The 60046-nt window shown below is 44.6% G+C and overlaps 1 protein-coding gene across 2 annotated transcripts; it reads right to left on the bottom strand.

The window, feature by feature from the left end:
* Window positions 1–4918: 4918 nt before the first annotated feature.
* On the bottom strand, window positions 4919–52098 carry DHCR7 (7-dehydrocholesterol reductase). 2 transcript variants are annotated; one of them, XM_040409692.1, is made up of 8 exons: window positions 52011–52098; window positions 21598–21699; window positions 17588–17810; window positions 17105–17195; window positions 16587–16800; window positions 9571–9775; window positions 9042–9173; window positions 4919–5759 (listed from the first exon to the last, which is right to left on the bottom strand). In XM_040409692.1, the coding sequence occupies exons 2-8, from the start codon at window positions 21690–21692 to the stop codon at window positions 5295–5297; spliced, it is 1425 nt and encodes a 474-aa protein (XP_040265626.1). In that variant the 5' UTR covers window positions 21693–21699; window positions 52011–52098; the 3' UTR covers window positions 4919–5294. The 2 variants fall into 2 exon arrangements, with proteins under 2 accessions (XP_040265626.1, XP_040265627.1); XM_040409693.1 differs by having other exon boundaries at window positions 52015–52045.
* Window positions 52099–60046: the final 7948 nt, after the last annotated feature.

Raw genomic sequence — 60046 nt, 5'->3', positions numbered from 1 at the left:
CCAACGTCATCAGGCTTAAAGGGGTTTTCCCATCTCAGACAATGGTGGCATATCGCTAGGATAGGCCCCCAATGTCTGATAGCTGCGAGTCCCACCTCTAGGACCCAGACCTGTCTTTTGAACGGAGCCCGAAAAGTGAAAGTCATCTGATCATCTGTTTAATTGTTTCCGTCTATGGGAGATTGCTGTGGAAGGCATGGCAGCTTCTGGCAGTCTCCAGGCTTCCACAAACTGTGCAGGGAAGCCTTTCAAGTCCTGGGAGCTCAGCGCTCCCGTGGAAAGCTGCTTAGATCTCATGGTCACAATTGACCATGGCATTTGAGGGGTTCAGTGTCTGCGATCGGCATTATCACCGACCACAGACATTGCCTCTGGGCGTCTGCTTTGTAAAACAGCAGAAACCTGGCAGCTTTGGTGCCCACTTCACTCCATAGCGGGCGTCACGTTTAAAGACCCTACCACCGACGTATATAGTCGTGCCGCGGTAGGTAAGTGGATAAAAAAGTTACGGTTTATCATAAATATGAAGAATAAAAATGAAATCTAGACTGAAATATTACAAGATCACCTTAGATATCTTGGTGGACACTGTAAGAAAAGAAAAATAGCAGAATCCCAGAATTGCTGTTTTTCGCTTATCTCCCAAAGCACAGACTAAAGAATTAAGAATTGGCTGCATGTACCCCAAAATAAATGAGTTGTAGTGGGGCACTCTCTATAGTATTGAAAACAGTAGGATTTATTGGTAATATCTAAAAAGTAGGTAAATTCCAAATAGTTTATAATACAAATGGTTTAGCAGCAGTAATAATACGTGGAATATCGCATCACAGTGTTCCTAAAAAAATTCCTTTATCAATAATCCATCAATAGAACCCAATGGCTGGATGCGATATTGGTCATCCAGACCTACAGGGGTATAGAATTGTCCACAATGTGAAAAATATATCAGATACGATAAATAGCATCTAAATGTCTTCTGAAAATCGAATCAGTATGCCGCTCACTTATCTGAGACAGCGGCGTCCCGCTCACTTATCTGAGACAGCGGCGTCCCGCTCACTTATCTGAGACAGCGGCGTCCCGCTCACTTATCTGAGACAGCGGCGTCCCGCTCACTTATCTGAGACAGCGGCGTCCCGCTCACTTATCTGAGACAGCGGCGTCCCGCTCACTTATCTGAGACAGCGGCGTCCTGCTCACTTATCTGAGACAGCGGCGTCCCGCTCACTTATCTGAGACAGCGGCGTCCCGCTGTATTATTCAGATGATGTGATCGCTTGCTTAACAAACTGACACGATCTTACCGGGAGGACTTCAGTGGATTTCTCTTGCCTTCGACACGGTGTGCCTCCTGTGTGGTTGGGCGCTCCGGTCTCAAGGGCTGTTACTTGACAGAAAATATTGTGCCAACGGTGGTTATACACGTGGCCCCGCAATGGATGAAGATTTCCTCCGTACAGCAGGCGTTGTTCGCGCGACTGGATGTTGCTGAATAGTAAATTCCACTCCTCCTCAGGTAATCGATGTACGTTTGTCTTTGTTCCAATACTGGGGGATAGTACCATACGCGTTTCGGGGTTTAGAAGAATGACCCCTTCATCATACCACTGGACCATAGACCATGTGACTGACCATGTGATGAGCGTAGTGATGTCATCAAAGGTCCTTTTCCTCACAGATGAAGACAGAAGAGTGGATTAAGGTGAGTTAAATTATTTTTTATTTATTTTTAACCTCTCCAGCGCTATTGTACTATGTATTCAGAATGCTATTATTTTCCCTTATAACCATGTTATAAGGGAAAATAATAATGATCGGGTCCCCATCCCGATCGTCTCCTAGCAACCGTGCATGAAAATCGCACTGCATCCGCACTTGCTGGCGTATGCTTGCGATTTTCACGCAACCCCATTCATTTCTATGGGGCCTGCGTTACGTGAAAAACGCACAAAGAGGAGCATGCTACGATTTTCACGCAACGCACAAGTGATGCGTGAAAATCACCGCTCATCTGCACAGCCCCATAGAAATGAATGGGTCTGGATTCAGTGCGGGTGCAATGCGTTCACCTCACGCATTGCACCCGCGCGGAAATCTCGCCCGTGTTAAAGGGGCCTAACAGTTCGAAACATCTGAGGACGTTTACTCTTAGTCCTTTTTACCAAGGAACATTCATCTATGGTACCATAGCGACATCCAGTGGTGATAATTCATCACTAGACCATATGGTCTTTTTTTTTTTTGCTTTTTTTTTGCTGCTTTCCTCGCTTCTTTCACTATTTTTAACGAACTTTTAAAAAATTTTAACTACGTTTAGGGATTTTAGTATACACTGTATTGCTTTTTTAGGAATCTTAAGGTTTTTATATCGTAATAAATCTTATATTTGTATTTACACAAGTGATTCCATATATTTTGAGTGCCAATCAGTTCTTTTCTACAAATTATCAATTGCCAGACAATGAGGGTGTGTCTACTGAAGTGAGCCCCATCATTGTGTCTAGTTGCAGTAGAGCCACTGGATTACAGATATTTTCTCAAGAGTAGAATTGAGCCCCTACCTAAGACAATCGCCCAAAAAATGTAAAGACTATGTCTCTCAGACTATGGAGACACAAAAACATGTTTTTCTTTGTTTCAAAAATGATATTATTGTGTTAAATGTAATTTTTTTTTTAAAAAGTATACATATTAGGTTTTGCAACGTCCGTAACAGCTTTCTCTAAAAAAAACAATACGGTGGTGTGAATGAGCCCTAAAGCTGTAGAATCTATAGTGTGAGGCGCAGGATTGTCCATTGTCCGGGCCTGTTCTGTTCAGTCAAAGGTGAACACCGTAAAAAAAGATAAAATAAAAACGGTGTCAAAAAAGCCATTTTTTGTCACCTTACATCACAAAAAGTGTAATAGTAAGAGATCAAAAAGTCATATGCCCCCCAAAATTGTGCCAATCAAACAGTCATCTCATCCCGCAAAAATAATACCCTACCTAAGACAATTGCCCAAAAACTGAAAAAACTATGGCTCTCAGACTATGGAGACACTAAAACATGATTTATTTATTTTTTATATACTGCAGATTTAAGGAAGCTCCCCAACAAACGTATTTAGATGCGTTTGCTGGATTTATAGGAAACTTGGAGGCTGTGTCTCAGCTCAGAGGTCATGTTCTTGTCCATAGGGGGCAGTATGATCATGTTCAGCACAGCACGTGGCAGGCTGAACTAGAAGAGTGTAGATGTGAGGAGTGGCGGTGTTGTCTGGAGCAGGAGAGGTAAGTTAATTGTTAATTTTTTTTTATGTCTGCTCTGAGGTCTGCTTGGGGGTCATTCACATCAGGCTCAGATCTGAGGTCTGCTTGGGGGGTCATTCACATTGGGACTCTGATATAAAGATCTGCTTGGGGGTCATTCACATTGGTGCTCTGAATGGAGGGTTCTTCACTATGTCATCTGAGGTCTGATTGGGGGACTTCTGAACATTTGGAGTCTGAGCTGAGGTCTGATTAACATTGGGGCACTGAGCTGAGGTCTGTAAAATATTTTTTCTTATTGCATCTTATAGGGTGAGAAATAAGTATATATGGCCACCGATGTATGGAGCCATGCCTCTAAAGGAGCAATGCTCCATATATACGGCCACCGATGTATAGAGCCATCCTCCATATATACGGCCACCGATGTATAGAGCCATGTCTCTGAAGGAGCAATGCTCCATATATACGGCCACCGATGTATAGAACCATGCCTCTAAAAGAGCAATGTTCCATATACAGTACAGACCAAAAGTTTGGACACACCTTCTCATTCAAAGAGTTTTCTTTATTTTCATGACTATGAAGGCATCAAATCTATGAATTAACACATGTGGAATTATATACATAACAAACAAGTGTGAAACAACTGACAATATGTCATATTCTAGGTTCTTCAAAGTAGCCACCTTTTGCTTTGATTACTGCTTTGCACACTCTTGGCATTCTCTTGATGAGCTTCAAGAGGTAGTCCCCTGAAATGGTTTTCACTTCACAGGTGTGCCCTGTCAGGTTTAATAAGTGGGATTTCTTGCCTTATAAATGGGGTTGGGACCATCAGTGGCGTTGAGGAGAAGTCAGGTGGATACACAGCTGATAGTCCTACTGAATAGACTGTTAGAATTTGTATTATGGCAAGAAAAAAGCAGCTAAGTAAAGAAAAACGAGTGGCCATCATTACTTTAAGAAATGAAGGTCAGTCAGTCAGTCGAAAAATTGGGAAAACTTTGAAAGTAAGGGCTATTTGACCATGAAGGAGAGTGATGGGGTGCTGCGCCAGATGACCTGGCCTCCACAGTCACCGGACCTGAACCCAATCGAGATGGTTTGGGGTGAGCTGGACCGCAGACTGAAGGCAAAAGGGCCAACAAGTGCCAAGCATCTCTGGGAACTCCTTCAAGACTGTTGGAAGACCATTTCAGGGGACTACCTCTTGAAGCTCATCAAGAGAATGCCAAGAGTGTGCAAAGCAGTAATCAAAGCAAAAGGTGGCTACTTTGAAGAACCTAGAATATGACATATTTTCAGTTGTTTCACACTTGTTTGTTATGTATATAATTCCACATGTGTTAATTCATAGTTTTGATGCCTTCATAGTCATGAAAATAAAGAAAACTCTTTGAATGAAAAGGTGTGTCCAAACTTTTGGTCTGTACTGTATATGACCACCGATGTATGGAGCCATGCTCCATATATTAGGCCACCAATGTATAGAGCCATGCTCCATATATTAGGCCACCAATGTATAGAGTCAAGCTCCATATATTAAGTCACCAATGTATAGGGCCAAGCTGCAAATATGCAGCCACCGATTGTGGCATATCATATGGAGGTTCAATAATGGCCACAATGCACTATTACAATGAATGATGGCGACAATCAGTAAAAAGTATTTATTTTATTCAGGAAAAATTCCAATGAACTGTACAAGAGACAGACGTGAAGGAAACTATCAGCCAAGACAGACATAATGGATGAGGTGGGTTGTAATGTAAGTTGTCCTCGTTTATTACTGAGCTTGTGCTGAAGGCCACAGTGTTTGAAGGCTCAGACTTGTCCATTGCTTTCTTTACTTGGTCACAAACCGTGCATCCAAATATACAGAACACCCCCATTTATAGCATATTGAACACGTGGTCCCCAGTACCGTACGCTTTAAAGCTGCAGCAGTCCCTGTGGTCAGAATCCTTCTGATCCGTATCAGTCACGGTTCCAATAACTATGAACATTTGTGTTTTCCCTGAAATATTTTTCACATTCTAAAACACGCCGGGCAGCAATCTGTATGGCACGGCATCGATGTAAAGCTTCCAGTCCTTCCCATACTTGCTGGAGCATCGGTGCTCGTCCCGTATACAGCGGTGGACAAGCAGGATGGTCATGTAGATAATATAGAAATAAGGCAGGAGATGGTCGAAGCCGCAGGCCAGGCAGTACGACAACGAGCACATCAAGTCTCCAGTGTAGTTGAAATGTCGGGCCACCCCCCAAAATCCAGAAATCATCAGTTTGCTGTTGTGCCTCTTGCCATCTGCCGACGTGTAAAAGCACTCAATATATTTGGGTTTTTTGCCCCAGATCACACAGTTGCCGTTGGTGCGTCTAAACAGATCCTTTTGATGGTTAGTCATCCTGAAGATGTAGTATCCGATCAGGCCAAGTAGCAGAACTCCTACTGCGGTTGTGGTGGGGAGCTGAACTGGGTTGTACACCAAATACAGGCCCTGAAAAAGCAAAGAAATAAAAATACAGATAAGTATTCTACATGCGCCCATTGCCAGAACAGTTAACCCCTTAAGGGGGTGTTTAATTCCTTAAAGGAAATGTGTCACCAAATTTTATCTGCCAGTTAAAACTATACACTGCGTGCAGAATTATTAGGCAAATGAGTATTTTGACCACATCATCCTCTTTATGCATGCTGTCTTACTCCAAGCTGTATAGGCTCGAAAGCCTACTACCAATTAAGCATATTAGGTGATGTGCATCTCTGTAATGAGAAGGGGTGTGGTCTAATGACATCAACACCCTATATTAGGTGTGCATAATTATTAGGCAACTTCCTTTCCTTTGGCAAAATGGGTCAAAAGAAGGACTTGACAGGCTCAGAAAAGTCAAAAATAGTGAGATATCTTGCAGAGGGATGCAGCACTCTTAAAATTGCAAAGCTTCTGAAGCGTGATCATCGAAGAATCAAGCGTTTCATTCAAAATAGTCAACAGGGTCGCAAGAAGCGTGTGGAAAAACCAAGGCGCAAAATAACTGCCCATGAACTGAGAAAAGTCAAGCGTGCAGCTGCCAAGATGCCACTTGCCACCAGTTTGGCCATATTTCAGAGCTGCAACATCACTGGAGTTCCCAAAAGCACAAGGTGTGCAATACTCAGAGACATGGCCAAGGTAAGATAGGCTGAAAGACGACCACCAACAAGACACACAAGCTGAAACGTCAAGACTGGGCCAAGAAATATCTCAAGGCTGATTTTTCTAAGGTTTTATGGACTGATGAAATGAGAGTGAGTCTTGATGGGCCAGATGGATGGGCCCGTGGCTGGATTGGTAAAGGGCAGAGAGCTCCAGTCCGACTCAGACGCCAGCAAGGTGGAGGTGGAGTACTGGTTTGGGCTGGTATCATCAAAGATGAGCTTGTGGGGCCTTTTCGGGTTGAGGATGGAGTCAAGCTCAACTCCCAGTCCTACTGCCAGTTTCTGGAAGACACCTTCTTCAAGCAGTGGTACAGGAAGAAGTCTGCATCCTTCAAGAAAAACATGATTTTCATGCAGGACAATGCTCCATCACACGCGTCCAAGTACTCCACAGCGTGGCTGGCAAGAAAGGGTATAAAAGAAGAAAATCTAATGACATGGCCTCCTTGTTCACCTGATCTGAACCCCATTGAGAACCTGTGGTCCATCATCAAATGTGAGATTTACAAGGAGGGAAAACAGTACACCTCTCTGAACAGTGTCTGGGAGGCTGTGGTTGCTGCTGCACGCAATGTTGATGGTGAACAGATCAAAACACTGACAGAATCCATGGATGGCAGGCTTTTGAGTGTCCTTGCAAAGAAAGGTGGCTATATTGGTCACTGATTTGTTTTTGTTTTGTTTTTGAATGTCAGAAATGTATATTTGTGAATGTTGAGATGTTATATTGGTTTCACTGGTAAAAATAAATAATTGAAATGGGTATATATTTGTTTTTTGTTAAGTTGCCTAATAATTATGCACAGTAATAGTCACCTGCACACACAGATATCCCCCTAAAATAGCTAAAACTAAAAACAAACTAAAAACTACTTCCAAAAATATTCAGCTTTGATATTAATGAGTTTTTTGGGTTCATTGAGAACATGGTTGTTGTTCAATAATAAAATTAATCCTCAAAAATACAACTTGCCTAATAATTCTGCACTCCCTGTATAGTAACACACATCCTTTTTTTCTGATCTGTTTTTATTTTCTGATTGTAGATTTTTTTAATTTTATTTCCTGAACATTATTATCGGGGCGGCCATCTTGCCTGAAATGTTCTTAACAGCATTTACACAACATAAAAATTGCTTTATGGCTGCCCCATGGTCCATAGACACAATGGCCAGAGGGGACCTCACTAACTTCTATGGGAGAGGTTTCTGGGCTCTGTGACCTGTGCAGAGGTCATTGTGCAGGGAAGGAAGAGATAAGCTCTGACAATCACCTATTGTGAATGGTGGATCCTGTCTTATCTGTACACAGAGGTGATATCATTACAGGCAGGATTAGAACGACAGATAAGCAGAGAACTGCAGTAAAGTGATCTGTACAGACCAAGATGTGGCAGAAATTATTAGACCAGATGTGGCGGAAATTGGTGGCCAGTGCAAAAACTGCAGGATTTTTTATTTTAGTTTAAATATAAAAAGTGACATGAAAAATTAAAAATAACCATCAAAAATTATTAAAAAATATTTTAAACATAAAAAAGTGATCTAAACAGCAGGTCATTTTCGGATGACACGTTCCCTTTTCTTTTTTAAAAGTTAGGTAAGGTATTTAATAAAAAATTATTCATTGTTCTAAACCAGTTCCCCTCCGCCGCTGCTGCTCCAATCCATTAAGGTCTATGGGGAAACTACCATCTATACAAGGTATGGAATCACACAAACAGTTAACAGTTGGCATACTGCGGATTTTAAAATCTGCACAGAAGAAAAATGCAAAGTGTACACAAGATTTGTCAAATCTTATTAAATTTGCTGGTACTATATTACTGTGCAGTGATTCCGCACAAAAATTTGTGCAGAAAAAAAACGCACATAATCTGCATTGTGTGCAGGTAGCCTTATGCCTGTCAGTGTAACAAGCCTCGCAAAAGCCAAATATGAGTACATACAGTATATATAGCAGACCTGGGGAAAAACACTGGCACATGGCGATTTTTGCTGCAGGGGCACTGATGGGGTGACAGAGGGAGACCCCATGTCTAACTGCTTAGATGCAGTAACTCCCATTAACTGCAGCATCTGTGGGTGAAATGGGAGGATCGGAGCTACCTGTGGCCGCAGGGTCATCTGACCCATGCTACCGATGGTGCCAGCGCAGCTCCTGTATCAGCACCATCATTTAAATATTTGATATCTAAGTTATATGCTCGACATTTAAGGGTACGGTGTCCTGTGGTGTGGCAGAAATATCTGTGACAAATCCATGGCAAAATCTTATGAGTTACATGTGGACTGCAGATTTTATTGTAGATTTTTTTTTTTGATCCACAGTGGAAATCTCCAGCATCTGCAGTGGATTTTTTCAGCAATGTGTGGACGAGACTTGCAAAAATTGCTATAGTATGCTGCATGCTAATCTGCATTGTGTCTGTCCCATGTGGATGTACCCTAAAAGCTACACATTGCATTTTCCATATTGTTAGGGACCATGAAGCATAAGCAGGTGACTCCACAGAGCAGCAGCTGAAGATGACGCAGCTGGCGCCAATACCTTCCTGTGACAATTTACAGAGATACATTACCTGTAATGTGTAGAGGAAGGGAAGCCAGACGCAATCTCCCCATCCCAGGTACCAGCCAAAGTGGTCATGACAAATATCAATTGTCTTCAGGTACCAGGCTTCGTTCCAGAAAAAATCCACCACATAGTTGGCCTGCGGATAACAAACATCAGGTGTGGTAAGGCTACAATAATGTTTACAACACTGAGCATAAAAACAAGAATAATGAACTCTCCAGCCTCCATCTCATGATGTCTGGCATCGTATACATGAGATAGAAGTCGCCAGAAGCTCATTCAGCTACAGCATATCCCCCAATCCTCCCATCCATATGCATGCTCGACTCAGCTGAGCATGCATATGTAATGGCAAAGTTGAGAAAGAGGCTGACAACCTCCTCTAGCAGCAGCTTATCTCTCCACTTACACAAAGATCAGACATCTGAATCCAACATGCCTGATCCTTATCTCCTCCATGCATTAGATGGTTGGCTGATGCACGTGTGGCCAGCTTTATCCCCTCTCCACATTCAGAACACCATTGACCATACCTGCAGAATGTTGACAAGAATCATGGAGTTTGTGATCTGCCCGTATAACTCTTGCTGCTTGGCAGCATATGACAGGTTAATTAAAGTCCAGCCAACAATTCCAGGGCGTCCGTTGAAGAAAAGCTTAAAGTCGAACCACTTTCCAATGCGAGGGTTAAATTCAATCCCCATCATGTAGTTATAGAGAAAGTTCCCAGTGAATTTACTGCAAAAAAAAGTTGATCAAAATAGGTAAAACAAATAATTTTCTATAGTTGAATTTTATAATGTATTTTTGTAAAACAGCATTTTCTCTCAGTTTTGCTTTTTTTCCTGTTATCTCAATTTATATGTTAGATATGGATCCGCGGCGGTGTCATCACACTGAGGTGAAAGGAAAGTGACAGGTTGTAAAAACCTACCATGAACAACAATAGACCCTAAGGCCCCTTTCACACGGGCATTGCGGGAAAAGGTGCGGGTGCGTTGCGGGAACATGCGCAATTTTTCTGCGCGAGTGCAAAACATTTTAATGCGTTTTGGACTCGCGTGAGAAAAATCGCGCATGTTTGGTACCCAAACCCGAACTTCTTCACAGAAGTTCGGGCTTGGGAATCGGTGTTCTGTAGATTGTATTATTTTCCCTTATATAAGGGAAAATAATAGCATTCTGAATACAGAATGCATAGTAAAATAGCGCTAGAGGGGTTAAAAATAAATAAAAAATAATTTAACTCACCTTAATCCACTTGATCGCGCAGCCGGCATCTCCTTCTGTCTTCATCTTAGCTGTGTGCAGCAACAGGACCTGTGGTGACGTCACTCCGGTCATCACATGGTCCATCACATGATCCATCACCATGGTAAAAGATCATGTGATGGACCATGTGATGACCGGAGTGACGTCACCACAGGTCCTTTTCCTGCAATCAGCAAAGAAGGAGACAGAAGAGAAGCCGGGCTGCGCGATAAAGTGGACTAAGGTGAGTTAAATTTTTTTTTTTTTTTTTTTAACCCCTCCAGCCCTATTTTACTATGCATTCAGAATGCTATTATTTTCCCTTATAACCATGTTATAAGGGAAAATAATAATGATCGGGTCTCCATCCCGATCGTCTCCTAGCAACCGTGCGTGAAAATCGCACCGCATCCGCACTTGCTTGCGGATGCTTGCGATTTTCACGCAACCCCATTCATTACTATGGGGCCTGCGTTACGTGAAAAACGCACAAAGAGGAGCATGCTGCGATTTTCACGCAACGCAAAAGTGATGCGTGAAAATCACTGCTCGTAGGCACAGCCCCATAGAAATGAATGGGTCAGGATTCAGTGCGGGTGCAATGCGTTCACCTCACGCATCGCATCCGCGTGGAATACTTGCCTGTGTGAAAGGGGCCTAAGAGCGGCTTCACACGTAGGCTTTTGCTGGCGATTTCCTGAGCCTTTGCATGTTTTGCATTTTTTTTTTTCACCTATGATTTTTATCGTAAAATACCAGCTGCAGATTTTAGGTGAAGGTCTATGTGAATATGTAATATGTAACATAGGACACACAAGAGTTATTTTGGTCTTAGCGTTTTTGTTAATCATTTTGAAAAATGCAGCACTCTAGAGCTCTTGATGTTTTTAAATCACCTCCTCCATAGGGCAAAATGCCATGAAGAAAGCGCTAGTGGGCAAACATACTGTTTGCAAAAATCATCAGAAAAATGCCACAAAACATTATTCTGGCATGTTTTTTTTTACTGTGGAAAAGCATCAGTGCAAATGTGTAAGGACCTTAAAAGTTAGCCCATAGCAACCAATCAGATTCCACCTTTCATTTTTTACAGCTCCTTTGGAAAATGAAAGGTGGAAACTGATTGGTTGCTATGTGTGTGCATTTTTCACCTATAGAGGTGGTTAAGACGCCTGAAAAAAATGCTTGAAAAGCCAGAAACATGACACATGACACCTAATGAACAAAACCACCAAAAGTAAAGAAAAAACCCTGTAGTTCCCTACGTTTCATATCTCCCACAGGCATTCAGCTAATATCTGGAACTCGCGATTTTGTGAAGAAAAAAAACCACACACCAAGCAACACAGGTGCAAATAAGTTGACAAAAACATAAAAGTGCATAAAAACACACATGTGAAAGCAGCCTAAAACCACTGGAAACACATGGAGATCTGTACTGTCACGAGTTGGAGGTCCCAGGAGAGACCACCGCGTCGTCAAGCAATAAACGAAAAATCAGGTACAGACACATAAGAGTTTATTGCACAAACAAAAACATGAAAGGCAGCACAGAAAAAACATGAGCTCTATGTACCGTCAGCACAGTGGGAGAAAACCCCCACTGCGCCACTGTCTAGTAATACTCCAGAGGGGCGTAACTAAGCAACTCCTGGTTTTCACCAGAGCCCTAGATGGTAGGGTTAGACTTAGCCGCAGAAAGTTGCCAGGGTCCACTCTGGAGCGTGACCTAGACAGTGACAGCAGGAGCGAATGGACAACAGGTACCAGAAGGTACCGACGGCACATAGGCAAACATAACAGACAGGTAAATACAAAACAGGGCAAATAATAACACAAGCAGGAGTTCATGCAAGGGAGCAGGAGTGGCAATGAGCAGAGAAGGACTTGCTCCACCAGTATTAAACTGCATGGCCTTGTCATGCCACTCTGCTGCAAAAGCTTGCTGAACACAGACATCAGAATAAACACAAAGTATCTAAAACATAACTGGCAGAACAGAAAGACAGGGAAAAGGACGCAAATGAACAAGTAGGGAAACTCACATAGCACAGACAGACAGACAGACACAGATCCCATGGGTCAGCAGCATGGGAGAGAAAGTACAAACCAGGAGCAGAGCAGGACAAGACAACACACACCAGGAGAGCTGACCCAGAACTGAGGAAACCTCAGCCTTATATACAGGTTCCATGGGTGCAGCAGAGAGACCACACCCATGGAGCAGACAGAGAATTAACTCCTAATAGGAACACAGGGGAGTTAACCCATACAGAACCACAAATAATACAGAGGAACGGAGCTGCAGCGAGAGCATAGACAGAAGGTCACAGCCAGCGGTAATGACTGTGACATGTACAAGCGTTAAAAACCCTGAAAATTATGGGTTAAAACAGTACACAGGGTACAGCCCCACTAGAGATAGTGTTGGGGGCTGAATTGCACTTTCATGTCCCTATTTAGTTCCTGTCAGAGTGTGTATATACACTCCCCTAAAGAATTATTAGTGCCCCCATACTAATATGGTGTTGGACCCCCTTTTGCCTTCACAACTGCCTTAATTCTACGTGGCATTGATTCCACAAGGTGCTGATAGCATTCTTTAGAAATGTTGGCCCATATTGATAGGATAGCATCTTGCAGTTGATGGAGATTTGAGGGATGCACATCCAGGGCACGAAGCTCCCGTTCCACCACATCCCAAAGATGCTCTATTGGGTTGAGATCTGGTGACTGTGGGGCCATTTTAGTCCAGTGAACTCATTGTCATGTTCAAGAAACCAATGTGAGATGATTGGAGCTTTGTGACATGGTGCATTATCCTGCTGGAAGTAGCCATCAGAGGATGGGTACATGTTCTCATTCTGTTTACACCAAATTCGGACTCTACCAATTGAATGTCTCAACAGAAATCGAGACTCATCAGACCAGGCAACATTTTTCCAGTCTTCACCAGTCCAATTTTGGTGAGCTCGTGCAAATTGTAGCCTCTTTTTCCTATTTGTAGTGGAGATGAGTGGTACCCGGTGGGGTCTTCTGCTGTTGTAGCCCATCCGCCTCAAGGTTGTGCGTGTTGTGGCTTCACAGATGCTTTGCTGCAGACCTCGGTTGTAACGAGTGGTTATTTCAGCCAACGTTGCTCTTCTATCAGCTTGAATCAGTCGGCCCATTCTCCTCTGACCTCCAGCATCCACAAGGCATGTTCGCCCACAGGACGGCCGCATACTGGATGTTTTTCCCTTTTCACACCATTCTTTGTAAACCCTAGAAATGGTTGTGCGTGAAAATCCCAGTAACTGAGCAGATTGTGAAATACTCAGACCGGCCCGTCTGGCACCAACAACCATGCCACGCTCAAAATGGCTTAAATCGCCTTTCTTTCCCATTCTGACATTCAGTTTGGAGTTCAGGAGATTGTCTTGACCAGGAGCACCCCCCTAAATGCATCGAAGCAACTGCCATGTGATTGGTTGACTAGATAATTGCATCAATGAGAAATAGAACAGGTGTTCCTAATAATTCTTTAGGTGAGTGTATGTATAATCCCAGAAAATCCACGGCACTTCCTTTAGTAAAACGTGTCGTTTTATTCACCAATAGCAACGTTTCGGTTCGCGCACTGGAACCTTTCTCAAGCAGGGATACAAAAAAGGGAGTGCACACAGCTTATACAGGGAGTGCAGAATTATTAGGCAAATGAGTATTTTGACCACATCATCCTCTTTATGCATGTTGTCTTACTCCAAGCTGTATAGGCTCGAAAGCCTACTACCAATTAAGCATATTAGGTGATGTGCATCTCTGTAATGAGAAGGGGTGTGGTCTAATGACATCAACACCCTATATCAGGTGTGCATAATTATTAGGCAACTTCCTTTCCTTTGGCAAAATGGGTCAAAAAAAGGACTTGACAGGCTCAGAAAAGTCAAAAATAGTGAGATATCTTGCAGAGGGATGCAGCACTCTTAAAATTGCAAAGCTTCTGAAGCGTGATCATCGAACAATCAAGCGTTTCATTCAAAATAGTCAACAGGGTCGCAAGAAGCGTGTGGAAAAACCAAGGCGCAAAATAACTGCCCATGAACTGAGAAAAGTCAAGCGTGCAGCTGCCAAGATGCCACTTGCCACCAGTTTGGCCATATTTCAGAGCTGCAACATCACTGGAGTGCCCAAAAGCACAAGGTGTGCAATACTCAGAGACATGGCCAAGGTAAGAAAGGCTGAAAGACGACCACCAACAAGACACACAAGCTGAAACGTCAAGACTGGGCCAAGAAATATCTCAAGACTGATTTTTCTAAGGTTTTATGGACTGATGAAATGAGAGTGAGTCTTGATGGGTCAGATGGATGGGCCCGTGGCTGGATTGGTAAAGGGCAGAGAGCTCCAGTCCAACTCAGACGCCAGCAAGGTGGAGGTGGAGTACTGGTTTGGGCTGGTATCATCAAAGATGAGCTTGTGGGGCCTTTTCGGGTTGAGGATGGAGTCAAGCTCAACTCCCAGTCCTACTGCCAGTTTCTGGAAGACACCTTCTTCAAGCAGTGGTACAGGAAGAAGTCTGCATCCTTCAAGAAAAACATGATTTTCATGCAGGACAATGCTCCATAACACGCGTCCAAGTACTCCACAGCGTGGCTGGCAAGAAAGGGTATAAAAGAAGAAAATCTAATGACATGGCCTCCTTGTTCACCTGATCTGAACCCCATTGAGAACCTGTGGTCCATCATCAAATGTGAGATTTACAAGGAGGGAAAACAGTACACCTCTCTGAACAGTGTCTGGGAGGCTGTGGTTGCTGCTGCACGCAATGTTGATGGTGAACAGATCAAAACACTGACAGAATCCATGGATGGCAGGCTTTTGAGTGTCCTTGCAAAGAAAGGTGGCTATATGGTCACTGATTTGTTTTTGTTTTGTTTTTGAATGTCAGATATGTATATTTGTGAATGTTGAGATGTTATATTGGTTTCACTGGTAAAAATAAATAATTGAAATGGGTATATATTTGTTTTTTGTTGAGTTGCCTAATAATTATGCACAGTAATAGTCACATGCACACACAGATATCCCCCTAAAATAGCTAAAACTAAAAACTACTTCCAAAAATATTCAGCTTTGATATTAATGAGTTTTTTGGGTTCATTGAGAACATGGTTGTTGTTCAATAATAAAATTAATCCTCAAAAATACAACTTGTCTAATAATTCTGCACTCCCTGTATATAGCATATTCAATATCAATTAATCAATAACATAATTAAGTAAAAATTGTGATAATATTCATAAAAGTGTGCATCAAAAATACAATTGTACATAAGCGAATATAGGGCAACCACATCCTTCACTGTCAAAAGAAGGGGATCAATCAGGAATATACAGGGCTCCCAATCTGCCACTCACTCTGCTAGTTAACATCAATATTCGTTTATTATGGGATGCATTTCTTTGCGATCCTTGAGCTACATATGTGGAGAGAGGTGACTATATTAGGGTGACAGAGGATATTCTTATTTTCTTCTAAATAAATGGAAATATAGATCCTGCGAATTGTTCGTCAGAAAGTGCAGGACCTGAGTCATGTGATGGTTACTGTAGTAACGTATACAAACATGCCCCATGTGATTCTAACGTTCCGGTCATCTGACCTGTTGATCATGTGACACATCCACTCATAGAAGACTGCTTCTACCGGAATGATTGCGGCAGTAGCATCGCGCGGGCGCCGCTGTCTACACACCACGCCAGATCTCCATGTGCCGCTTGGATCCGAATCAGGTTACAAATGTTCAACCACTGGTTTTAATCATGTTATTTATTATATCACCTGGGTTTTAATGAGTGATCTAATTAGTATGAAATATGACTTATAGTCTCTTATGTATATGTAACTTTGAGGATGCATTCATTTATTTTGTATGGGTTTCATATGGGTCTGGAATCATGTACAATTGTATTTTTGATGCACACTTTTATGAATATTATCACAATTTTTACTTGAATATGTTATTGATTCATTGATATTGAATATGCTATATATATGCTGTGTGCACTCCCTTTTTTGTATCCCTGAGAAAGGTTCCAGTGTGCGAACCGAAACGTTGCTATTGGTGAATAAAACGACACGTTTTACTAAAGGAAGTGCCGTGGATTTTCTGGGATTATTGATATTGGAAGTTTGGATCGCTTCATCAGCTGCTGGCACCCGTTACCACAAAGTACTGCTGTGCTGTTCACGCTCTCTTGAAATACTGCTATATATATATATATATTCTCCCTTCTCATCTCTAGCGCCATCTTACCAGTCTTTGACATTTGTTGGGAACCAGTAGGCCTTGATCATGGCGAAGGTGGAGACTGAGTATCCCAGTAGATTTGTACACCACAACAAGGGAATCCAGTTGTCAATGATGATGGTGGGAGAGAACCAGTGGAAATAATAGGCATTAGCGAACCACAGAATGTGGGTTATGATCCAGGCCTGGAGTCCGTTGATCTGGTACTTGTTAACGATACCTGAGAAGACAGAGTGCAGGGAACGGGTGACATATTAAGGACGTGTCACTAACCCGTTAAATAACTTGAGTCCACGTTCTGGTAATGAATTGGAAATATGCAGAATATAGAATTGTGATGCATGATAGACCAGTGTTTCCCAACCAGTGTGCCTCCAGCTGTTGCAAAACTACAACTCCCAGCATGCCCGCACAGCCAAAGGCTGTCCGGGCATGCTGGGAGTTGTAGTTTTGCAACAGCTGGAGGCACACTGGTTGGGAAACACTGTGATAGACTATTAGAAGAATGTTATATCTGCACTCACCAGCCGGTGTTCGTGATCCTTCTTGGACACCTCCAACATATCCGGGGATAAATTTATGGCAGATATCCGGAAGTAACAGGTACAGGAACACCTACAACATCAACACATTGAACATCAGAAATGTATTAAACTCTGTCATGGATTCCAAAATGGAATGTCATCACACCAGCTGTCCACCACACTGGGACTATTCCAAGAAGTAGCTATCTGGATGGCCCCCTGCAGCGAAGGCTAGATCCCTGTATAGGGTTCAAAGGGTGAAAACTAGGGGATCACATGGATAACGCCCTTAGGACTAATCCAACGCCAAACCAGTTAGTTGCTGCAGTGGCTCCACACCGGCTGCCCGTAACAATTACTCAGCCCAGTGCACTTCTACCGAGCTGCAATGCCAGAAACAACCCAGGTGTGGTGATAATTCTGGAAGAACGCAGCCATATACTCCTAATCCTGAACAACCCCTTTACTATAGGAAATCTGTACCTGTAAAGAGACCCAGGCCGCATAGATGTAAACCGCTTTCCAGGTGATCAGAGGCGTCTTGCTCCAGATGTCAGACAGCTGAGTTTTTCCCGTGTACAGATCAAGGACAGGGCCTGTGAGAGCGCACTGGTACTGATCACATGACATCACGAAATAATAGACGATAAATGGCGCAAACATCAGCAGGAAGATGACGCCGCCCAGAGAGAACCAGTCCACCTCCCTGTAAGGAGTCAATACAATGTAATACTGCAACATACAGAATACTCCTGGCAACATTTACTGCAAATGTGTCACATTAGACATCAGGTCGTACATTACTGTCACGATAGAAACATTGTATTTCGCTATTTCCTTCAGAAAATGTTGGGTCACCCAGCTTTCCCAGACTCCTGAGTCCTAAAGGACATATCCTGTATGCTATGCTTCTATATTACTGCATAACCCAGCAAATATTCTATTCAGGAGTCGGGGATCACCGGGCAAGATGTAATGGCAGCCATATTGTTTGTGACTCAACAGATACAGCTACAAAATAGAAGAAAGGTTAATATCTGTCTTTTATTATCATGTAAATGTTAAGTCAAAAACTCTGCACTGATCAATTTCTTAATACAAAGAAAGAAGGCCACAGCATTGTAGCGGTTAATCAAAAACTCCAAGCTGTTCATTCAAAAAATTAAATCCAATACAGCAATGCAACATTTCGCCAGTAAAAAACAAAAAATTTCCCAAGATGATATGGTGGCTACCTAGAGCCACCACTAGAGGGAGATTACTGCACATAGCATGCAGGCTACCGACAGCCACCACTAGAGGGAGATTACTGCACATAGCATGCAGGCTACCTACAGCCACCACTAGAGGGAGCTTACTCCACATAGCATGCAGGCTACTGACAGCCACCACTAGAGGGAGATTACTGCACATAGCATGCAGGCTACCTAGAGCCACCACTAGAGGGAGCTTACTGCACATAGCATGCAGGCTACCTAGAGCCACCACTAGAGGGAGCTTACTGCACATAGCATGCAGGCTACTTAGAGCCACCACTAGACGGAGCTTACTGCACATAGCATGCAGACTACCTAGAGCCACCACTAGAGGGAGCTTACTGCACATAGCATGCAGGCTACCTACAGCCACCACTAGAGGGAGCTTACTGCACATAGCATGCAGGCTACCTACAGCCACCACTAGAGGGAGCTTACTGCACATAGCATGCAGGCTACCTACAGCCACCACTAGACGGAGCTTACTGCTCATAGCATGCAGGCTACTGACAGCCACCACTAGAGGGAGATTACTGCACATAGCATGCAGGCTACTGACAGCCACCACTAGAGGGAGATTACTGCACATAGCATGCAGGCTACCTAGAGCCACCACTAGAGGGAGATTACTGCACATAGCATGCAGGCTACTGACAGCCACCACTAGAGGGAGATTACTGCACATAGCATGCAGGCTACCTAGAGCCACCACTAGAGGGAGCTTACTGCACATAGCATGCAGGCTACCTAGAGCCACCACTAGAGGGAGCTTACTGCACATAGCATGCAGGCTACTTAGAGCCACCACTAGACGGAGTTTACTGCACATAGCATGCAGGCTACCTAGAGCCACCACTAGAGGGAGCTTACTGCACATAGCATGCAGGCTACCTACAGCCACCACTAGAGGGAGCTTACTGCACATAGCATGCAGGCTACCTACAGCCACCACTAGAGGGAGCTTACTGCACATAGCATGGAGGCTACCTACAGCCACCACTAGACGGAGCTTACTGCTCATAGCATGCAGGCTACCTAGAGCCACCACTAGAGGGAGCTTACTGCACATAGCATGCAGGCTACCTACAGCCACCACTAGAGGGAGATTACTGCACATAGCATGCAGGCTACCTACAGCCACCACTAGAGGGAGCTTACTCCACATAGCATTCAGGCTACCTACAGCCACCACTAGAGGGAGCTTACTGTACATAGCATGCAGGCTACCTACAGCCACCACTAGAGGGAGATTACTGCACATAGCATGCAGGCTACCTAGAGCCACCACTAGAGGGAGATTACTGCACATAGCATGCAGGCTACCTACAGCCACCACTAGAGGGAGCTTACTGCACATAGCATGCAGGCTACCTACAGCCACCACTAGAGGGAGCTTACTGCACATAGCATACAGGCTACCTACAGCCACCACTAGAGGGAGATTACTGCACATAGCATGCAGGTTACCTACAGCCACCATTAGAGGGAGCTTACTGCACATAACATGCAGGCTACCTATGGCCACCATTAGAGGGAGGTCACTGCACATAGCATGCAGGCTACCTACAGCCACCACTAGAGGGAGATTACCGAACATAGCATGCAGGCTACCTACAGCCACCACTAGAGGGAGATCACTGCACATAGCATGCAGGTTACCTACAGCCACCATTAGAGGGAGCTTACTGCACATAGCATGCAGGCTACCTACGGCCACCATTAGAGGGAGGTCACTGCACATAGCATGCAGGCTACCTACAGCCACCACTACTAGAGGGAGGTTACTGCACATAGCATGCAGGCTACCTACGGCCACCACTAGAGGGAGCTTACTGCACATAGCATGCAGGCTACCTACAGCCACCACTAGAGGGAGCTTACTGCACATAGCATACAGACTGCCTACAGCCACCACTAGAGAGAGCTTACTGCACATAGCATGCAGGCTACCTACATCCACCACTAGAGGGAGCTTACTGCACATAGCATACAAGCTACCTACAGCCACCACTAGAGGGAGCTTACTGCACATAGCATGCAGTCTACCTACAGCCACCACTAGAGAGAGCTTACTGCACATAGCATGCAGGCTACTGACAGCCACCACTAGAGGGAGATTACCGAACATAGCATGCAGGCTACCTACAGCCACCACTAGAGGGAGATCACTGCACATAGCATGCAGGTTACCTACAGCCACCATTAGAGGGAGCTTACTGCACATAGCATGCAGGCTACCTACGGCCACCATTAGAGGGAGGTCACTGCACATAGCATGCAGGCTACCTACAGCCACCACTACTAGAGGGAGGTTACTGCACATAGCATGCAGGCTACCTACAGCCACCACTAGAGGGAGCTTACTGCACATAGCATGCAGGCTACCTACAGCCACCACTAGAGGGAGCTTATTGCACATAGCATGCAGGCTACCTACAGCCACCACTAGAGGGAGCTTACTGCACATAGCATGCAGGCTACCTACAGCCACCACTAGAGGGAGCTTACTGCACATAGCATGCAGGCTGCCTACAGCCACCACTAGAGGGAGCTTACTGCACATAGCATGCAGGCTACCTACAGCCACCACTAGAGGGAGATTACTGCACATAGCATGCAGGCTGCCTACAGCCACCATTAGAGGGAGGTCACTGCACATAGCATGCAGGCTACCTACAGCCACCACTACTAGAGGTAGCTTACTGCACATAGCATGCAGGCTGCCTACAGCCACCACTAGAGGGAGCTTAGTGCTCATAGATTTACCATTGAGTTACATGTATAAACAGTATATAGTACACTCCTAAGCTCCCTCAAGTTGTAGCTGCATGCTGTCTTTTATATGTACAGTATATGTCTATGCAGAGGATATGGAGCTTTGTATCAGAGAAATGCAACCCCAGCCATATAAAGATATATTTTGAACCTATTAATATATACAACAAAAAGGAGGAGATTTATCAAACTGGTGTAAAGTAGAACTGGCTTAGTTGCCCATAGCAACCAATCAGATTTCACCTTTGCTCTAAAAAATAAAAAGTTGATTGGTTTCTATGGGCAACTAAGCCAGTTCTACTTTACACCAGTTTGATAAATCTCCTCCAAAATGTTATTTAAGGCTGAATATTCACATTAAGGTTTTATAGTTATTTGAATTGTTTATAGAACTAGTTATAAATCTGCAGGGTAGACTATGATTGATCTGAAACCAGGTGATAGAGGCGATGATTTTCTTACCATGCTCGCCCCCACTGGCCAGCCTGCTCTTTTGCACCATCACTTATTTGCTTGTGCTCTCCTCTTGATGCATTTGGTTTCCGGCGCTCGCCCATTTTTATACTGCAAGAAAGAGAGGAATAAAATGTTACCTACAGGACGTTTATTAGGCTCTGTTCACATCTGCAATCTGACTTCACTTTATAATGGAGACAATGCAGTGCTGGATCCGTCACATATAGACACCAGTGGTGCCTGACAGACCCATGGTGCTTTATAAAAGGCTTCCACCGAGGCATCCATTATTCTGGAAAATGTGGCATTTAAAAAATATATATATATTACACTAAGTTTCAAGTTGCAATCTTTATTCATTGCTTTATTCATTTTCAGACCCCCAGATATTCAGTTTTTAGCCTGCTCCATGTTTCAGACTTTTCTCATGTGGATATGTCCCTCCCAGTAACTCATGCCTGATCTGTGTGTCCAGGATGTCGCTGTCTTCCCCCTGCCCTCTATGTGCTTTCCTCTCCACTGCATGAGCTGCCCTTCTTGGATCCATACTTCCTTTCCACTATTTGTATATATAATCTGCAGTGTACACCTCCCCCCTCGCCGCTGCTATCTCTAAGGCCTCTTTCACACGGGCGAGTTTTCCGCGCGGGTGCAATGCGTGAGGTGAACGCATTGCACCCGCACTGAATCCGGACCCATTCATTTCTATGGGGCTGTGCACATGAGCGGTGATTTTCACGCATCACTTGTGCGTTGTGTGGAAATCGCAGCATGCTCTATATTGTGCGTTTATCACGCAGTCAGGCCCCTATAGAAGTGAATGGGGCTGCGTGAAAATTGCAAGCAAGTGCGGATGCGGTGCGATTTTCACGCACGGTTGCTAGGAGACGATCGGGATGGAGACCCGATCATTATTATTTTCCCTTATAACATGGTTATAAGGGAAAATAATAGCATTCTGAATACAGAATGCATAGTACAATAGGGCTGGAGGGGTTAAAAAAATAATAATAATAATTTAACTCACCTTAATCCACTTGTTCGCGCAGCCGGCATCTCTTCTGTCTTATTGTTTGCTGTGTACAGGAAAAGGACCTGTGGTGATGTCACTCCGGTCATCACATGGTCCATCACATGATCCATCACCATGGTAAAAGATCATGTGATGGACCATGTGATGACCGAAGTGACGTCACCACAGGTCCTTTTCCTGTACACAGCAAAGAAGAAGACAGAAGAGAAGCTGGGCTGCGCGAGCAAGTGGATTAAGGTGAGTTAAATTATTATTATTATTTTTTAACCTCTCCAGCGCTGTTTTACTATGCAGTCTGTATTAAGAATGCTATTATTTTCCCTTATAACCTTGTTATAAGGGAAAATAATACAATCTACAGAACACCTAACCCAAACCCGAACTTCTGTGAAGAAGTTCAGGTTTGGGTACCAAACATGCCGATTTTTCTCACGCGCGTGCAAAACGCATTACAATATTTTGCACTCGCGCGGAAAAATCTCGCATTTTCCCGCAACACACCTGCATCTTATCCGGGCAAAAAACATGACGCCCGTGTGAAAGAGGCCTAACACTGAGAGAAGAGAGGGGGAGAGCAGAGAGAGCCGGCATATAATGGAGCAGAGCTCTGGCGGATTTATATCAGCTTCAGCAGCGGCTAAGTGATGGATTCACACACTTTGCACAAACATTATAGTATGACACTTTTCATGGAATCTGAATAGAAAAAAAAAAAGCTTAATTTTTCCTTAGGATCAAAGGATTCGGGATACTGGGCACAGAGGGCCTTGTCTCTCTTTACGCCGATGACCTTTTGTTTTTTATTGATCATACCGATATTATACTTCCTGAACTTATTCAGATAATTAACAGTTTTGGATCAGTGTCAGGTTTTGACATAAAAACGTCTAAAACTGCGCTAATGCCACTTGAAAAAAACTGATGACCCTATGACAGGCCCCCTGACTACGGTGAGAGTCGTTGACTCTTTTGAATATCTAGGTTTAACGATTTCTCCCAAAGTAGTAGATTGATTCCGCTGATTAATAAACTAAGATAAAAAAAATTACGGTATGGCTTCGGCTGCCGCTGTCTCGGGCCGATAGAGTATCCCTAGTGAAAATGGTGATATTACCTCAACTTCTTTATACTCTTAGAAATTCCCCGGTTTGGATAAATTTTTTAAGTTAATTGAGACCGTGATAAATGATCTACTCTGGGGAAGAAAGCGGGTAAGGCTTAAAATAAACTATCTATATAAAGCGTTTGAACAAGGAGGATTAAACCTCCCGTTCTTTAAGGCAGGGTTCCCCAACTCCAGTCCTCAGGGGCCTACTTGCCGGTCAGGATTTAGGAGTATCCCGCAGAATGAATACCTCCGGAAAATCCTGATGGATGGACACTAATTATATCAGCTGCCATATACAAATCCTGAAAACATGAGCGGCAGGTGGGCCCTGAGGACTGGAGTTGAGGACCACTGCTGTAAGGGACACTTTATAGCCTCACAGCTCTGGCTGTATAAACACTGGGAAGGGAGCCCTTTCTGTAGACCATTAGTCCGGGTCACTAATCAGGTTCCAACAAGATTATAAGGAAACTCGGAGGCTATTTTCTAAATCATGGGGCACTATTAGAGCGCGGTTTGGAATAAAAGGATCACTATATAAGACACCTTTATGGCACAATTATTTTTTCTGAGTTGGAGGATTTAGCACGGGAACATTTTTGGCAAAAAAAAAATTTTTTTTATGTTTTACAAGTAGTGAATAATGTAGAAATACTCCCATTCTTGGAGTTTACACAAAGAGAACATACATTGGATCTGTCTTGGTTTAGGTATCTACAACTTCATTCAGCACTTAACAGAAAGTATTATTACAGATAAACACTGACACATCCTTAAATGAGCTATCGGGAAATGTGAGTCACAAGTTAAGAATTTCGATTATTTATAAATTGTTCGTAAACACATTATTTAAGGGATTGTCTTCCCCAGGTCAAAGGGTGTGGGAATGTGATTCAATGGTTCAGCCGTCTGACTGGGAGAATATAATGACACATTTTCGGTTAGTATCTCATAATCTTAAAGGGAACCTGTCACCGGGATTTTGTGTATAGAGCTGAGGACATGGGTTGCTAGATGGCCGCCAGCACATCCGCAATACACAGTCCCCATAGCTCTGTGTGCTTTTATTGTGTAAAAAAAAGTTTGGATCCATATGCAAATTAACCTGAGCTGTGTCCAGTACGTGAGATGAGTGCAGCGTGAAGGAGCCCAGCACCGCCCCGCATCCTCAGAATCTCCTCCTTGCTCCCCGATGTCAGAAAGCCACAGCGCCGTAATCTCGCGATGTGCAAGCTAGCGCATGCGCAGTGTCGTCACAGTGTTCCTTCCCTTTGCTGGCATCAGCCTTAGGGTAGGAACTGCGCATGCGCTAGCTCGCGAATCGCGAGATTACGGCGCTCTGGCTTTCTGACGTCGGGGAGCAAGGAGGAGATTCTGAGGATGCAGGGCGGTGCTGGGCTCCTTCACGCTGGAAGTGAATGGGGCTGCGTGAAAATCGCAAGCAAGTGCGGATGCGGTGCGATTTTCACGCATGGTTGCTAGGATAACAGTCTACTCATTGTATTATTTTCCCTTATAACATGGTTATAAGGGAAAATAATAGCATTCTTTAATACATAATGCTTAGTAGAAGGTTAATTGAGGGTTAAAAAATAATTAAAAAAATGAACTCACCTCCTCCAATTGATCGCGTAGCTGCCGGTCTCCTGTTCTTTCTTCAGGACCTGTCAAAGGACCTGTGGTGACATCACTGCGCTCATCACATGATACATCACATGATCCATCACCACGGTGATGGACCATGTGATGAGTTCAGTGACGTCACCACAGGTCCTTTGACAGGTCCTGAAGAAAGAACAGGAGACCGGCAGCTACGGGATCAATTGGAGGAGGTGAGTTCATTTTTTTATTATTTTTTAACCCTCAATTGACCTTCTACTAAGCATTCTGTATTAAAGAATGCTATTATTTTCCCTTATAACCATGTTATTAGGGGAAATAATAAAATTTACAGAATATTGAACCCAAATCCGAACTTTTGTGAAGAAGTCCGGGTTCGGGTCTGGGTACCAAACATGCCGATTTTTCTCACGCGCGTGCAAAACGCATTAAAATACTTTGCACTTGCGGGGAAAAATCGCGCATGTTCCCGCAACGCACCCGCATCTTTTCCAGCAACGCACCCGCAACGCCCGTGTGAACCCAGCCTAAGTGTCCTAGATGCAATTTGTTAGGGGCAGATCACTTACACATGTTCTACAAAAGTGTGCAGTTCAGTTCAGTTGTTGGTTGAGGTGAATCCAAACCAGTGCAGAGGAGCTCAGGTCAATCCAAGTGAGAGTTCGGTTCAATGCAGTTCTCTCATGAGCCTACAAGAAAGCAGCAGCCATGTAGCTGGATATCTGGAGGGAGGCCCCTTCCCAGCCTCTCTGCTCTGTCCCTGTCGGCTCCATAGCCCAGGGTTAAGGCCTGCAGGTATTCTACCTAGAGGGGATCCATCCACTGCTATAGATCGCTCTTCCAGGGTGACCAATGTCTAGACTGCATGCAGCCGAGTATCTAAGGAATTATCACGTTTATGCAAGACAAAGGATTAGCAGGACGGCCATTACCTGAGGACTTATTAGGCACCTTTGTAGTAGGTGTAGGAGACAGCAAGAAGCATCTACATCTCCAGTGTAAATCCTGAGGACAGTCCGGCCGACTGTCAGAACAGCATTGGAATAGAAGTTCCAGGATTCAGAGAAGCACCTTTATTCAAGGATTAGGATCAGGCCGGAGTTGTGACCAGTGTCAGACTTCCATTATTACCAGCCTAGTCTGAGCAGTTGCTTCTTATGTATTACAAGAGCCTGTACTCCATTGAGGATTTGCATTTCCCCTTCTCCACATGCATGGGAGATTGTGCCTAATGCCGGATTGTATCAAGAGACTGTTTTAATGCCTGTGGATGTGATGTATCAAGAGTCATATACAGTAAAGTTCCCTGTTGAGTTTCCCCCTGCTGGCCTCAGACTCAGTTCCTCTATTAACACTACAGTAAATGGTTGTACCTCCATACAAAAGGTACTGGCATCACGACTTCAAGGGACCTTGCCACTGGCACATTAATACAGACCACCAAGGGCACCTCAAACCACCATCTGGCCAGTGTCCCTTACACCAGAGTGCGCCCCAGAGAGTCCTTGTGCCGTTCTCCTTTTCACTTATGCGAGCCGCCCAGGGACGACGTAACCGTGAGTAACCAGAACTGTACTTACCTCGGCCCACCTACTGCTCACACCGTGACCTCACACATGATCCCCCTGCAAGGTCTGGCATACCGCACACGCAACTAACAGAATATTGGGAGACAATAGCCAAACTGATTTCCCAAAAACTAAAAATAGTGATCCCATATACACTAGAATGTTGGATTTTGGGCGACTTTTCCAAGGTTAATTGCCATAGATATAAAATAATCTTATTGATTAAAAATAGCCTTTTTGGCGAGACTTTTAATTTCTCGAGTTTGGTTTTCTTCTAATACTCCTACTGTTTATTTATGGTTAAATTTGCTTAATAAAGTTAAGAGATACGAAAATATTTTATATAAACAAAGGAATTGCGAAGAGAGATGGGGGAAGGTATGGGGAGGACGGAGTTCTTAGGTTACCACTCTACGCTCCATTAGTGATTTGCCCCGGTCTTATTGACGGGGGGCGTTAGGCGACGCATCGCAAGGGGTGGGCGGGGGGTTGGATGGGGTACTCTTGATGTGGGGGATTAATGGGAAAAAAGTAGAAATAATTTATCTGTATGAATTTTTTTTGAACTACCGGTATTTATTCATTAATAAATAAAGTTAAAAAAATAAATAAAAAAATCAATTTTTTATTTGAATGAACAATAAAAAAGACTCATTGCAAAGGTGTCCACAGCATTCACGGCCCAGTGCACTTATTTTTTCACTGGTGGTTTAGTTGCTTTTAGTTTCTAATCATTCTGTATCTTCAGTAATAGAAATCATCACGCCATTGTCTTTATACACATCAACACATCTAAAAAGAAGCAGTGCGGCAGTGTAAAGTATAAGGGGCAGAGCGGCAACCTAAATCTCCCAATGAGATTATCTCCTGACTTCTTTTGCAGTTTAGCTTACAATGAAATAACATAGTTAAAATACATAAAATTGAATAAAGTATCATCGATGTTTCAACAAAATCTCCAAATACTGCACAATGGCCAAAGCACAAAATCCCAATTCATATAGGGCAGGTCTAAATTCATACAAAAAGACAATCCAAACAAGTTAGGGTGGGTTCACACTAGCGTTAGGGATTCCGTTATGGCTTTCCGTTATAACATGGTTATTACAGAAAATAACGGAATCCATAAGACGGAAGGACGGATCGCTAGGTAAGTACCCACCAGTAGCCGCTCTCACCTGCTCCACACTGTGCAGCAACCAATGGGCTAAGATCTAATCAGGACATGAACGTTAACATCCAGTGGAAGAAGAAAACCTTTTCTTTCTATTTACCTGCCTTGATGTCGTCACTTTGCTAGAAGGAAGCCTGACGTTTCCAATACAGCAGTTATCAGAGAGAACGCGGAGAGACTGAAGCTTCGAAAATCATTCCCCTTTCTGGACTTATAGGCAGATCAGGATGAGTAAGTGCTCTGAAGTATATGTCATATCCACATCATCAAACATGGCTTATGCAGATGTTTTCCTAATAGCCCTAAATCCAAACTCAGAATGTCAGGGTGGTTGGACAGGTTCCTGTTATTACTATATTGTGATGATGATGCAGCAACACGTGACGCTCTCCCAGAATGCACATCCTGCCATAGTATATTATGTATGGAGGCCATGGATTGTAACAGGGTCTATGATCACATTAGGATCATTACTATAAACTGGGGGCACCACAAGGAGAAGACTTGCTGGTTAGGCCATGCTCACAAACGGAGCCTCTGTCACAAAGCTAAAAAATGTGATCCCATTATAGTCAATGGGATCTGTTAGTTTCCGATTGCGTCAGTTATGTGTCGAATCCGGCACTCCCGTTATTTCTATTCTTCTGCTCCTATAACGGAGCGGAAGAACAGAAAATGATAGCGCTGATGGGAACGTAGCCTTACCAGTAAGCTAAGCAGCAGTGCTCAATATCAGGCAGCAGCTGTAAAAGCAAATATGAATTCAGGGTGTATAAATAGAGATAAAAAAACTGTTATCCCAACCTCTCTATAAATCCCTCGTAAGGCCACATATTGAAGTTGGGATTCCGTTTTGGGCTCCACGAGCTAAAAAGGATATAGGAAAGCTGGAAAAGGCGGCAACCAAATTATTAAATGGGATGAAAGGTTTCGCTTACAAGGAGTGGATTGAAGATCGGGCTCTTTCAGCTTGGCAGAAAAGATGCCTAAGGCTTCATTCACATGAAAATCACGTCTGGTTTAAAAAGAAAGTGGTAGAGATGGAGGATAGGTCCCGTAGATATAACCTGCGCCTGGTGGGGTTCCCAGAAGGGGTAGAACAGGATAATCCTTCAAATTTTATCCAAAAATGGTTTCTTGAAAATTTTGGGCCAGGCTGTGATTCATCCACCCTCTGTGTGGAAAGGGCCCACAGAATACCTTTTAAAAAACCCCCTCCAGGGGCTCCACCTAGGTCTATCTTGGCAAAATTCCTCTGTTCAAAAGATCGAGATTGGGTACTCAGACGTAAAAGAGAAGTGGCAGATATTTACTTTGATGGTAATCTCATATTAATATTTCCCGACTTCTCACGAGAGACCCAACTTAGCAGGAGATCTTTTGTGGATGTGAAAAAAAGATTAATTGCAGCCAAGATTAACTATTCGATGTTATACCCGGCCAAGCTGAGGGTGGTCTATAAGGATTCGGTACAGGCAGAGGCTGTGCAATGGTTGGACTCGATGGGTTTATGAAATAAGATGGAAAGGTGTCGAGGGTGAGGTTGATGAGGGGTGAAGGCGGGGGGGAGGTTTGGAGGAAGGAAAGAGGTTGATGGGTATTGCGGAATGCACTGTCAACCAAGCAGGGTTTTTTTTTTCGGATGGGAGTAAGGGAGGGATTGGCTGCCGTCGTGTGCTTCGTAGTTGTGCGTGCCTCTCTGTTAAGATGGGGGATTTGGAATTACCTCTATTTATAGGATATGCCGTGTAATATTCTGTTCTGGAATGTGAGAGGGCTGGGAGACAGAGTGAAGAGGACAGTGGTATTTGATCTTGTGGTTCGTCATCTGCCTGCGATTGTGGTACTATTAGAGACCCACGCAACATTAGATAAGATCTATACACTGAAAAGGAAATAGGCTTCTCTTGAGTACCACGCTTGCTTCTCTTCTTATGCAAGAGGTGTCAGCGTATATATCCATCGGGGGATGGAGTTTCAACCGCTAGATAGTCTGACTGATAAAGAAGGGAGATATGTATTTCTCCACGGGTATTGGAAAGGGCAGGAGATGATATTGGCCTTTATCTATATCCCCCCACCATTTAAATCAATGGTTCTTTCACAGTTAGCTAAATATATATCTACAAAAAATCAATGTGCATTACTAGTGGCAGGTGATTTTAATGCAGTGCCTGACCCGGAGTTGGATCGGTTCTCTTCGCTTTCTGGACGCGGTCGCACTGGGTCCCCTTTAACTGCTGTGTGCCAGGAGCTGGCGCTGGTTGATATCTGGCGTCACCTCTATGGCAATAAAAAAACCTTTTCATGTTTTAGCCAGTCACACGGGTCAATGTCCCGTATTGATCTGGCCTTTGCAAGCCGGGATTTGTGCAGTCGCGTCCTGAGAATGAAATATGAACCTCGTGGAATTTCGGATCATTCCCCAGTTCTGATCGCGTTTGCGGAGACCCCAACTGCAGGAAGGACCTTTAAACTGAATCCGCACTGGTTTGATGTGATAGGGGAGCAATCCCGACTAGACCAGGATATACAGGAATTCTGGGGTATCAATGTAGGCTCAACCCATATTTATTTTGTGTGGGACGCTCTGAAGGCCCATATAAGAGGCTTATACTTTAACAAAATTAATAGGTTCAGAATAGAATTGCGGCGCAGGGAACAGAGTCAATAAGGAGTCTACGCGCTGCATTAATTGAATGCCATAAGGAGCAATACATTAATCAGTTAAAGGAGGCTAATTCACAGCTGAAGACACTCTTGTATAACAAAGCACAACACAAGCTCCTATTTCAAGGTCAGAATCGCTTTTGTGAATCCGGTAAAACGGGCAGGTTTTTGGCTCGCTTGGTGGCCAATCAGAGAGAGGCTACTAGTATAAGAGAAATTAGGAATTCGCAGGGTGTTGGGGTGAGATCTGCAGAGAAGATTAGGGAGGAATTTGTGAAATATTATTCTACCCTTTATAATTCTGATTCTATGTTGAGCCGTACTGATATGGATCAATATCTTCAACACTTGGAGCTCCCCCAGCTATCTGTACAAGATAGAGAGAAGTTGGATTCTCCCATTTCTCTGGAGGAACTTCAAGCGACTCTTCCATCCCTAAAATATAATTCATCTCCAGGCCCAGATGGATTGCCGTTTGAATTGTATAGGTACCATGCCAAATCACTTCTGCCGATCCTACTTTTAGTTTTGAATGAATCCTGTACATTTGGATCTCTGCCTCCATCATTTAGAGAGGCAGTGATTACCCTGGTCTTAAAAAAGGAGAAGGATCCATGCAATATGGGGTCATATAGACCTATATCGCTCCTAGATACGGACTATAAGATCTTTGCAAAAATTTTGGCTAATCGCCTGAAAAGGGTTATAGCCTCTCTGGTACACCCCGATCAGACGGGCTTTATCCCGGGCCGCCAAATACATATGAGTCTATATAGGGTCTATCTGAATTTGTCTCTCGGGGGCAGTATAGACCACTCCGTCCTGTCTTTGGACGTCGCAAAAGCGTTTGACAGGATGGAGTGGCCTTTTTTGTGGGCTACAATGTCTCGCTTTGGCCTCGGGAATTCATTTTTGGAAATTACCCGAATGTTATATGAACAGCCGGTCGCATGTATCAATATCAACGGTGTTAGTTCTTCGCCTGTTATGATGCGGAGAGGGATGAGACAGGGCTGCCCCCTGTCTCCACTCCTCTTCGCCCTTTTTATTGAACCACTGGCTTGTCGGATCCGATCAGATAATTGTATAGAAGGCTTTGGGGTGGCGGGAGTGAATGACAAAATAAGCTTATATGCTGATGATGTGATTCTGTTCTTGGACCAGGGTTGGAAAATTCTCCCGTACGTGATAGAGGTAATAGAAGACTATGGTAAACTATCAGGCTATAGGATTAATTGGTCAAAGTCATCGCTCCTCCCGTTCAACCGGAAAGCTGTAGATGAAGGAAAGCGAGTCCGTGTCTTGGTCCCTAATGATACCCTGGACTATTTGGGGGTTAAGATAGGGGTCCCTATAAATAGGTTCTACGAGCTTAATTTGGCCCCGGTGCTGAATAAAGTTAAGGCCAAGATAAGCGCTTGGCGGAAATTGATACTGGCACAGACAGATCGAATAGCATTGATTAAGATGATTATATTACCTATAGTCTTATTCCCGATGTGTGCTTCCCCTATCTGGATCGATGATATCTTCTTTCATAGACTGGAGATCCTGATTAACGATTTAATTTGGGGAAGGAAGAGGGTGCGGATAAAGCAGAGATATCTATGGTTGTCAGAGGCAGATGGTGGGCTGTCACTACCTTTTTTTCAAGGTTATTATTTATGTTCACAGATTCAGCGTTGTTGTCACTGGAAAGGGAATTTACTTTCACGGTATTTGATTAAAGTAATTGATAAACCAATAGAGAATATTTTTACATGTTTGGAGACTGGGTCTATGGGAACGAGGAAGTCTTTGCTTATCCCTTGCTCACTACAGAGGGTGTGGAACAGGCTGAAGGAGATCCTCAAAGTCTCCGATCCGTTTGTTTTCACCCCCCTGTGGGAGAATAGGGGGCTAGAGGAATTCTTTAAAATTACAGATTTTGGTTACTGGTCACGTAAGGGTATTAACAGGGTGCCTCATCTTTTTTATATGGGCCAGTTTAAATCACTTTCAGAATTTGGCTGTACTGATAGTTCACCATTAGATTTATTTATGTATACACGATTGAAACATATATTCGATGCCTCTAGGAATAGGGGCGGTATTTTTCCACGAGAGAATATATTTTTTGATTACTGTGACGCCCAGAAGGATGAGAAGGTGAAGATATCTAGATTATATGCTAAACTCCGAACAGCACTGGCAACTGTAACACCTTTTAAAAGCCCAAGTAAGTGGGAGCAAGAGCTGAACTGTTCTCCACTGCAGTGGTCCACTATTTATAGGAATGTGAGAAAGGCGACAGTCTCCAGTGCTCATAGACTAATCCAATTTAAGATCCTCCATCGACTGTACTACACGCCAAAAATCCAAGGAAAATTTCCCCAAAATAAAGCCCGGGATTGTTGCTGCCCTAAATGCGGATATGTTAATGCGGACTATGTCCATCTGATTTGGAGTTGCAGTAAAATAAAAAAATATTGAGATGAGGTTTTCTCTACCCTACAAAAGGAGTCTTTAACGAACTATAACCCGGGGATCTTGACAGTGATTTTGGGATATGACTTGTCAGAAATTGAAGCCTCACGTCAGGTTAGACAGCTTTGGTTGAGGGGATTGATGGTGGCTAAAGTTATATTGATCAATTATTGGGGTTCTGTCTCCCCGCCCTCGATAAGAGAGTGGGGTTTATACCTTCAACAAATTAGAATATATGAGGATATAGAAAGGAAACGGAGAACTGCACGCATAACTACGTAGCGACATCTAGGATATTTATTATTCTTTGATATTTGATTGAATGGAGTGGACGACAGCCAATGGGGGGGATGGGATATATATATTTATATATATATATATATATATATATATATATATATTCAGACTTCTTACTATCTTTGGTGTGAATTTAAGTTGACTTATATAATCTGTCTACAATGAAGTCTATAATTGTTATACTATCTACACCAATGTATTTAACACTGGTTCATGTACTAATTGTGATTTCTAAAATAAAAATAAATATATAATTAAAAAAAAAGTATAAAAACGCAAAGTGGGATAACCCCTTTAAAGAGGACCTTTCATCAGTTTTGACATAGGCTAATTATGGTATTACCTTGTAGGGCGGCCCCCACTGATGCCATGGGTGTTTTTTTTTTTTTTTAAAAAGTCCCAACCCCCGTTCGTTCGCTGTGGCCCCCCCCCCCTCAATGATTTGGCGCGCTGTATTATAATGAGCAGTAAACTCGCAATGGAGAGGAGACGCAGTCTTCTGCTGTGGGCGACTCCTTCTGCTTGGCTGTGAGTGCGATCCAATCAGAGCGGACCGCTCACAGCCAGGGAGAAGGAGCTCAAGTTCTCGCAAAACTTGCCCACTCTTCTTCTTTGTTCTCGGGTGGTTTTACCCACATACTCGATTCCACAGCCGCATACTGCTCTATAAATCACTCCTTTAGACCGACAGTTAATAAAGCTTTTGATGTTATCTTTTTTTTGTGTGTTACATGACTGGTGAAAGAGCGGCCTTGGGTGATATGTGGGCAGGATACACAGCCACTACATCGGTAACATCCACGGATGGGATGTAACCATCCCCCGTTATTTTTGGTATTACCCCGGGCCTTTACAATTGTGCCAGTTAATAAACCTAAACATAGAAAACTTATATTCTCAACATGGTAAGGCTATAGTAAGTAGTGTATATGATATGTATATGCTAGGACACAGCTGGGAAGGGGAATTTGCAGAGCACCAGGTGCTATTTTTTGAGCTGTTTAACATACAGACAAAAGAAAGATATCTTTTCAATCAGCATGATCAACCACAGCGGGCAGTATGCCTGGTTTAATAGCGTTAATCAGGCTGACAGAGCCTCTTTAACGGGCAGCAGAGTCTTTGGTTAGGCTGCCACTGGTTAATTTACATACTTGGCTTGTTTAGGAATGCACATATCCATTATAGCAGAGCTGAGCATCTCACGGTGAGAGGGATTATAGTTCGGGTATATACACATATACATGTGCAGCATTAGAGAATGGATGTCGTGTCAGCAGAGATGCAGGGAGATAGACTTTAGCCTCATGGTTTAATCTTTGCACTGTGAATTCCTATCAAGCCCTGGAGATGGATCGTAGAATCTGTCCCCTGTGATTACAGGGCATTATGTGTGTACTCCTAAAGACCACTGCAGCAAAGCAATGCATACAAGCTTGATAGGGTGATAAGTGGCTGCCAGGGTGCCGCTTGTCTCATGAGGAGATTTTGCTTGTCTCCCTTGGACAGAGACCAGACTTTCCATCACTGCATCACCAATGTTCCTGTGCTGACCCAGAATGACCTAATCATTATACCCTCTTCAGGCCTGGCATTTCAGTTGGAATTAAAGGGGTCCTCTCACTTCAGCAAGTGGCATTTATCATGTAGAGAAAGTTAATACCAGGCAATTCCTAATATTTTTGTGATTATCCATATTGCTTCCTTTGCTAGATGGATTCATTTTTCCATCACATTATACACTACTCGTTTCCATGGTTACAGACCACCCTGCAATCCATCAGTGGTGGTCGTGCTTGTACAATATAGGAAAAAACGTCAACCTTTCTGGTGGCCGGGACCATGGGAGCGCACATAGGCTAGTGCTTTTTCCTATAAGGAGGCAATATGGAGAATCACAATACATTAGGTAGTGCCTTGTATTACCTTTACTACATGATAAATGCCACTTACAGAAGTGAGAGCACCCCTTTAAGGGAAGTATAATACCATATTTTCCCCTATCTGCTACATCGATAGTTACTTTGATTATCCTGCAGTTATTCCCATTTTACTTATACAGCCATATTAGTTAACTGGTCTGCGGTATACTTTAAAAGGGGCTTATTAGCATCAGCATTGTGGACATTGGGTGTGTGATGCAGATGCATTATATTTAGTCCCAAATTTGTGGGAATTGTCATTCTTTTTGGCCATGAGAATTACCATTATCATATGGGCATTATCACAATAGTTTATTCTGATTCGTACACATAGTATCGCCTCCATTTTTGTATTGTTTGATTTGTGGAGTTTTTTTTGTTATTTGTGGTCCCCTGATGAACTGACCCCAGAGAACGGTTCAGAGAAACGCGTCAGGACAAAGTTTGCATTTCTGGGACATATGGTATGTGCTCCTTTTTTTCCCACTGGTTATCATATTTGAACGCCACTGGTTTATTTGGGAGCATATATGTATTATGTGCGATTAGTTATCTATGTTGTGACTTTATTATTTTCGGATACATGCATTGACTTATGACATTACTATTGGACTGTAGTCTTCTCGGCTGGCGGTATCTATCCCTTGTCGGGGACATATAGGGCCTGTCAGGAAGTTCGTGACACGGGATCGCCCCTAGCGGGGCAGCCATTCCATTTTTGCTAGGCAGGGCTTGTAGTTTGATAGGGCAAGTGTTAGGGTGAGATATTTATCCTTTCCGTGTCCCGTCCAGCCTTATTGCCAATGGCTTTTTATGGGCACAATCTGGTTTTAAAGGGGTTCTGCACTTTGGTGTAACTGATGATCTATCCTCTGTATAGATCATCAGCTTCTGATCGGCGGGGGTCCGACACCCAGGACCCCTGCAAATCAGCTGTTTGAGAAGGCAGCGGCGCTCCAGCAGCACCGCGGCCTTCTCACTGTTTACCGCTGGCCGAGTGACGTCACGACTAGTATCAACTAGTGTGGGCGGGGCTAAGCTCTGTTCACTTGAATGGAGCTTAGCCCCGCCCATGCTAGTTGATACTAGTCGTGACGTCACTCGGCCAGCGGTAAACAGTGAGAAGGCCGCGGTGCTGCTGGAACGCCGCTGCCTTCTCAAACAGCTGATCGGCGGGGTCCCGGGTGTCGGACCCCCGCCAATCAGATGCGGATGATCTATCCAGAGGATAGATCATCAGTTACACCAAAGTGCAGAACCCCTTTAATGATCATCAGTAAAGGTTACGTTTTGGTGAAGGTACTCTGATTATATTATAATTACATTACACTAGTGACTACCTGACATCTGATGTCTATATCTATCAGAACTGTGAGAAATTTGTGCAGCATTTTTGCAAAAGGAGAAAGAGAGAGGAAACAAGGACACTATGAAAATAACAGGGAAATATGTTCCCAAAATGGATTGCTGGAAGGGAGAGAGGAAAGGACAAGGACCCTGCACATAAGGGACAGAGGAAAGGACAAGGACCCTGCACATACGGGAGAGAGGAAAGGACAAGGACCCTGCACATACGGGAGAGAGGAAAGGACAAGGACCCTGCACATACGGGAGAGAGGAAAGGACAAGGACCCTGCACATACGGGAGAGAGGAAAGGACAAGGACCCTGCACATAAGGGAGAGAGGAAAGGACAAGGACCCTGCACATAAGGGACAGAGGAAAGGAGGAGGACCCTGCAGATGAGGGAGAGTTCATATCACCGTTATTTTCTCTTCATCTGATCCGTCAGAAGAACAGAAAATAAAGAAAAAATGGATCCTGTACTTTTCTGGTCTTCGCACGGATCAGAAGAACAGAAAAATGATTGTGATGTGAACACTTCCTAGCAGGGAAATACGTTCCGGAGATGGATGGACAGATGGAAGGAGAAAGGAAGGAAGGAAAGAAGGATTGTTGTATGGAAGAAGTACAGTAAAAACATCACATGTAAACAAACTGGAGACCAGTAATTCATCTGCAGACTCTGGATCAGTGTTAAAGGGGTCCTCTCACTTCAGCAAATAGCATTTATCATGTAGAGAAAGTTAATACAAGGCTCTTCCTAATGTATGGTGATTCTCCATATTGCCTCCTTTGCTGGCTGGATTCATTTTTCCATCATATTATACACTGCTCGTTACCATGGTTACGACCACCCTAAAATCCATCAGCGGTGGTTGTGCTTGGACACTTTAGGAAAAAGCGCCAGCCTCTCTGGTGGCCGGGACCATGGGAGGGCACATAGGCTGGTACTTTTTCCTGTAAGCACGACCATGGCTGCTGGATTGCAGAGTGGTCGTAACCATGGAAACGAGCCGTGTATAATGTGATGGAAAAACGAATCAAGCCAGAAAAGGAAGCAATATGGAGAATCACAATACATTAGTAAGGGCCTGGTATTAAATTTCTCTACATAATAAATGTTTTTTGCTGAAGTGAGAGGACCCCTTTAAGGGCCCTTTACACAAGCCGAGAATCCAAAAAATAATCACTACCGAGCATTCCTGGGGGTGTAAATGTGCGCTGATTACCCGATGAAGGACTGAAATGCTAGTTCGTCGGGTAATTAAAACGTTTGTGTGCACAGAATCGTGTTCACCGGCAGCAGATTGTGCTGTGCAAACAAGTCAGTATAGGGAAGAGAGATGGCATTAGTGGAGGAGATCGCTGCATGTAAATGCGTCTCCTCCACTGATGAGCAGGCGATTGTCAGGAAGGAATTCCTCTTTATGGAAACGAGCGATGGCATTAGTGATCATGTAAATGCGTCTCCTCCACTGATGAGCAGGTGATTGTCAGGAAGGAATTCCTCTGTATGGAGACGAGCGATGGCATTAGTGATCACTGCTCCCCATACTGTGGAGGAGATCGGTGCATGTAAATGTGTCTCCTCCACTGACGAGCAGGCGATTGTCAGGAAGGAACGCTTCTGTATGGGGACGAGCGATGGCATTAGTGATTACTGCTCCCCATACTGTGGAGGAGATCGCTGCCTGTAAATGTGTCTCCTCCACTGATGAGCAGGCGATTGTCAGGAAGGAACGCTTCTGTATGGGGACGAGCGATGACATTAGTGATCACTGCTCCCTATACTGTGGAGGAGATCACTGCATGTAAATGTGTCTCCTCCACTAGCGAGCAGCAGATTGTCAGAAGGAACACTTTCATGCCTCACATTCCCTGACATACTATCATAGTCATCCATCGAGGGGGAGCAGCAGCACAGTCATGTATGAAGAAGGCATGGCTGTGGAGCAAGTGCAATTACTATTATGGCTGCACTAGGCCCTGCCAAAATGTGTAGCAATGTTTTCTGCTTGGCACACGTGCCTGGGCTCCTGGTAGATCAGACAACTCAAGCTCTGCAAAAAGTTGATCCGTTACTGACAAAGGGAGATCACTATTAGAACCTCCCCATAGCCATAGGAGGATGAAAGTAAAGCTTTCCCTGTCACAGAAATAAATCAGCCCGAAGGTCTCTGTTATCAGTTGTGTCCTATACACGTCATATTCTACAAACCGAGACTGTAAAGTTGTTTGTAAAGTTTATACAAGTCCTATTCCAGGGTTTTATCAGTCTGACACACAATGTCCTTGGTAAGTTATCAGTTGTAGATTGTCTCTTGGTGCTGAAGTCCAGCAGATTATTCAGGAGATACCAGAAAGGATTGGACCTTGGAGAGGACCTGAAAGCAACATGTAGGCCAAGGATTCGCACTATCTGAAGTGAGACTGATAATTCACCTTGTGAGAGCGAAGTAAACAGTGCAGGTATTTTTTATTTGTCTTAAGGTCCCTTCACACGGACGATGAAACGTCTGAACAATCTCCTACTCGTCAGTGGAGGAGACACATTTACATGGAGTGATCTCCTCCACAGTATGGGGAGCAGTGATCACTAATGTCATCGCTCGTCCCCCATACAGAAGTGTTCCTTCCTGACAATCGCCTGCTCATCAGGGGAGGAGACACATTTACATGGAGTGATCTCCTCCACAGTATGGAGAGCAGTGATAACTAATGCCATCGCTCGTCCCTATACAGAAGCGTTCCTTCTGACAATCGCCTGCTCATCAGGGGAGGAGACACATTTACATGGAGTGATCTCCTCCACAGTATGGAGAGCAGTGATAACTAATGCCATCGCTCGTCCCTATACAGAAGCGTTCCTTCTGACAATCGCCTGCTCATCAGGGGAGGAGACACATTTACATGGAGTGATCTCCTCCACAGTATGGAGAGCAGTGATTACTAATGCCATCGCTCGTCCCCATACAGAAGCGTTCCTTCTGACAATCGCCTGCTCGTCAGTGCAGGAGACACAGTTACATGCAGCGATCTCCTCCACAGTATAGGGAGCAGTGATCACTAATGCCATTGCTCGTCCCCATACAGAAGCGTTCCTTCCTGACAATCACCTGCTCGTCAGTGGAGGAGACACATTTACATGGAGTGATCTCCTCCACAGTATAGGGAGCAGTGATCACTAATGCCATTGCTCGTCCCCCATACAGAAGCGTTCCTTCCGCGGTATTTACATGCTGAGATCTCCTCCACAATATGACTTGTTGTTTGCCGGCAGCAGATACTGTTTGCACAGAACAATCTGCTGCGGGCAAATAATAATTTTTGTGACCGCACAAATAATCTGTTTCCAGATGAATGAGTGATATTGCTTCTTCATTGGGTAATCGGCGGTACATTTACACCGCCAGATAATCTCTAATGAGTGTTTTAATGAATGTTCATTGGCGATTATCTGTGGGATTCTCGGCCCGTGGAAAAAAGAAGCAGCATGGCCTGTTGCATCAAAAACCTCAAGATGAATATGCAGCTTTGTACTGAAGTGAACACCCATTGGTTAGAAAAAAAAACGCACAAAAAAATTACACACTGATTTTTTAAGCGTGTTTTTCAAAAATCCTTCGAGTGAACTGGCCCTTAGACTCAACAAAGCGGAACAATGTGTGAACAAGGCCAATGCGGAAAATGGGATTTATTGTTAAATAGGATCTGTCAGCTGTTATGTCATGCGAGTTTTAGTTAGTACGGGCATTTCAATTAAAAATCTGCCATTCCTCTGTTATTCCTCCTGGTAACGTATGGATAATATGCCAACTGGACATTATTGCTTCCCTTGTCAATGGAGATTGAAAAACTGTGTAAGAAGTCAACATCTGTTTGGGGAACAGTAACAACAAGTTGTCAATTTCTTCATATATTTTTCAGGAGAAACAACAAAGGAACGAGACAATACAATGGTTTGTAAAAAAAAAAAAAAAATGCTCCTGAATTGCAATTTTACAAAAAAACTACTGGTCGTCGTTAGTGTTTAGACACTTTTATGTTTATAGAATTTCTGATTTATTTAAATATCACTTTATGGATATAAATCTAAAGATTCAGAATTTCTATAATACTAATTGAGTAAATAAATACTACTTTAGTAAGTAAATTTCAGGTGCAGATGGTGGTGCCCCTTGCAGACGAGCGTGTCCAGATTAGGTCCGGATGCGTTCAGTGAAAACTGTGCGATTTCGCAAGCAAGTCCATTCAGTTTTGTTTGCGACCGCTTTCAGTTTTTTTCGTGCGGGTGCAATGCGATTTAATGCGTTTTGCATGCGTGTGATAAAAAACTGAATGTTTACAAACATCTCCTAACATCTCTACCAACCATCCGTGAAAAACACATCGCATCCGCACTTGCTTGCAGATGCAATTTTCACGCAGCTCCATTCACTTCTATGGGGCCAGCATTGCGTGAAAATTGCAGAATATAGAACATGCTGCGATTTTCACGCAATGCACAAATGAGGCGTGAAAACCAACGCACATGTACACAGCCCCATTGAAATGAATTGGTCCAGATTCCATGGGAGCGCAATGCGTTTGTATCACGCATTGCACCCGCGGCCGAATACTTGCTCATGTGAAAGGGGCTTTAGGGCTCTTTCACACGAGTGGATGCCGTGCAGGTAATCCCCCGCCAAGCCCTGCTCCGGAAAGCAGAGCCACGGAGCAGTAACATGACTGATAATGCTCGGTGACTTTCTCTGATCTTTTTACTACAAAATCACGGTGACGACTTTATCTCACTGTGGTTTTATAGTAAAAAGGTCACAGAGAGGCACGGAGCATTATCAATCATGTTACTGCTCCGTGTCTCTGCTGTCCGGAGCGGGGCTTGACTCTCTTTCACGCAGTGGATTACCTGCACGGCATCTGCTCGTGTGAAAGAGCCCTTAGTTGCGCTGCTATCTGCGACTTCGCCCCGCTCATACCAGGTCTAAAAAAGCGGCGTGACGTGGGCAGGGAAGGGGACCGGCCGATAGGCGCGTCTCATTTACCATTTTCTACGCCTGTTACAAGCGTAAAAAATGGTCTGAATGTAAGACAGCTCGGAAGCTGGCTGACATTTGGAACTGGCTCTGGATGCGCCAAAGTTATAGAGAGGCCGGCGCCTCTTCATATCTTCGGCGGATCCTCCGCCAGCACAGGGGCTTATTAAGACCGTCATCTAAAAGGCAGTCTTAATAAATGTGTCCCTGAGTGTCTTAGGACAGACGATATTCAACTTGAAAAACACAAAACCTACAGACAGGTTTGCTAAAGTGTATTGTGAATATAATCGATATAAATGAAATAAGAACGCCAGTAAAATAACTAAAATGTAAAAATACAGAGAATTGTGTTGGTTAGGGAAGGACAACTTCTTCAATCCACGAGCAGACAGCACATGACTAGATGCCTGTGGGCTATAACCGCAGTGTCACACTGAGGAACATCCTGGTTTCATAAGCATTGGTTAGCTAAAGCCTATGTTATATATAGTATTTAACTATTAAGTATTTAACTGATCCTGAGTTACATCCTGTATTATACTCCAGAGCTGCACTCACTATTCTGCTGGTGCAGTGACTGTGTACATACATTACTTATCCTGTACTGATCCTGAGTTACATCCTGTATTATACTCCAGAGCTGTACTCACTATTCTACTGGTAGAGTCACTGTGTACATACATTACTTATCCTGTACTGATCCTGAGTTACATCCTGTATTATACTCCAGAGCTGCACTCACTATTCTGCTGGTGCAGTCACTGTGTACATACATTACTTATCCTGTTCTGATCCCGAGTTACATCCTGTATTATACTCCAGAGCTGTACTCACTATTCTGCTGGTGCAGTCACTGTGTACATACATTACTTATCCTGTACTGATCCTGAGTTACATCCTGTATTATACTCCAGAGCTGCACTCACTATTCTGCTGGTGCAGTCACTGTGTACATACATTACTTATCCTGTACTGATCCTGAGTTACATCCTGTATTATACTCCAGAGCTGCACTCACTATTCTGCTGGTGCAGTCACTGTGTACATACATTACTTATCCTGTACTGATCCTGAGTTACATCCTGTATTATACTCCAGAGCTGCACTCACTATTCTGCTGGTGCAGTCACTGTGTACATACATTACTTATCCTGTACTGATCCTGAGTTACATCCTGTATTATACTCCAGAGCTGCACTCACTATTCTGCTGGTGCAGTCACTGTGTACATACATTACTTATCCTGTACTGATCCTGAGTTACATCCTGTATTATACTCCAGAGCTGCACTCACTATTCTGCTGGTGCAGTCACTATGTACATACATTACTTATCCTGTACTGATCCTGAGTTACATCCTGTATTATACTCCAGAGCTGCACTCACTATTCTGCTGGTGCAGTCACTGTGTACATACATTACTTATCCTGTACTGATCCTGAGTTACATCCTGTATTATACTCCAGAGCTGCACTCACTATTCTGCTGGTGCAGTCACTGTGTACATACATTACTTATCCTGTACTGATCCTGAGTTACATCCTGTATTATACTCCAGAGCTGCACTCACTATTCTGCTGGTGCAGTCACTATGTACATACATTACTTATCCTGTACTGATCCTGAGTTACATCCTGTATTATACTCCAGAGCTGCACTCCCTATTCTGCTGGTGCAGTCACTGTGTACATACATTACTTATCCTGTACTGATCCTGAGTTACATCCTGTATTATACTCCAGAGCTGCACTCCCTATTCTGCTGGTGCAGTCACTGTGTACATACATTACTTATCCTGTACTGATCCTGAGTTACATCCTGTATTATACTCCAGAGCTGCACTCACTAGTCTGCTGGTGCAGTCACTGTGTACATACATTACTTATCCTGTACTGATCCTGAGTTACATCCTGTATTATACTCCAGAGCTGCACTCCCTATTCTGCTGGTGCAGTCACTGTGTACATACATTACTTATCCTGTACTGATCCTGAGTTACATCCTGTATTATACTCCAGAGCTGCACTCACCAGTCTGGTGGTGCAGTCACTGTGTACATGCATTACATTACTTATCCTGTATTAGAAAAAAAAAAAAATCCTATGCATTTAGCTGTATGTCTGTCCACGACTTTCTCACATTTCCTGTGCACATTCAGTGTCTGCAGGCAGTCAGCATGCAAGGAATGCAGCCAAACGATGAAGGTGAGAACATACAGGCTGTGCGCTGGCGAAGAGTGACAGGGGCACTAATTAGCATGTGATTAGCGGGGCTCCCCTGGCCTCACATACATGTAATTCTTATCTCGTTAACAGTACTGTTCGTTAACTGAAACTTTAAAAGGTAATTGCACAAAAATAAATAAATAAATAAATAAAAATGTTCCCATGTAAATCTTCTTTAGAGAACCTATGTGCACTGCACAGCATGGTCTAAATATTTCAGGTTGTTGCCGAGCAACTGGCACCTCACCCAGCGGGTGACACCACTGGGTCTCCATGCTCCTATGGAGACCAGTAGCATCATTCATCACTATACTCGGGAAAGCAATGGTGTACAATGAAGAGAGGGGGCAAACATCGAAATAAATTGCTAATTATGGGGCCAGGTTTTGCCATCCTGGGCGCAGACCTGATGATGGTGCCCACCCCACACCCTTTGCATGACCCCAGTTCAGTCAAGAGAGAACCCCCAATTATCACTCCAGTCTCTGATGAGGCAACCTCTTTCACAATGCAGCCGTTCTCTGAACCCCTAGCAAACCGGGTCGCCGGGAAAAGCAGCGGTCACTGCATGGAGGCTCGAGTCCACCAGAACGGGAGCTCACAGAGGGGGTCCTGAGCGGTCGACCCCCCCCCCCCCCCACCATGATGTCTATATAGTCTAATAGGATATACGCCTTCATGAGACAACCACGTTAATGTGACGGAATATAAAATCCACAAATATAATAATGCTGCACACACTCCTGGCAGTATCAGTGCGGCTTTACGAAGCATCACTGCATCCGAGAAAACATTACCGCATGAGTGTTACTGCTGCACCCAACATTCTCGCAGGTTTCACAATTCTGTAATTCGTGCCATTGAATCAAAACGCTGAAGCAGAACCTTAATAACGGACAGAGCGATCTGCAGGTGAAATACAATCCTGCATATTTTGGAAAATCTGACAAGCACAGTCTTGCAGTAATTGAAGGGAAGGCATTTAAAAGTGTTGATTTACTGAAAACATAACTTTTTTTACTTACGCAATGTAGAAGAAATTATTGTCACGGATGATATTGCAGATAGCTGGAAGTTATGGATAAACATCCGACTGGCTTGATCCCAAACTAAGGAGCATAAAGGTGACCCCTGGAAAACCCTAAGAGCTCACCCTGACTGCTAAGCACATACAAGGGTCTCAGAGGTAGACAGTTGCATGCCCTCGTACCTAGACTGTGTGACACCTGGAAACCCTATAATAGTGAGGGGACACGACCACCGGCTCCCTGCACTTAATACGGAGGGAGTCAGGGTCACCTAGATTCAAGCCAGCAAGTAAACACAATACAAGAAAGGACTTATCTGAACGAGCAGTAACAGACATCTCCAGCAGTGATCACTTCAATCCAGGAAGTAGTATAAACCGCAAAGTGAGGCAGTATGGGAAGGAATATAAAGGGAGGCAATTAGTGTGAATAGGTGACAGCTGGGAGAAGGAAAGGAGATGAGAAAGTGAAACCAAAACAAAGAACATCATGCAAGAGGTACAGAAGAACGTCTGCCAGACTTCTCAGAGAGCTGGCGGTGACAATTATGATCTGATCTGCAGAGCGAAGGCCAGAAGGAAAAAAAACATTGTGCAGAAGGGTTTTCACTTTCTGTCAGCAATGTGATGTTATTTACATGGGAATGCATGTTGGAGGTGGCTGGGGCACGTTGATGTTATTTACATGGGCCTATATGTTGAAGGCAGCTGTGGGAGGGAGTGATAATATTTACATGGGACTGAATGTTGAAGGCAGCCAGGGGAAGGTGATGTTATTTAAATGGGACTGTATTTTGGAGGGGGCTGTAGATAGAGAGGGATGTTATTTACATGGACTGTATATTGGAGGGGGCTGGAGAGATAGTGTGATGGTATTTACATGGGACTGTATGGCGGAGGGAGGGAAATAATGTTATTTACATGGGAATGTATGGTGGAGTGGCTGAGGAATTATAATTTCTGAGGACACTAAACTGAGGAATATAAATACTGGAGGCACTTCAGGGCGAGCATTATAACCGTAGCTGACAATATAAATACTGGAGGCACTGCAGGCGGCATTATAAATACTGGGAGGGCTTCAGGGCGAGCATTATAATAGTAGCTGACAATATAAATACTGGGGGCACTGTAGGGGCAATATAACAGGGGGCGATATAAATACTGGGGGCACTGTAGGGGCATTAAAACAGTAGGGGACAATATAAACACTGGGGGCACTGTAGGGGCAATATAAATACTGGGGGCACTGTAGGGGCAATATAACAGTAGGGTGCAATATAAATACTGGGGGCACTGTGGGGGCATTATAACAGTAGGGGGCGATATAAATACTGGGGCACTTCAGGGTGAGCATTATAACAGTAGGGGGCATTATAAATACTGAGGGCATTTTAAATCCAGGTGACATTAGGCGTTCTTATTACTACTGGGGGCTCTATAGGAGGGTCTTATAGATCCACATTATTTCTACTAAGAGCACTGTGGGGGGCCTTATTACTACTGGGGGGTCGGCAGAGAGCTTTATTACCACTGAGGGAACAATAGGAGGGCCTTATTTCTACTGGAGGCTCTGTAAGGAGATTATTAATACTGGAGGGCTCTTCTACTAATGGAGGCACTCTTGGGGAGCACTATCACGGTTGGGGGCAGTATTACAAATGAGGGTATTCTAGAAGGGAATTACTATTGGTGGGACTATGAGGAGCACTATTACTATGGGGGGGGGGCACACATTTTTCTTCAGGATAGTATCTGGGGGTACAGATAAACAAGGAAGCTAAGATGTCCGTGTGTCACACTCTGCAGAGACGAGGCGGCTGAGAGAAGTTGTCTGGACGGAATGGAGAAGATGATGACAGAGAAGATCTACATCGGAGGAGACGTCACCTGGAGGCCCTGGATGTGACAGGTATGTGCTGCTGTATAGCAAGTACAGGAAAATGTCTTCAGTGCTGGTGTTTGCGGGGGAGGGGGGGGGGGGGGGGTGGCGGTTGGTCAACTTAGAGAATTGGGCCATATGCATTGGGGCTTGGGCCCCAGATCTTTTGAGACCCTAGCAACGCCCCTGGTGCAACTTAAAGGGAACCTGTCAGCAACGTTACGCTGCCCACACTAACGGCAGAATAAAGTACAGACAGGCGAGTTGATTTCAGCGTCGGTCATTTATAAGATAAAAGTAAGTGGTTGCCGAGAACCAACATCACAATCATTGCAGACTGGGCCTGGAAAAGAGTCCCGACCACCTGAGAAGAGTCCTGGTTACTCCTGGTCTCCGGCTGATGACTGACCGGCTTCTGCCTAGTTGTCTCCCTTTCTCTCTAGGAGAGACAGTGGCGTAACTACCAGGGAAGCAGCTGCTTCGGGGCCCGGGCTGACAAGGGGCCCGGCCCCCGGCAGCGTGCCCTGTCTATCCCTGCAGAGCTAAACATATGGGGATCCCTCAGCTCCGCGCCCCCCCTCCCAGTATACCAGACATAGGGGCTCTGCGCCCTGCAGCTCAGTGTAGATGCCAGATCCTTCTAAGCTACAGGACCTTTGATGATGTCATGACCATGTGACCGGTCATGTGGGTGGGAGGAGCCAGGCTGTGGACTGGTAGCGCCTTTATGATCCTCATCTGCTCCTGACTTTGGCTTGAACTGTTGAACATATGAGGTTAGCACCCTAGCACTTACAATTCCGGGTACTTAGGGGTTAATGCAGGGATGATGTGTATGGCCTCATTCACACATTGCAGATTTAGTCAAATCTGCAAACAAGATGTACAGCGAGCTTGTAGCAGAGCTGTGTGTGTCTGCCTACCCAGAGCAGCTGTGTGTGGGGTGCATGTAGCAGAGCTGAGGGTGCTTCATGTGTATAATGCAGCAACGATAGGTGTATAGTGTGAATCCAGGACAGTAGTGTGTGTGTCTGCCTACCCAGAGCAGCTGTCTGTGGGGTGCATGTAGCAGAGCTGAGGGTGCTTCATGTGTATAATGCAGCAAAGATAGGTGTATAGTGTGAATCCAGAACAGTAGTGTGTGTGGTGTATGTAGCAGGGCTGTGTGTGTCTGCCTACCCAGAGCAGCTGTGTGTGGGGTGCATGTAGCAGGGCTGAGGGTGCTTCATGTGTATAATGCAGCAAAGATAGGTGTATAGTGTGAATCCAGCACAGTAGTGTGTGTGGTATATGTAGCATAGCTGTGTGTGTCTGCCTACCCAGAGCAGCTGTGTGTGGGGTGCATGTAGCAGAGCTGAGGGTGCTTCATGTGTATAATGCAGCAAAGATAGGTGTATAGTGTGAATCCAGGACAGTAGTGTGTGTGGTGTATGTAGCAGAGCTGTATGAGACAGAGGAATGTATAATGTGCACAGCGGACCTGTGTATGTAAAATGTGCAAAAACCCTGATGCTCTCAAAAAGAGCAAGCAATATAAAACATTGTAGTTTGATACCTTTTACCCCTTAAAGACCGGCCCCATTTTCATTTGTACATTAGCCATAACCTTTTTATTTTTCCATTCACAGTTATATGAGGGCTTATTTTGTGTGGGACAAGATGCATTTTTTTAAATGCCGCCAATTAGTTTACCATGTCTTGTATCAGAAAGCAGGAAAAAAATATATTTGTGGGTTAAAAAAACGAAACAAAAAAAAACACATACAATTCCGCCAAGATTTTTGAGGTTTTCACATCACAGCGTTCACTAAAAATGCCGTCTTTATTCTGCGGCTCAATACGATACTAAACTTGTATGGTTTTTATTTGGTTTAATTACTTTAAAAAATTACTTTTCTATATTTCGGTCTATGTGAGGGCTTGTTTTTGTTTAACGATCAGTAGTTTTCTGGGGGAAGGGGGGGGGGGGGGCCCCCATACAAAAATTTGCTGTGGGGCCCAGTCACTTCTAGTTACGCCCCTGAGGAGAGAACTGCCAATCATCAGCAGATGGCGGGAGAGCAGGAGATTATAATAACCAGGACTCTTCTCAGGTAGATCTGACTCTTTCGAGGCCTGGGCTGCAGTGATTATGATGCTGGTTCTCGGCAACCACTGACTTTTAGCTGATGAGTCACACAGCGCTGACATCAGCATTTCTGTCACTATTTTATACTGCCCTTAGTACGGTCAGCATAACGTTGATGACAGGTTCCCTTTAGGGTCCATTCACACGTCCGTAATTTGGGTCCGCATTTGTGGACCCATTCACTTTCAATGGGGCTGGAACGGATGCAAATCCACATTTCCTGGATCCGCATCCGTTTTTTCGGGATCCGCAATTTCGTTCCTGGAAAAAATAGAACATGTCCTATTCTTGTCCGCAATTGCGGACCAGAAAAGGCATTTTCTATTATAGTGTCTGTGATGTGCGGATACGCAAATTGCGGATCGCACATTGCAGGTGTCCGTGTTTTGCGGATCCGCAAAACACTTACGGACGTGTGAATGGACCCTTAAAGGGGTTGTCCCACGAAAAATATTCTACAGTTTTCAAACCAGCACCTGGATCTAAATATAATAAAAAATGTATTATAGCTGCTGAGTTATTCAATGAAATCTATCTGTATAGCGCACATGCTCAGCTCTAGCCTTCAACTGCCACTAGCTGCAGCAGACAAGGCACGCCCCCTGAGAAAGGACACGCCCCCTGAGCTGCCAGCTTGAAATAAATCTAGCTAAACGATTGGAGTAATGAATGGGGAGATCTCTGGATCCATGTGAGGTGCAGGGATGGCTGCAGCTTTTTTAGAAAGAGGTTGTCATGTAGTGGACGCTGCCTGATTTTCATTTTTTACATTACTCATAGGATAACCCCTTTAAAATCGGTTCTATTCATTTGAAAGGAGCAGCAAGCACATAGATTTCTGCAAGCCCCATTCAGGTAAATGGAACTGATTTTCAGTCGCAGAAAATTCTTCAACAAAATCCACAGTGTGTGAAGGCACCTTACGGCCCCTTTCACACAAGCGTGACGGATTAGGTCCGGATGCGTTCAGTGAAACTCGCACCATTGCGTTCAGTTGTTTAGGTGCAATTTTTCCGCACAGGTGCGATGCGTTTTGATGCGTTTTTCACGCACGTGATAAAAAACTGAAGGTTTACAAACAACATCCCCTAGCAACCATCAGTGAAAGACGCATTGCATTCGCACTTGCTTTCGGATGCGATGCGTTTTTCACTGGAGCCCTATTCACTTCTATGGGGCCAGGGCTGCGTGAAAAACACAGAATATAGAACATGCTGCGTTTTTCACGCAACGCAGAAATGATGCATGAAAAAAAAAAAAAACTCATGTGCACAGACTCATTGAAATGAATGGGTCAGGATTCAGTGCGGGTGCTATGTGTTCACGTCACGCATTGCACCCGTGAGGAAAACTCGCTCATGTGAAAGAGGCCTAAAGGCGCTGCAGTGCTTCATTGTCTAAACTGGCCCAGTGGCAGAACCTGGAACTGCAGCTTGTCCCATTCAGTTGACTGGGACAAGCTGCAAGAGCTGCGGCCCCTTCATCGTGCTGACTGGCAGTGGTTCATAGGCTCTTACCTCCATCAATCAATCCTGAAGGACTCTTAGGCCCCTTTCAGACGAGCGAGTTCCACACTCTGGCCTTGCAGTGTATGTGGCAGCTCCCGTCCTGACCTCCCAGCACTGACGGGGGCTCATAGCATTATATTGATTTATGATACTATGTAACTGTTAGAGTTCTGGAATGTATTGGATAACACTGACATAATGCTGTTAGTGTTATCGAATACATTCCAGGACTGTAAGGCCTCATGCACACGGCCGTTGTGTGGCCTTTCTGTGCATTGGGGACCGCAAGAGGGAGTCCCTCTTCACATGTGCAGGCTGGGTGCAAAGGTTAACGTTAGGTTTTCCAGCGTTAAGCTCCCTTCTCCTCCACTTCTGATCCCCGCTTGAAGTGGCATCTACCACTGCCAGCCAATCAGTGGCCCCAGTGGTGGTAGAGGTCACATGATGTGCCCTCTAACATTACCACGGAGGCCATTAATTGGTGACATGTCACACTTTTGGTCCGGCAGGGACTGGAAGCAGAGGAGAAGGGACTCTGGCGCTGGAACCAGTGTCAGGGACTGGCGAGTTACCGCTGCTGCACATATAAGAAGGGGTTCTCTGAGACCGGGAACCCCTAAGAGCAGCACTATCATAACATTTAATCAGTTAGGGCTCATGCACACGGCTGTTGCGGATCCGCAAAACACGGATACTGGACATGTGCATTCCACATGTTGCAGAATGGAAGCCCCTATTAGAACAGTCCTATCCTGGTCTGTAATGTGGACAATAATAGGACATGTTCTATATTTTTGCAGACATAAGCACAACATGGAAGGCACCTGAAGTCATTTCCATTTTTTTTTTTTGCAGCCGCATTGAAGTGAATACGGGCTGCATAAAAACGGAACGTACACGGAAAAAAATGTGTGCATGAGCCCTTATCCTATGCAGCCATTGATATGAATAATATTAGCAAGAACTGACACATTGTGGCAGCTGAATATGTGGATAAGTGGATATGAGACAAGACCATAACGTTTACATTACCCCGTCAATGGGGCGAAATCAGCTACATGATCAGGCCCTGTAGGTGCGCGCTACTGCAGATCCGCACCAAAGTGCAAAGTTTAGTTAATGACGCAATAAAATAAATAAATAGAATAGAATAGAAGTCCCAATATTTGTGCCTAGCTTAGACATTACAATGAAGCATTATATGAGCAATGTCTCTCTAGGGCTTGCACTGAGCTGTAGTCCTCCCCTGCTGTAAACTGTTATAAGTGTTCACTGCTGCCTTTCCCTGCACAGCACGGGCACTTGCATCATTTCTTCCCATTAAATGCATTTCAGAGTTCTGATAGCTTTCGTTTTTTCAATAAAAGAATTATCTATAGAAGTAAGAGACTGAGTTTGGTGCCTTTTACCTGCCTTGTGTGTCTGTGTGTCAGGGCCTGGCTCCATGCAGATTCTTTGTGCTGGGAGGATAATATGTGCAGGCGGCTCTAGCACCCCCTCCGCTCTGCTCTCCTCCCCTCGTGTGACACACTCAGCCTGCTCACCAATGGCACCGGCCATAGCAAACACATCATCTACTCACTAACATGTGGATTGGTGCAAACGCCTCAAACCACCATCTGAGACCAGCATGTTACCATAACAATATGTAGACTTGTCCTGGGCGATCAGAGGAAGGATGCGAGTGTCTGATGTATGCACTGCGTATATATAATGCAGAGTGTGTGTCATCTATCCGTCCGTCTATCTAATATCTATGCAGCCATCTGCTCAATCACTGACACTTCTAGACCATGTCCTTGACAAATAGCATTTATCATGTAGAGAAAGTTAATGCCAGACGCTTACTAATGTATTGTGATTCTCCATATTGCCTCCTTTGCTGGCTGGATTCATTTATCCATCACATTATACACGGCTCGTTTCTGGAGGTTATGGCCACCACCGCAGCGCAGATACGAGGTGGCTGCGCATGTGTGTCTATCCGCGGTCCTGGCCACCAGAGATGCCGACTCTTTTTTTCTATAGTGTGCATGCATGACCGCCGCTGCTGGATTACAGGGTGGTCATAAACCCTGGAAATGACCCCAACCCATTCACACAACCGATTTTTTTTCACATCCGATCTGCATTTTTTGCGGATTGGATGCGGACCCATTCATTTCAATGGGGCCGCAAAAAATGCGGGCAACACTCCGTGTGTTGTGTGCATCCGTCTGTCTGTGCTGTCTGCATCTGTATGTCTGTCTGTGCTGTCTGCATCTGTATGTCTGTCTGTGCTGTCTACATCCGTATGTCTGTCTGTGCTGTCTGCATCCGTCTGTCTGTCTGCATCCGTCTGTGCTGTCTGTCTGTGCTGTCTGCATCCGTCTGTCTGTGCTGTCTGCATCTGTATGTCTGTCTGTGCTGTCTGCATCCGTCTGTCTGTGCTGTCTGCATCCGTCTGTCTGTGCTGTCTGCATCCGTATGTCTGTCTGTGCTGTCTGCATCTGTATGTCTGTCTGTGCTGTCTGCATCTGTATGTCTGTCTGTGCTGTCTGCATCCGTCTGTCTGTGCTGTCTACATCCGTCTGTCTGTCTGTGCTGTCTACATCCGTCTGTCTGTCTGCATCCGTCTCTCTGTCTGTGCTGTCTGCATCCGTCTGTCTGTGCTGTCTGCATCCGTCTGTCTGTGCTGTCTGCATCCGTCTGTCTGTGCTGTCTGCATCCATATGTCTGTCTGTGCTGTCTGCATCCGTATGTCTGTCTGTGCTGTCTGCATCCGTCTGTCTGTCTGTGCTGTCTGCATCCGTATGTCTGTCTGTGCTGTCTGCATCCGTCTGTCTGTCTGTGCTGTCTGCACCCGTCTGTCTGTGCTGTCTGCATCCGTCTGTCTGTCTGTGCTGTCTGCAGCCGTCTGTCTGTCTGTGCTGTCTGCATCCGTCTGTCTGTCTGTGCTGTCTGCACCCGTCTGTCTGTGCTGTCTGCAGCCGTCTGTCTGTCTGTGCTGTCTGCATCCGTCTGTCTGTCTGTGCTGTCTGTCTGTCTGTGCTGTCTGCATCCGTCTGTCTGTCTGTGCTGTCTGCATCCGTCTGTCTGTCTGTGCTGTCTGCATCCGTCTGTCTGTCTGTGCTGTCTTCATCCGTATGTCTGTCTGTGCTGTCTGCATCCATCTGTCTGTCTGTGCTGTCTGCATCCATCTGTCTGTCTGTGCTGTCTGCATCCGTCTGTCTGTCTGTGCTGTCTGCATCCGTCTGTCTGTCTGTGCTGTCTGCATCCGTCTGTCTGTCTGCATCCGTATGTCTGTCTGTGCTGTCTGTCTGTGCTGTCTGCATCCGTCTGTCTGTGCTGTCTGCATCTGTCTGTCTGTGCTGTCTACATCCGTATGTCTGTCTGTGCTGTCTGCATCTGTCTGTCTGTCTGTGCTGTCTTCATCCGTCTGTCTGTCTGTGCTGTCTGCATCCGTATGTCTGTCTGTGCTGTCTGCATCCGTATGTCTGTCTGTGCTGTCTGCATCCGTATGTCTGTCTGTGCTGTCTGCATCCGTATGTCTGTCTGTGCTGTCTGCATCCGTATGTCTGTCTGCATCCGTCTGTCTGTCCTGTCTGCACCCGTCTGTCTGTGCTGTCTGCAGCCGTCTGTCTGTCTGTGCTGTCTGCATCCGTCTGTCTGTCTGCATCCGTCTGTCTGTGCTGTCTGCATCCGTCTGTCTGTCTGTGCTGTCTGCATCCGTCTGTCTGTCTGTGCTGTCTGCATCCGTCTGTCTGTCTGTGCTGTCTTCATCCGTATGTCTGTCTGTGCTGTCTGCATCCATCTGTCTGTCTGTGCTGTCTGCATCCATCTGTCTGTCTGTGCTGTCTGCATCCGTCTGTCTGTCTGTGCTGTCTGCATCCGTCTGTCTGTCTGCATCCGTATGTCTGTCTGTGCTGTCTGCGTCCGTCTGTCTGTCTGTGCTGTCTGCATCCGTCTGTCTGTGCTGTCTGCATCTGTCTGTCTGTGCTGTCTACATCCGTATGTCTGTCTGTGCTGTCTGCATCTGTCTGTCTGTCTGTGCTGTCTTCATCCGTCTGTCTGTCTGTGCTGTCTGCACCCGTCTGTGCTGTCTGCATCCGTATGTCTGTCTGTGCTGTCTGCATCCGTATGTCTGTCTGTGCTGTCTGCATCCGTATGTCTGTCTGTGCTGTCTGCATCCGTATGTCTGTCTGTGCTGTCTGCATCCGTCTGTCTGTCTGTGCTGTCTGCATCCGTATGTCTGTCTGTGCTGTCTGCATCCGTATGTCTGTCTGTGCTGTCTGCATCCGTCTGTCTGTCTGCATCCGTATGTCTGTCTGTGCTGTCTGCATCCGTATGTCTGTCTGTGCTGTCTGCATCCGTATGTCTGTCTGTGCTGTCTGCAGCCGTCTGTCTGTCTGTGCTGTCTACATCCGTATGTCTGTCTGTGCTGTCTACATCCGTATGTCTGTCTGTGCTGTCTGCATCCGTATGTCTGTCTGTGCTGTCTGCATCTGTATGTCTGTCCATGCTGTCTACATCCGTATGTCTGTCTGTGCTGTCTGCATCCGTATGTCTGTCTGTGCTGTCTGCATCCGTATGTCTGTGCTGTCTGCATCCGTATGTCTGTCTGTGCTGTCTACATCCGTATGTCTGTCTGTGCTGTCTGCATCCGTATGTCTGTCTGTGCTGTCTACATCCGTATGTCTGTCTGTGCTGTCTGCATCTGTATGTCTGTCTGTGCTGTCTACATCCGTATGTCTGTCTGTGCTGTCTACATCCGTATGTCTGTCTGTGCTGCACCCATGTGTCTTCTGCAATTTACGGAACGGGCGGCCCATTGTAGAAATGCCTATTCTTGTCCGCAAAACGGACACGAATAGGACATGCTATATTTTTTTTGTGGGGCCACGGAACGGAGCAACGGATGCGGACATCACACAGAGTGCTGTCCGCATCTTTTGCGGCCCCATTGAAGTGAATGGGTCCACACCTGAGCCGCAAAATATGCGGCTCGGATGCGGACCACAAAAATCCTATTTGATGAAGTTAGAGAACCCCTTTAAAGATGATAAATACAGATACAGTAAAATTCCTATAGGTGCATACCTCCCAGCTTTTGAAAAACCCAAGGGGGACAATACCAGCAGCACTACAGCAAGCTGACGCCCTTTGTGCCCCCACATATTAATTGTGCCCCCTCACAATAGTGTTGCCTCTTGGTATCCCCTTACAATAGTATTACCCCCTAGTGCTCCCTTACAGTATTTCTACTCTCTTAGTGCCCCCTTACAAAAGTGTTGTCCCTTTAGTGCCCCATCACAATAGTGCTGCCCTCTTAGTGCCCCCTCACAATATTGCTGCCCCCATAGTGCCCTCAGACAATAGTCCTACCCTATAGTGCCCCCTTACAATAGTCTTTCCCCCACTTGGTGCTGCCCCCCAGCACCCTCTCACTATAGTGCTGCCCCCCAGCACCCTCTCACTATAGTGCTGCCCCCTTAGTGTGCCCCTACAACAGTGTTGCCCTTTTAGTGCATCTAAGAATGTCATGGCACGTTGCTGCTCGGATATCTAAATAGGCTTTGTGTTCCCTGCATTACCTTTCTAGCAATTAGTATTTATGGTACCACTAGTACTAGTATAGCTATTGCCCTGATCTGAAGTTGCGGTCATGGTGGGGTGCAGCACGATGGTGGGGATACGTGGGCTTTTAGAAATTACCCGTCGAGCGATTGCCCTCTTGAATAACATCTTCCATCCATGGGGTTTTCCCTATTAAAATTCTGAACATCATTCTACAAACATTAGACCTATCAGCCGCTTGGTGATTATCCGTGGGCGCAGCCACATGACTATGTGCTTTGTAGAACTGCTGTCATATCATTCCCAGAGCTCGACATATTCACCTGGTTTTATATAATACTATAAGAAGTTTTTTGTCCGTTTTTCACATTGCTGCTGTAATTTGTGGAGCCGATAAAGGGTTTACACCCAGAACCAGCTACTATGTGTAATTCTGTAAATTCTAATGGACGCCTAACGTGTGAAGGATAGAACTTGACCCTTTCGGCTGTGATTACACTACCTGGGGTAAGGAGGTTCAGCCATCTCTGAATGTGAGCCCAAAGGGATCCGAAAGGGTGCTGCCCCATCCCCAGGCTTTTGTTTTATGCAGTAAAACTATCGAAACAATAAAGAGTTTCTGTAGGATTAGAAAAACCCTGGCTCCTTTACCAAAAAACAGCGCCACACTTGTCCACAGGTTCTGTGTGGTATTGCACCTCACGTCAGTGGACACAAGACACAACCTGTGGACAGGGGGATGTTGGGCTGTATTGTAAAAATGCAGGCATGTTTTTCGAATCCTACACAATCCCTTTAAGGGAATGTTAGTTGCCTCCACACGCTGTGGATCAGTAGAGAGATGTGAGAATTTTCGGTGCTTCACGGCTGCTGTATGAGAATGTGAGGACGGTCGGAGACAGAGACCCTTCATTAGCTCACGTAGTCTATAAAAGATTAGGTGGCAGCCCTATGGGGGTCACTATAGGAAGCGCAGCTGTTCCGGGCACATAAGTGGACGGCGCTATAAATGCCACAAGTGCAGCGTCCGTGAGGTGACTGTAGGGGGCGGCATTATTACACAAATACAGCCATTATAATTCAGTTTAGGCTAATTTCACACTAGTGTTGTTAGATCTCTGGATCCGGCGTAGCCGGATGTTACCGCAGTGCCCGTTGGCCCCATTAACTATAAGGCTACTTTAACCACCTCAGCCCCCAGTGCTTAAACCCCCTTAATGACCAGGTCACTTTTTACACTTCTGCACTACACTACTTTCACCGTTTATTGCTCGGTCATGCAACTTACCACCCAAATGAATTTTACCTCCTTTTCTTCTCACTAATAGAGCTTTCATTTGGTGGTATTTCATTGCTGCTGACATTTTTACTTTTTTTGTTATTAATCGAAATTTAACGATTTTTTTGCAAAAAAATGACATTTTTCACTTTCAGTTGTAAAATTTTGCAAAAAAAAACGAGATCCATATAGAAATTTTGCTCTAAATTTATTGTTCTACATGTCTTTGATAAAAAAAAATATGTTTGGGTAAAAAAAAAAATGGTTTGGGTAAAAGTTATAGCGTTTACAAACTATGGTACAAAAATTTGAATTTCCGCTTTTTGAAGCAGCTCTGACTTTCTGAGCACCTGTCATGTTTCCTGAGGTTCTACAATGGCCAGACAGTACAAACACCCCACAAATGACCCCATTTCGGAAAGTACACACCCTAAGGTATTCGCTGATGGGCATAGTGAGTTCATAGAACTTTTTATTTTTTGTCACAAGTTAGCGGAAAATGATGATTTTTTTTTTTTTTTTTTTTTCTTACAAAGTCTCATATTCCACTAACTTGTGACAAAAAATAAAAAGTTCTATGAACTCACTATGCCCATCACGAAATACCTTGGGGTCTCTTCTTTCCAAAATGGGGTCACTTGTGGGGTAGTTATACTGCCCTGGCATTCTAGGGGCCCAAATGTGTGGTAAGGAGTTTGAAATCAAATTCTGTAAAAAATGACCAGTGAAATCCGAAAGGTGCTCTTTGGAATATGTGCCCCTTTGCCCACCTAGGCTGCAAAAAAGTGTCACACATCTGGTATCTCCGTATTCAGTAGAAGTTGGGGAATGTGTTTTGGGGTGTCTTTTTACATATACCCATGCTGGGTGAGATAAATATCTTGGTCAAATGCCAACTTTGTATAAAAAAATGGGAAAAGTTGTCTTTTGCCAAGATATTTCTCTCACCCAGCATGGGTATATGTAAAATGACACCCCAAAACACATTCCCCAACTTCTCCTGAGTACGGAGATACCAGATGTGTGACACTTTTTTGCAGCCTAGGTGGGCAAAGGGGCCCATATTCCAAAGAGCACCTTTCGGATTTCACTGGTCATTTTTTACAGAATTTGATTTCAAACTCCTTACCACACATTTGGGCCCCTAGAATGCCAGGGCAGTATAACTACCCCACAAGTGACCCCATTTTGGAAAGAAGAGACCCCAAGGTATTCGCTGATGGGCATGGCGAGTTCATGGAAGTTTTTATTTTTTGTCACAAGTTAGTGGAATATGAGACTTTGTATAAAAAAAAAAAAAAAAATCATCATTTTCCACTAACTTGTGACAAAAAATAAAAAATTCTAGGAACTTGCCATGCCCCTCACGGAATACCTTGGGGTGTCTTCTTTCCAAAATGGGGTCACTTGTGGGGTAGTTATACTGCCCTGGCATTTTCCAGGGGCCCTAATGTGTGGTAAGTAGGTAAATGACCTGTGAAATCCGAAAGGTGCTCTTTGGAATGGGGGCCCTTTGCCCACCTAGGCTGCAAAAAAGTGTCACACATGTGGTATCGCCGTATTCAGGAGAAGTTGGGGAATGTGTTTTGTGGTGTCATTTTACATATACCCATGCTGGGTGAGAGAAATATCTTGGCAAAAGACAACTTTTCCCATTTTTTTATACAAAGTTGGCATTTGACCAAGATATTTATCTCACCCAGCATGGGTATATGTAAAATGACACCCCAAAACACATTCCCCAACTTCTCCTGAATACGGAGATACCACATGTGTGACACTTTTTTGCAGCCTAGGTGGGCAAAGGTGCCCAAATTCCTTTTAGGAGGGCATTTTGGATACCAGACTTCTTCTCACGCTTTGGGGCCCCTAAAATGCCAGGGCAGTATAAATACCCCACATGTGACCCTATTTTGGAAAGAAGACACCCCAAGGTATTCAATGAAGGGCATGGCGAGTTCATAGGAAAAAAAAAATTTGGGCACAAGTTAGCGGAAATTGATTTTTTTGATTTTTTTTCTCACAAAGTCTCCCTTTCCGCTAACTTGGGACAAAAATTTCAATCTTTCATGGACTCAATATGCCCCTCAGCGAATACCTTGGGGTGTCTTCTTTCCAAAATGGGGTAATTTGTGGGGTGTTTGTACTGCCCTGGCATTTGAGGGTCTCCGCAATCATTACATGTATGGCCAGCATTAGGAGTTTCTGCTATTCTCCTTATATTGAGCATACGGGTAATGAGATTTTTTTTTCCGTTCAGCCTCTGGGCTGAAAGAAAAAATGAACGGCACAGATTTCTTCATTCGCATCGATCAATGTGGATGAAAAAATCTCTGCCAAAAAAAGGAAAAGGAGGGGAAAGGCGTCTGCCAGGACATAGGAGCTCCGCCCAACATCCATACCCACTTAGCTCGTATGCCCTGGCAAACCAGATTTCTCCATTCACATCAATCCATGTGGATGAATAAATCATTGCCGGGATTTTTTTTTTTATATATACAAAGTGTTTGCCAAAGTATATGAACACCGCCACCTCCTCAGCTCATATGCCTCGGCAAACGTATCTTTTACTGCAGAGGAGAAATCTCGTCTTGCAGCGCCGCATACACC

Source organism: Bufo bufo, chromosome 10 (assembly GCF_905171765.1).
Source record: "Bufo bufo chromosome 10, aBufBuf1.1, whole genome shotgun sequence".
In the NCBI taxonomy this organism is placed as follows: domain Eukaryota; kingdom Metazoa; phylum Chordata; class Amphibia; order Anura; family Bufonidae; genus Bufo; species Bufo bufo.
This window is presented reverse-complemented; position numbering and strand designations above follow the sequence as displayed.

What these genes read in the sequence shown, in the direction of transcription:
- DHCR7 (XM_040409692.1), bottom strand. Translation starts at nt 21,692, where the DNA reads ATGGGCGAGCGCCGGAAACCAAATGCATCAAGAGGAGAGCACAAGCAA. An exon ending in GGCCAGTGGGGGCGAGCATG is followed by an intron (nt 17,811 to 21,597) that starts GTAAGAAAATCA and finishes GACTCCTTACAG; the next exon opens with GGAGGTGGACTGGTTCTCTC. An exon ending in TTCTTGTCAACATTCTGCAG is followed by an intron (nt 9,174 to 9,570) that starts GTATGGTCAATG and finishes TGTTATCCGCAG; the next exon opens with GCCAACTATGTGGTGGATTT.